The following is a 72,089-nucleotide window of genomic DNA, read 5'->3' on the forward strand; positions in this document are numbered from 1 at the left end:
AGTGTGAAAAACATATTTTTCATTTCACTAACCTTTAAGTTATATGAAGAAAATAAACCAAAATAAACTCTACATTAATAATATATTCATAAATCAAAAAAATCATATTTTTCATAAATTAAAGAATATATAGCAGTAATGTAAAATATATAGCAGTAAACAACACACACACCCACCATTTCAGACCGGCACGTTGGCAGGTGCTTCCGCATGGTGTCCTTCCTCCTGTACTTGACCCCGCAAAAGGGGCAATGGAAATGGGGCCCCTTGGCCATTAAGTCCAAATCGCAATCCAAATGGCAACAGTTGACGTACAAGTCTATAAAGAGACAAAAGCATCATGTCCATTGTATGGTTTCCCTATGAAATTAAACTAAACTAACTAGTGTTACAGACTAGACAGGTCTTGGGATTGAAGTGCTCATTGTGTCAATCAAGTCCTAACTTGGAGTGTGTAGATAGAGGTGGAAACCAAGGAAATTAACAAAAGGAGATGGACTGGCCTTAAAAAACAGATATTGTTTGGAGGTGGGTCAGTCCAAATGTTTAAGGAAAGGAAAACAACTAAAAGAAAGGAAGTATAAACCCTATATACTCCTAATACTGGTATGTGACATTATTATGGGTAAGCTTACTTAGCAGCAGTACAAACAAGTGATAATGGAATAGCACAAAGCTAATGGAGGGTAACTAACCATTCACTTTTAAGGCATTCTTTTTATGGACCTTGAGGTGGTGAGACACGCTTTCCTTTGTTTTGAATATTTTTGTGCAAATTGGGCAATGGAAGTTTTCACAGCAGCTTGTACATTTTATTGTTGTGGGTGTGTGGCTTCGCCTAAACACACTGCTATGGACCTGAAGGACCTGAAGGAACAATATAGGAAAAAAAAATGTTAATAGCTCAGGTGGCACTAATTGCATCTCTTTCACTCCATTTCTTATTTGCAATGTTATAGTCCTCAAAAGATGGGTTATCTCATCCATTCATAGCGTCATATACTAGCTAGTAGCTATGGTTTTCTCTTGCAGTTTTCTAAGCAAAATGTTGTAGTTGTGCAAGGCGTCTGAAGGGGTACCTGTCTCTGATTAAAATTCTTAAATCAGGGACAGGGGCTACTGAAGCCAAATACATTCGAGAACCAGTGCTGTAGGCCTTGCTCTCCACCTCTCCTCACCTGCTCGGTGTCAGTAAAGGCCTCCGCAGCTCTGAGGACCAGGCCCCCCTCTTCTGACAGCACGTCCTGGATGCCCTGCTCCAAATGCTCCCCAGGCTGGAGGAAAAAGGAACACTTGCCCTGAAACACAGGAAGACACCAGAGAGGAGGAGGGGGGGAGAGGAAGAGATTTACTAGGCTTCAAAGTGAATGAGATATGAGACTGGCCGAGTTCAAACACGGGGGAAGCTTCTATTATAATATGGTTCGTCTAAAAAACAGTCATGTGCGGATGTTTCATTTAATTTCATGGATGGTAGTATCACTTTGATGCAGGCATTGTAGAAATATCAAAGTGTACCAGTGTTTATATGTACGATAATAATTCCATCAGTCCTGATTAAGGCAAAAAGAGTGGAAACGGCCACCTTATCCTGATTACCTTATCATGTTCAAGCCCCTTACTGAAACCAAATGGACCCTTAGAGGTCTGTTACTCTGAAAGTGTCTAAATCAAACCAAATGGACCCTTTGAGTGTACAAGTGGAAACTTGACGTTCATTTGGTGGAAACTTAGACGCATGGATGGATTAAAGCTACATAAAATCTCACAACTGAAAAATGTTGTATGGCCAAGTCCTAATGTGCGATTTGTGAAACCGTGTGAAAGGAGCCCCCACCCACACCAGCGCTGTTCCCTAAACAATTACCACAATATGTAAAATTATGATATGTTAGTAATATTGTTCCTGCCGTTCTACATACTGCCAACCAGGTGAAGAAATCACAGATTGAGGCTTTAACCTCATTTGCTATTAATGAACCTTTATCGCAGACTATTAAGATTTTATGGAAGATGCTTCTGAACATATTGCTAGTTTTTACCCCCTTCAAATGCTCTAATCTTAAAATAATAACCGAAAATAGCTTATCTACAAGCTCTCAATGCATGTAGATTAGGCTATTTTCGCTGAGCAACATGCTTCCGTAGACTGCTATGGAATCCAAATTACATCAGCCGTGCCGACTGAGAACTTCAATCCATGTAGACGTCCAATACCTTCACTACTCTCTTCTGGCCCAGCTGGGGCTTCCCGTCTGCGCCCACAGGGTCAATGATCACGCAGTACTGCTTGCTGGTCAGCGTGGTCACGTTGACCACGCCCACCTTCTCCGCCACCGAGGGGATGTGAGCCTCCCTGTCCGTAATGGTGACCAGCCACTCCTCCCCCGTATGGCTGTCGCGCCCGCCCGCATCCCGGAAGGGGCGCAGAGCGCGCATGTGAAGCGCTTTCTAAAGGACGGACGGAGAAAGAGACAGTTTTCATAAAGCATAGATCTCAGAGAGAGAGAGACAGACACACACACAGAGAGACAGACAGACACGCTGTGGTTACCTTGTCAGTGATGATTAAAGGAAGAAAATTGACAATGTCAACAACGTCTTCATGGGCTCCAGGTAAGTATGCTCCTACCTTCCTCACCAGCCATTCCTCACCTAGCGCACACATTTCGGGAAGAGTTTCCAACACAGTTAAACATTTTCAAAAATAGCAGAAATAGCGATCTAGAAGCTCACAATGTGTCACGATGTTACACGTTGTGAGCTTGCACATGTGCTTTTTTTGTAGCAGATAAGTACATGGAGCTTAAGAACGATTACAGTCTTCAAACAATGATAGCAGTATTTCCCGTTACTAGTTGGCAGGTGGTGAAGGAATGTTGTCTTCCGTTTGGAATTCTAGAGTATGTTATTATAAAACTCAGAATGACCGTGGTACTTACAGATTGTTGTTTTAAACCTTTCACAGCCTTCCATTACAACACACATGCTAGCCAGTTTCACTGTGGCAAGTAACCAGGGGCGCCGTTGTTTGTGCGCGACCCTGGGGGCTGAACTTGACCTAGACCAGCCCCGTCCCCAAGTTGTTGCCATGTGAGGTATTAGAGGATGGATTGCACAGTCGTATCTACAGTTGTGTGATGTTAAATCTGGGAGCTCATTCGGTGACTAAAATAAAAAATAAAAAATACAATTTTTCCTCTGGGGGCACAACTTCCTTTTTTTTCAGCAGACTCAGTCTTAAGGGATTAGGTATTAGAGGATGGATCGTGGCAGAGTCGTATCTAGAGCTGGGTGACACAAATGCAAAGTGCTTCTGGTATACTTGCCAGGAACACTGGGGACATCCCCGGAACCTCCTCAAGGACCCTTGGGGGTCCCCGGACACTACTTTGAGAACCACCGTTCTACTTACCAGGACCTTCCAAGAGCCACTCGTCTCCTGCCACCCTCTTCTCTCCTCCCTCCTTAAAGTCCAGCAGAGCCTGCAGCCTCAGTGCAGTGTCAGGATGCACTATCTGCAGAGGGGTTACGTCCTGAAAGAGACAAGCGTTCACGTCACACACCATCACAGAGCCCAATATGTGAAGCCTGGTTTATGCTTTGCTGTACGATGGCATCTTCCACTCACAATGCGCCACGAGCGTGTAGATCTGCCGTTTTTGGTGCGGGACACTGGCGTGCAACGAAGTATAAATCAGGCTAAAACTTTGTATTGTTTGAGTTAGAGTTATCAGCTTGCCCAGTGTTGCCAGGCGTATGTCTCAGCTCATCCACAATGATCTTGCCCCCCAGGTCCTGAACAACAGCAGACAGAAGGCATGATGAGGAATAAAAACAAACAAACACAAAAACATGTCTTCCAAGCAGTCTCACTGCATGGCTGAGAGAAACATAGCACATTTCACACACATTTATGAAAATCTCTCAAATGAGAGCAACCGGTTCAGAGCTCAGAAACAGCATCTTTATCATCACAAGAAATACAGCTGGCATTGGAGTAAACTTACCTTAAACAGATTATGGGGGGGAAAAACATAGGCTCAGTTTGCATCAAAACAAATTGAATCCATTGTATTTGAAGGCCTTAAAAAAGGCACATGAAACCCTAAACCAAAATTCCAGCCTTGGGCATGGAGGACCCTGAGTTCATGAAGAGGTGGGAGCAGATCTTGAACAAATGTTCATTAGATTTGGAAGTATTGATCATTGAAAAACGTAAATCTGAGCGTACGGAGAAACTTGAAACTGTTAAGATGCTTGAAACTAAAGTGCACAATCTTGAAAAGTCAGATGAAGTCACCCAATAGGAGGAGAAAATGATTAAATCATTAGAATCATTCAAGATACAACTGAAACAATTCAAATTGAAAAAATACCAACCTGATGTGGATGATTATAAAGAAGGAAAGGTCTATGTGTGGAACAAGCCAACCTTGTTCCACACATTGAAACAAAGAACCAGGGCCAGAACAGGTGGTCACCATTAGTTTGATTACTCATCTGACACTGGCAAGTCAAGCACACAGAGTGAGGACATTCCAACCAGCCAAGGAGTGACTTTTTTGGACATACCCCGCCCACACCACCATGGAAGAGGTGGAAAGGGAAAACGAGGCGGGGCAAAAGAGGAAAGGGGACAGCCCAGGAGGTCCCCAAGACAATTCAATCACCGGTAGTAAATCTGTCCAAAGTCCCCCTCACCACCTCCCAAACCTCAGTTCTAAGCAAAGGCCTCTCATTTTCAGTGACTAATAAAGTCAATGCTTTCAACTTAAAGGTGGACACATATAAGTTCATGAGGCAACTCCATTTGAAACATTTCTTTTCTCCCCACCATAAGAGTGCACCATATTTCACTGAACAGATATCACCAATTGAGGAGACTGAAAGCGGTGCAAAAAATCCCTCTCCGTTTTATCCAAAGTCATCATTTTGCCCCTCAACTAACTTAAGTCCTGTAATTGTGACATTCAACAAACTTGTCGAACATGACCTTGAAGAAATGTTAAAGAAGGACAAAGGCCCCAAGTATGCAAACTTAACCTATGAGGAGCGCTGTGCACTAAAGGAATTGGAAAATAATACAGAAATCATTATTCGTTCTGCTGACAAAGGAGGTGCAGTTGTTGTCTTAGATACTGAATATTATAATCAGAAAATGCTTGAAAACCTGAACAGCCCCACCTACAGGCAGCTTGTGAAATCCTCTGAATGAGTACAAATCTGAAATTGACAATCTATTGAAAGCTGCATTTGAATCAGACTGGATCACAAAAAAAGAGCATGCCTACCTGACTAATCAGAATCCTGTCACTCCCATCATCTACAGCCTCCCAAAAATCCACAAACATCCCACAGAACCCCCTCTCAGACCAATTGTCTCAGGAAGAGGCTCCCTCACTGAACCATTATCTAAATATGTTGATTTCTTTTTGAAAGACTTTGTGAAGGATCTGCCCGCCTACCTTGGAGACACAAAAGATGTGCTTAACTGTCTGAGTAATTGCACTTTGAATCAGAACACAATATTGGTCTCTCTTGATGTTGAAAATGTATATGGTTGCATTCCTCATGAAGATGCTTTGAATGCGGCTGCCTATTACTTGTCTAAGAGAGAAATGACACAAAACCCCCCAAATAAGTTTCTATTAGAACTATTACACCTTGTTCTCAGTCGCAATTACATGCAATATGGATCCAACTGGTACCTACAACAGGCTGGGACTGCAATGGGGACAGCGACAGCGCCTTCTGTGGCTGGATTGGTTGTGGGACAATGGGAAGAAAAAGTTGTACATGACTCCAATAATAACCCCTATCATTCAAAGATAAGGTTATACAAACGGTACATTGATGATATCCTGTTATTTTGGGAGGGAACACAGACTGAACTAATGGACTTTGTAATATATCTCAACAACTCAAGTTTCCTGAAATTCACTTGTGAACAGAGCATTGACAAGATTAACTATTTGGATCTAACTATATCCAAGGATGAAACTGGAATGATTCATACATCTATTTTCAGAAAAGACATGGAACGCAATACGATTTTGCATTCTACCAGTAACCATCCTGGACACCTAAAGGACAACATCCCAGTAGGTCAATTTTTGAGGCTTAAACGTAACTGTTCAGATCTTGATGACTTTCACTCAAAAGAAACCATTATGAGTACTCGGTTTAAGGACTAAAAACAAAAAATCCAAGTCGGGCTTGTTTTTGTACTGAATATAACCACTGTGCTTCAGAAATCAAAAAGATACTCAACAGACACTGGCATGTGCTCCAAACAGAGCCATCTGTGAAAGATCTCTGCAAGTCCCCACCCCTTGTTGCATTTAGGAGAGCACCCACAATCAAAGGTACAGTCATGTACAAAAATATGGTTCAAAAGAAGACCACATGGCTGACAACAATTGGAATGTATAGATGTGGCAACTGTGCCTGTTGCAACAATACAACAGACAAGAAATCATTCAATCATCCCCACACTGGAAGGAAGATTCCTATTCGTGAATTTATCAACTGCAAATCGACACATGTGATTTACATGCTGTTATGTCCCTGTGGTCTAGCATACGTAGGACAAACTAAAAGACCCCTTAAACAAAGAATATCAGAGCACAAAACTGCAATCCGTACAGGAAATATGGATTATGCAATTGCAAAACATTATGCTGAAGCAAATCATGGTTCACCCTCTTCACTAAAATTCTGTGGGATTGAAAAAATTGTGATGCCCATCAGAGGAGGTGATATTCTAAAGAAACTGGCCCAGAGAGAAATGCAGTGGATATACACACTCAACACTATGACACCCAATGGACTTAATGACGATTATAGCTTAAAATGCTTTTTGGGTTAAGACTATCTTTGATACCCATTCACTGTGTATTGGATGTGTTACTTTATGATATATGCCACAAATTACCTGTAATTGCCTGTGTTCTTGCATACTAGTGATTGGACCTTGGTGATTGACTTGAGATTTCAGCTGTTGGTGAACTCTGACCTTGTGTATAAAGTGAGTTGAATTGATGTGATATGAATGCTCTGAGGAAGGCTCATAGCCGAAACGCGTAAGCGTTCACTTTATTGGTGTGCCAATAAAAAAGTGGAAATGTGAGTAATTTGTCCTCCATTTAATTGACATTTTAGAATGTGCTACCTTTTTGGATTTTTTTTTTAATTCCTTTTTTGATATGTATACTGACTTTGGGTCTAGCACTCCACTGAGGACCCATTGTTGATGCGCAACCTCTTTTTCTTATTTAGAAACCCTAAACCTGTTTAATGTTATCAGATCTCCAGTTGTTGCTTGTGATGGGAACATTGTGCAATACAGGTGGAGACAGGGGAAATGCCTTTAAAAATTAGAAGGAGGCACCTTATGAGTAATTATTGGACGCACATAAAGGGACATGATAATTCACATCCAGTTAAGGAGGTCCTCCGGCCATGCTGGGAATATGGAGGGATCCAGAATTCCAGTTTTGGATGGGTGGGGAATAAGTTAGCGGAATGCATGGGACTTAATACAACAGAATTTAGTAAAACAGTTGTAATTCCTGAGGTGGCACCTTGGTTGCTTAAGACACCAAAGATAGACTTTCATGTGCTAGAGGTTAAAAGACAAGAAAGAGGAGAAGTTGACTTGATCTATGTTTTTAATAATCGAGTAGAGGCAGAGTACAGTGATTATGTACAAATCTACACTGATGGATCCGTAGACCCAGAGATGGAAAGAGCAGGGGCAGCCTTTGTGGTGCCGGGAGTCAAGTATACAGTTTTTAAACGTGCAACAGATAAACTTGGTGTATACACTATGGAGATATATGCAGTGCTAATGGCGTTACGATGGGTAGAGGAGGTAAAACCTGATAAAGTAGTGATATGTGTAGATTCTTCTTCGGTACTCAAAAGCCTGCAGTCATTTAGATCTAAGTGCAGAGAAGATTTGATGTATCAGGTGTTACAGACACACAATAATCTAATTCAAATGGGGATTGAAATACAATTTATGTGGGTCCCAGCACATGTTGGCATAGAAGGTAATGAAGAAGTAGATGTGTTGGCCAAGAAGGCTCTGTTAAATAATGACATCCAGCTGAATATAAGTCTTAGTAAGTCAGAGGCAAAATCAATTATATGGAAGAAAGTTGTGACAGAATGGCAACAATCATGGGAAGAAGAAGAAAAGGGAAGACAATATTTTAGATTCCACAACAGAGTGAATGCAGGAAGAAAGAGGAGAAACGGAAGTAGGAGAGAGGAGGTTATTATAACAAGACTAAAAATTGGACACAGCACATTAAATAGGACCCTGCATTTGATGGGGAAACACCCCACAGGTTTATGTGATAATTGTCAAGAGGAAGAGACTGTCGAACATGCTATGATGCATTGTAGGTTATATCAAGACAAAAGAGAGGCCATGATTGAAGAGCTGAGGGAGGTGGGAATTGAAGAAATAACGTTTGAAAGGATAGTGGGGGCAGCAGAGGACAACTCAGGCAGAGGCACAGTCGTGAAATTTATTAAAGAAACAGGACTGTGGGATAGAATTTAGTTAATCATGGATGAACAGAAGAGGGCGGTAATGCAACTATAAGGATGCCAACCGCCACAAAACACCATAAAGAAGAAGACTGCCTGCCCTGGCTGGTATGATGATCCTATGGTATGATCCAAGGGTCATTCCGAGCTGGAGACAGACGCGAGTATGGCAAGCCGTTTTCTCTCTACCGAGGTTGACCCGGGTGAATCACATATAGCGTACTACAGCATAGTACCACTAAACAACAAAGCGCACCTGCACAATCGGATATTCGTTATGCACTACTAATGTACTGTGGCCCATAGATATATCTATGCTGTGTCCAGCCAGAGCAGAGGAACCAACCAGAGGCTCTGAGAGGAACTACACATACATGTTGCTGTTATCCCAGTCAAGGTGTAGGCTACAGCAGTTAAAACCGTATTTATTGGACGGTTTCCACAAATAACTACATTCTACATGTGTTTAATAGAAGCATAATTGACGGAGGTCTGGTCGCTGTCTGCTGATATGTTGTTGTAGTTGTTGCCATAGTTAAAAACGTGTTGTTGCCATAGAGCATAGCTACCGCATTGCATTGTGGGAGTGTCCCTAGCACATACGAGATGACGGCAAAGGATAATACAATGACGTCACGGTATTCATGTCCGAATACACATCCTAGTGCGTTCGGAAATACAGCACTGAGTGAGTGCACTGGCCAATACAAATGAATAAGCGGGTGCGCTCCGACATTATAACTCTATAGTGCGCTCCGGTGGGAAATTTCCGAACGCACCCCATATCAATATCATCACACACACCATTCTTGTGTTTCGCTCAGTGGGCGTGTAACTGAAATATGAACTCGATTAAACCATGTGTACCCTGTCTGCAGCTAAATCATCATATAAACCTGATCTGACCTGAACTTCTGATATTAACATATACATATCTATCATTATCATGACAAAGAAATACAAGGTTGTTTCCTTTGTCTGTCTGCTATTTATCTATAAAGAACATTCAAGTAAGCCACATTTTAGTCCTTATGGGCATATAAGACTTATATGCCCACAAGGACTAAAATATGGCTTACTTGAATGACTTGCATTTATTTAGCAAGATAAAAATAAAAACGTATAAAACATAACTTTTCTGCTGGTTCCATATTCAACACCACAGTGCGAAATCTAAATATATTTTGTGGAAATGTAACATGTATATCCCTTTTTCTGTGGTGGCAATCTTCATTGATGGTGGCAAGTTCATCTTCTGAGATGGAAGGTCTTGCAGATATCTCACTACTCCCCATGGACTTTTCAACTCTTCCTGGTCACTGTTTTTTATTTATTTAACCTTTATTTCACCAGAGAAATCACATTGAGACTAGTGTCTCTTTTACAAGTGTGCCCTGGCCAAGAGAAGAGGCAAATAAAATGTTACACAGCTCTGCCAGTAACGACAATACAGGACATAACAAAACAAAGACAAACATGACATGTTTTACAGCAGCAATTATTAATAATAAATTATTGGCAAGGTAAATACACAACCCAAACCTCTACCAAAGTGGTCTTGCCCTTTAAATACAATTTAAAATACTTGTTTTCATTGAGGTTCTTAGTATTCAATTCATAGCCGTCAAATGGTTTTCATTTAGTCTGTAAGATATGAATTCATACACAGTAAAAGTCTTAGTGTTAATATAATTCAAATGAGTGTACAATGAGGATTTTACAATGTAGGCTGCAGAAAAGAGAAAAAAAACAACTACTAATGTTGAAAATGCAAAGTCAGACTTTTGGGGAGAAAGGATGCAATTACTGGGGGCGAGAAAAAAAAAAGTAACTAAAGTAATAAGTAACTAAGTACTTTTGGCAGGGAGTAATAAGTAAAGTAACTACATTACTTTTTAAACAAGTAATATGTAATAAGTAATATATTACTATGTTTTAGTAACTATCCCAACACTGATTATCAATAGGCTATGTTTTACAGCAGCAATTATTAATAATAAATTATTGAAATATTACAGAATCCCATCCATTTCAATGTAATCTTTAGAAAAATCATAAGAAATCCAAAAAACATGGTTATCACCCAACAACTATATATTAATGTGTCCCATGGTCTCTTGTAAAGCTGTGATGATTATCAATATGTTTTACAGCAGCAATTATTAATAATAAATTATTGAAATATTACAGAATCCCATCCATTTCAATGTAATCTTTAGAAAAATCATAAGAAATCCAAAAAACATGGTTATCACCCAACAACTATATATTAATGTGTCCCATGGTCTCTTGTAAAGCTGTGATGATTATCAATATGTTTTACAGCAGCAATTATTAATAATAAATTATTGAAATATTACAGAATCCCATCCATTTCAATGTAATTTTTCAAAAAATCATAAAAAATTCAAAAAACATAGTTATTGTAACGGACCCGAAGGGGGGTTACTTGAGCACAAATATGTTGTCCCTGAGACTTTTATTTTGAAGGGCTTCCTGCCAAAACATCAGGTCTGCAAGGCTTTTATTTGTAGTGTTTCCTGCCCACAGGGACATGCCAGCTGCAATTACAATAATCATGTTCACCTGGTGCTGATGGCCAGTATGGGGCTACAGGTGCCTGGCAGCAAACATTAAGATAGGCTCGGTGGTAGAGGAGCAGAAAGGACTGCACAGTGTTGCAAATGTTTGTAAACTAATAGACCCTGGAAGGATGGGTTAAGGACGGACAAATGGACCCTGGAAGGATGGGTGACGGACGGACGGAAGGTTAAAATGACAAACTTGGAACGAATGGAAGCCACACACCATGCCACTGTCTACCACAATTAGCACCTAGCTGGAAGGGGAACAAGGTATATGTCTCTGTTTGATGGTTTTGTTGCACTGTTTATATGATCTTATTGTTATCTGAGTGATCTTATTGTTGGCTTTTATTATCTGAGGGTTATTGCTATAGTTTGTACCTTTTTCATGTATTTACCTTTTTCATGTATTTTTCTATAAGAAGGTTTATGCATTCTGTAAGTTAATTTTGTGATATAGGCCCATAGATTTGATGGGAAAATGTATTGTGCCATTTGAGATTTGATGACATTAATGGATTATTGTATTGATTTATGTTATGTATTTTGTGTTTTCTTCGCCAGTTTCTACGTTGATTTAATAAAGAACCACCAAAAAATCATCAGTGAGACTTCACCCTTTTAATGACCAGCCGGGACCGCTACACCTGTCTCTGATTAAAATTCTTAAATCAGGGACAGGGGCTACTGAAGCCAAATACATTCGAGAACCAGTGCTGTAGGCCTTGCTCTCCACCTCTCCTCACCTGCTCGGTGTCAGTGAAGGCCTCCACAGCTCTGAGGACCAGGCCCCCCTCTTCTGACAGCACGTCCTGGATGCCCTGCTCCAAATGCTCCCCAGGCTGGAGGAAAAAGGAACACTTGCCCTGAAACACAGGAAGACAGCAGAGGAGGAGGGGGGGAGAGGAAGAGATTTAGGCTTCAAAGTGAATGAGATATGAGACTGGCCGAGTTCAAACACGGGGGAAGCTTCTATTATAATAATGATGATAATAATAATAATCATTTTGAACAATTTTTATTCAATTGCCTTCTGTAGCACTTTGAGATTTCTTGTAAATGTAAAGTGCGTTATAAATAAAATCCATTATTATTATTATTATTATTATTATTATTCACTAACCTTTAAGTTATATGAAGAAAATAAACCAAAATAAACTCTACATTAATAATATATTCATAAATCAAAAAAATAATATTTTTCATAAATTAAAGAATATATAGCAGTAATGTAAAATATATAGCAGTAAACAACACACACACCCACCATTTCAGACCGGCACGTTGGCAGGTGCTTCCGCATGGTGTCTTCCTCCGGTACTTGACCCCGCAAAAGGGGCAATGGCCCCTTGGCCATTAAGTCCAAATCGCAATCCAAATGGCAACAGTTGACGTACTGTACAAGTCTATAAAGAGACAAAAGCATCATGTCCATTGTATGGTTTCCCTATGAAATTAAACTAAACTAACTAGTGTTACAGACTAGACAGGTCTTGGGATTGAAGTGCTCATTGTGTCAATCAAGTCCTAACTTGGAGTGTGTAGATAGAGGTGGAAACCAAGGAAATTAACAAAAGGAGATGGACTGGCCTTAAAAAAACAGATATTGTTTGGAGGTGGGTCAGTCCAAATGTTTAAGGAAAGGAAAACAACTAAAAGAAAGGAAGTATACACCCTATATACTCCTAATACTGGTATGTGACATTATTATGGGTAAGCTTACTTAGCAGCAGTACAAACAAGTGATAATGGAATAGCACAAAGCTAATGGAGGGTAACTAACCATTCACTTTTAAGGCATTCTTTTTATGGACCTTGAGGTGGTGAGACATGCCTTCCTTTGCATTGAATATTTTTGTACAAATAAAGCAATGGAATTTTTCACAGCAGCTTGTACATTTTATTGTTCTGGGTGTGTGGCTTCGCCTAAACACACTGCTATGGACCTGAAGGACCTGAAGGAACAATATAGGAAAAAAAAATGTTAATAGCTCAGGTGGCACTAATTGCATCTCTTTCACTCCATTTCTTATTTGCAATGTTATAGTCCTCAAAAGATGGGTTATCATCCATTCATAGCGTCATATACTAGCTAGTAGCTATGGTTTTCTCTTGCAGTTTTCTAAGCAAAATGTTGTAGTTGTGCAAGGGGTCTGAAGGGGTACCTGTCTCTGATTAAAATTCTTAAATCAGGGACAGGGGCTACTGAAGCCAAATACATTCGAGAACCAGTGCTGTAGGCCTTGCTCTCCACCTCTCCTCACCTGCTCGGTGTCAGTAATGGCCTCCGCAGCTCCGAGGACCAGGCCCCCCTCTTCTGACAGCACGTCCTGGATGCCCTGCTCCAAATGCTCCCCAGGCTGGAGGAAAAAGGAACACTTGCCCTGAAACACAGGAAGACAGCAGAGGAGGAGGAGGGGGGGAGAGGAAGAGATTTACTAGGCTTCAAAGTGAATGAGATATGAGACTGGCCGAGTTCAAACGGGGGAAGCTTCTATTATAATATGGTTCGTCTAAAAAACAGTCATGTGCGGATGTTTCATTTAATTTCATGGATGGTAGTATCACTTTGACGCAGGCATTGTAGAAATATCAAAGTGTACCAGTGTTTATATGTACGATAATAATTCCATCAGTCCTGATTAAGGCAAAAAGAGTGGAAACGGCCACCTTATCCTGATTACCTTATCATGTTCAAGCCCCCTACTGAAACCAAATGGACCCTTTGAGTGTACAAGTGGAAACTTGACGTTCGTTTGGTGGAAACTTAGACGCATGGATGGATTAAAGCTAAATAAAATCTCACGACTGAAAAATGTTGTATGGCCAAGTCCTAATGTGCGATTTGTGAAACCGTGTGAAAGGAGCCCCCACCCACACCAGCGCTGTTCCCTAAACAATTACCACAATATGTAAAATTATGATATGTTAGTAATATTGTTCCTGCCGTTCTACATACTGCCAACCAGGTGAAGAAATCACAGATTGAGGCTTTAACCTCATTTGCTATTAATGAACCTTTATCGCAGACTATTAAGATTTTATGGAAGATGCTTCTGAACATATTGCTAGTTTTACCCCTTCAAATGCTCTAATCTTAAAATAATAACCGAAAATAGCTTATCTACAAGCTCTCAATGCGTCTGCGACGCATTGAGAGCATGTAGATTAGGCTATTTTCGCTGAGCAACATGCTTCCGTAGACTGCTATGGAATCCAAATTACATCAGCCGTGCCGACTGAGAACTTTAATCCATGTAGATGTCCAATACCTTCACCACTCTCTTCTGGCCCAGCTGGGGCTTCCCGTCTGCGCCCACCACAGGGTCCATGATGACGCAGTACTGCCTCATGGTGGCTCAGCGTGGTCACGTTGACCACGCCCACCTTCGCCGCCACCGAGTGAATCGTTTTAATTTTATTTTTGTTTAATTTCTTTTTATTTTGTTATTTTTTTCTTATATGGGCATATAAGACTTATATGCCCACAAGGACTAAAATATGGCTTACTTGAATGACTTGCATTTATTTAGTAAGATAAAAATAAAAACGTATAAAACATAACTTTTCTGCTGGTTCCATATTCAACACCACAGTGCGAAATCTAAATATATTTTGTGGAAATGTAACATGTATATCCCTTTTTCTGTGGTGGCAATCTTCATTGATGGTGGCAAGTTCATCTTCTGAGATGGAAGGTCTTGCAGATATCTCACTACTCCCCATGGTCTTTTCAACTCTTCCTGGTCACTGTATGAAATCGATATAACATTTTGTACTTACATGCAAAAGTTTGTGAAGTTAGTATTTGTTAAAATACTAACATTAAAATAATGTTGCCTGATAATATATATCAGGCAACAGACAAATGCATGAATGAAACATGAAAGGCAATGAATAGTACTTGTCATAACAGCATTCAGAAATCTGCATGTAGCAACTATAGGTTTATGAATATGCATTCTTGTCAATAAATATGTCAATCATTTAAAAAGCAGCCATTTGACATTGCCTCATTGAGTTGACGTTTCTGTAGTCTGTAACAAACGATGTCTTGTTTCTGATTTGGCATATAGGCCTACAAATAGTCCCAAGTGGACATTCTAGCTTTCAGTGTAAAAACTAGCACATACGCTTATAAATGCATCATACAGTTCCAATGTTGTCATAATGCCTAGGAGTCTATCCTCCGTGTTGTTGTTGATTTTTTTTGCACCTAACAGTAACATTTAAATTGCAAATACTGAATGGAGATTGTTATTTTTAATGGATGGTCTCGCAAGCGATTGGTTAGTTCATTGTCAAGGAGACCAAGCAGCTATTAATTAATAACTTCAAAAGTTTTGAATGTATTAATCTTATTAACCTCGTTCCCAGCCCCTTTCTCATTGTCAATGGCAAAATATAAATAAAGGCACGTGTACACAGAGCTCAGCTACGTCACATTGCAACAACAACACTGTGTCGCTTGATTGATTAAATACTTTATTAATTGTTTCCATTGGGGTCCTGTGTACTCAAATTCATCGAAGCATTTAATGACAGACATATATATGTATTATTAATATAGGAGCGTTATGTCTATAAAGCATTTGCGTTTGTCTCTGGGTGTATTTTACTAGGTGTAGTATCTTGTAGTTAGACTATAACTAACTTATGTACATAGTTCTTCTATTCTATCTATTTACACAAATGGGCTTTTCAATCCTATTTAGTTGACCTTGTATTTAAACTGTACTTTCATGTGCTTTTTTTCTGCAAACTTCTATATAAAGTATTCAATCAATCAATATATGCACGCTTAATTTCATAGTCTAGACCCCTTAACAGACGACGTCACACTGGCTCCAAATTAAACCATTCTGTCAGGTCCATAGAGTCAGGTCTCGCTAAACACTGGTACACTTTGATATTTCTACAATGCCTGCATCAAAGTGATACTATCATCCATGAAATTAAATGAAACATCCGCACATGACTGTTTTTTAGACGAACCATATTATAATAGAAGCTTCCCCCGTGTTTGAACTCGGCCAGTCTCATATCTCATTCACTTTGAAGCCTAGTAAATCTCTTCCTCTCCCCCCCTCCTCCTCTGCTGTCTTCCTGTGTTTCAGGGCGAGTGTTCGTTTTTCCTCCAGCCTGGGGAGCATTTGGAGCAGGGCATCCAGGACGTGCTGTCAGAAGAGGGGGGCCTGGTCCTCAGAGCTGTGGAGGCCTTCACTGACACCGAGCAGGTGAGGAGAGGTGGAGAGCAAGGCCTACAGCACTGGTTCTCGAATGTATTTGGCTTCAGTAGCCCCTGTCCCTGATTTAAGAATTTTAATCAGAGACAGGTACCCCTTCAGACCCCTTGCACAACTACAACATTTTGCTTAGAAAACTGCAATAGAAACTAGATGGTTCAACTGAATCAACTGGCTTCTCATATAAGCAGATAATATTGACTGATATAAGCGCTCCGTTCACATGATAGTTTAATAGCTGTAGAAACAAGTCAATGATGTTGGTAGTCCCACCATGAACCACAAACTCTTGGGTGAAGTCTGACAAGTGCATAATAGCCTATCATCTTAATAATCTTAGTTATGTTTTCATAACAAACGCTGTTAAACTAGGCTGTGCACTGCAGAGCGTAGAACAGCACCATCTGCTGTAGGTCCTATGTTAAGACAGCAGCACCACCAGTTCAAATGGTAGCCTATTATTATAGTGATATTATTAGTGATATATATTATATCACAATGCATGTATCAAATAAATATCAAGCCCATTAACCTGGACTCTACACACCTCTACAGCGATTTATGGACCTATTTGACATAGACATAGATAATAGCATAATCGCTGTTGTCTCATTTGCACACATAAATTGCTGATGTTCCAAACAAAAGAGCAAGTGATGATCAGATTGTGCGAAAATGTCATTTTATTTTATTTAACCTTTATTTAACCAGTAAAATCACATTGAGACCATAGTCTCTTTTACGAGTGTGCACTGGCCAAGAAAAGAGGCAAATACATGTTACACAGCTCTGCCAGTAACAACAAATACATGACATGACAAAGACAAACAAATAACATTCGTAATACCAAGAAAAAACTACTACCAGGGAGGCTCAGAGAGAATCTAAATAGCTAACCATTAACAGACTAATGAAAAACTAATAAGAACATATATCATAATGATAATTATGACCATAATGGCCACATGGATGGAAATAGGAAGTACAAGGAGGACAAATAAGCTCCGATAGTCATTTGTTTATTAAGGGTTGTTACATCCTCAATATACTATGCTAAATAGCACAATCAAAATCAGCTATTCAACAAGCATGTACAGTGTACACATACAAGGAGACAGTCTTCAAACATTGTTCTCTTGCAGTAGGCTACACAACAATCAAATGGAAGAAACCAAAAAACAAACCTGAGTGCCACACAGGCTGTATATGGGACAAGTGCATGGAAGCATATTGCACATATCTGAATATTGCACATTTCAGTAGACCATGCAGATTTTGCTAGCTAGCACCATTACTACAAGGCCATTTAGCAAACAATTTATCAGCACTCAGCTTGTTTAGTGGCTGAATTAAGTACTAGCCATGGAAACCAACGGAGCAGGAGGCTCCTGTTGTTGTTGCGTGAGGCAGCTTGATGTACAAGTGGGATCAGCACAGCTGAATGGATAGAGAGGCTGCTTGTTTGGGTCGCAGTAGGTACTAGTTTCAATTCTTGGCTTTGGCTGTGTTTTTGTGTTCCATGAGCAAAACCTTAACACATCCAACCCTTGATGTTTGCTGCCAAGCAAGGCACTGGGGGGTACCATTTTTATAGTCTTTGGCATGACTGATGATGGATTGGATCCTGACATGACCTCCCAATCTCAGGGCAGACACTCTAGAAAGTAAAAGAACATAATAAGGGTATTATTATTACAAGGGTAAATGAGTGCAAAGAAAAACAACTGAGTGCTCCAAATGATCCAGGTAAACATCAAACCTGTAGCATCTGTATGCATGATGAGGTGGTGAGGCTAGCTAGAAATCCTCCTCAATGGGCGGATTGCCTACACAGCCCATGTGAAACCAGAGGCTACATGTTGTGCATTCAATCTGAAAGAAATCATGAACTTCATTTAACAAAACATTATCACAACACAGTTAAAATGGAAAGACCTTTTCATAAAAGTATGTTTTTGGAATGTAACGCATGTTTCCATGAAAGATGATGTGCTCCCCATGTAAAACATTCAAAATCCTCATACCCAATGGTCTCCTTCCTCTCCTCCTCCTTCCTTCTCGCCAGCCACGGCACAGCTCTGACATGTCATCTATTGAAGATATGTCTATTTAATACAGTACATTTAATTGTTTGGTTAGGCTGATACAAAGTGGCATTGCAGCCTACCAGAGCTGTTGATAAGAAAATCCCCAATTTCCCATCTCATGATGTTGATCCCTAGGCTGTCTGTTGGGAAGTTGAGGGTTTCTGTGTTCCCCTTCAGTAGTATCAGCTCTGCTGCCTTGAACAAAGAACTTATAGGTGAATCTATCCCAATAAGGTTACTTTTTGGTATTTAGATGTGTTGTTCTTCAGCACAAGTTCTAAGAATGTTTAGATAGTAGGTTGTGTAGACAGATATATAGGCTTGATGTTGATTACCAGCTACAATTTCTTTGAACTACATTGTTCTCTTTAACTACTACAGTATATTATATGTTTGTTGACTATAGGGTTCATGACATGTACACAAGTTGCTCTGGGTGAGAGCATCTGCTAAATGCCTGAATTGGAAATTGTAATCTTACTTTGCATACGAGTACCCCACAGGATGAGGTGTCACGCTGGGCAGGATGTTGGGGCGTTGTGCATATCCAACGTGATATCTTTCCCCTTTTCTGCCTCATGAAGGCTCTAAAGCATAAGGATAAATCAAAATCATCATGTGTTGATCTACTTTTCACCAAGGCCTAGATTTGTTTTGCAACTAAATCCATATCACTGGAAAACATGAGCAAACCATTCCTAGCATTTAAAATCATTGCTTTAAATACACATAAGAAGTGTTGGATTTGCTTACCTGGTGGAATCCTGGCACATTTTAATTTGTGCTGTAGAGGCACCAAAAGGGTCGTAAAAAATGACCTTGTTGGCCTTTGGATACATCACCTTTAAGAACAAATAGGATTAAGGTTGTGTCATGTAGCCTACGCAAAGCTTAAGTGGTGGTAAATATAATGCTGTGTATTTGGACAAAATACATACAACTAGGGTCCAGTGACCATTTAAGCCAACGGCTCCCACAATGCTGTTAAAGTCCATCACCTCCACCTGCATATAATCATTCCATGTGTTAAGTTAAGCCTATAAGCAATGGCATTAAGCATAACTATGGTGATCCTTACCTTTTTGACAATATTTTTTTTTTTGCCTAAATATATATCCGTCATTGCAAAGGTGTCCACCATGAGGCAAGCATGACTTGCAGTGGAGAGCTTATAAATATAGGCATTCAGGACCTGCACATAAAAATTACTTGGGCCAACTCCAATCATTCATTATACTGTATTTCATATGAGGGAACAGCTGAGGTCCTTTAATGAAAATGAAGGGAGTTATACCTCACTCTCCAACCATTGCAGAGGTCGAAGCCTCTTTAGGTCCATAGTGTAGAGTTTGTACCTATGTATTTTGGCCCAAATGATCTCCCCTGTCTTCGACCATACGTCATCAATGACTGGAAATACACAGAATTTCAGTCATTTGTACAGAGCAGAATCTGACAACAGAATATTTTATGTCACATACTGGAAGGTAAATACCGCTGGTCTGGATGGGGCAAGGCAGGACTGGGGCCTCAGAGGAGTGGATGGTCGGAAGGAGGTGGTGTGGTGAGGGGACTGGTGAGGGAGCAGGGGAAGGGGATTTGGCACGAAGGGAAGGTGAAGGTGAACGGGTAGAAGGGGAACACGAAGCCAGAGGAAAAGGGCAACCAAGCTTCTGCAGCTTGGCTGGAATCCTTTCCTCTGGCTCAATGTATTGTGTTATCTGGTCAAAGTTGTCAACTCTGATGCCCAGTTTGTGGACCAGGGTAACACACTTCCCTTCAATTGAGCTTATTTTCATAGGACCCAGCATGTCACTCTCCATCTTCCCTCCCTTGCGCTGCTCCTGCCGTATGTTTTTCACAAGTACCAAATCCCCAACCCTGAAAAGGTCATCCACACCATGCAAAAGTTTCCTCTTACGGATCTTGTCCTGGGACTTTTGCATGTTGTGGATGACCTTTTCATACACCTCCCCCTGCTCCTTCAGTCCCTCACTCACCACCTCCTTCTCAGCCACTCCTTCCACCCTCTCATGAGTTATCTGAAAGTACAGAAATGCAAGTGTTCATTACAATTTATTAAGTTAGGCAAATGATGACCACCACATCTAACCACCTGCAAGAATTAGAGCCTCTAACCTCAAATGTGTCGGCCACCTGGGACGGGTATTTTGCCTCCCTCCGCGATTTTTTCGTGCAAATAATGCGTTTTTTTTTTAAACCTTATAAAGTCAATGGCTCCGTACATGGAGCGACCGGTATGTAAGGACCTTTATTGTTGCATCTAGCTGGCTCTGAAGTACAGGACATTTTCTCCACGTTAGATGATACGGGAGACAGAGATTATGATGTAGCTGTGGACAAGCTGGATGCACATTTTACACCACAGAGGAATATTCCCTATGAAAGACACATGTTCAGGCAAGTGGAACAGTCACAAGGGGAATCTGTGGACAGTTTTGTGTGCAGATTAAAGAAGTTGGCCGCTACATGTGAATTTGGAGATAACCGAGACGATTTCGTACGTGACCAAGTGATTGACAAGTGCCATTCCAATGCGCTGCGGAGACGGCTGCTGCGTGAAAAAAACTTGACTAACTAATCTACAAGAAATCGCTAGAGCAATGGAAGCAGCTGATCTACAAGCGGCCAGGATGGAAAGATTGTCCGTCAACACAGTGGATAGCAGGCCAAAGAGAGGCACACAGAACAGAATGGATAGAGGAGGACAAAAGTTTTCTTCATCCACGGACAGGTCTGGAAACAAGGACCGCACAGCAACATGCTTCAGGTGCTGACGAGAGGGACACACAGGCCGTGAATGCACCATTACACAAGGTAAACAATGCAACAAGTGTGGAAAAGAGGGGCATTTTGCTAAAGTGTGCAAAACGAAAATGTTAAAAGTGAATCAAGTCACAACACAGCGCCCAGAAATGATTGACAGGCAAGATGATCAAAGTGAAGAGGATGATCGCGTTTTCACAGTTACTGCCATAAAGACTGAGATATGTGACAGTAATGGACAGGAGTACAGTAACTAGCCACTCTGATGATGGAGAATGGCCTATGTTAATTAATGGCCAGCCTGTTAGAATGCTAATTGATTCTGGGGCTTCATGCAATGTTGTGAATATGCAAATTTACAGTGGCATACAATCTAGGTCAGACATAAATGTCGATCTGAAACCATGTGTGAAAAAAAAGTGTACCCATATGGTTCTACAACACCACTGGCAGTTGAAGGTGTGTATTTTTTACAGAAGCAAGCTATGCAGAATCAACTTCTACACAAACTACACGATTGGAACCTCGCAGATAAATCTATTCTGTGATGACATCAAGGAAACCACAAGTCACAGAGGGAAGGAGCAGAGCATGCGTTTTCCACAGCAGAGCGTGCAAGGTCACCAGCCATGAGAGCAGCACCAACAATGTCACCATGTAACAGCGGAGGTGACGAAATCGACACCTGGTCAAACACCAAGAGAATCTGCCACAGCAGGAGGACTAAGCCACAGAAAGACATGCTGCATTTGAGAGCCACTGAATAGTGGAACCACTAGCCGAGTGGAGCTCGCTGTCAGAGACATAACCAAATGGACCCGTACGCCAAGTGAAGATTCAGTCTGAAACGCCGGTTCAACCGACTCTCAACCAATCAGAAGGTCCCATCCCTTCAGGCTATGGGACGTTGGATCTCAATCACTTCAGCCGTGCGCAACACGGCTAGTGTTTGTTTACAAGTGAGCGAGAGACAGCCAGTGAAGCACGTTTGCTACTACCTGGCTTATTTCTAACCTATAATGTTTTCAGATACATATTTTAGTGTGCATATGAAGTTTAAAATGAGTAATACACTCATCTTCAATGAGATTCAAAACGGAGTATCTCTGTAATTAAAATCAGCTGTGTTTGAAGAACGTGCAGCTATGGGAATCAAACAGGTGCATGTAATCAAGATTCATTTATATTCATGAAGGCTGCGTTATGTCATCACGCAGCACGTTTTCGTTTACAGGAAGTAATTAAGATTGGCTTTTTAGGGACTTTAGATATAAAAATACACAAAAAATGTTTTTTTTTCATTTTTTTTGGCATCTATTGTTAGGTATGCCCATATGATGACCACGGATATGCTCTAAAAGTGTGAAAAACATATTTTTCATTTCACTAACCTTTAAGTTATATGAAGAAAATAAACCAAAATAAACTCTACATTAATAATATATTCATAAATCAAAAAAATCATATTTTTCATAAATTAAAGAATATATAGCAGTAATGTAAAATATATAGCAGTAAACAACACACACACCCACCATTTCAGACCGGCACGTTGGCAGGTGCTTCCGCATGGTGTCCTTCCTCCTGTACTTGACCCCGCAAAAGGGGCAATGGAAATGGGGCCCCTTGGCCATTAAGTCCAAATCGCAATCCAAATGGCAACAGTTGACGTACAAGTCTATAAAGAGACAAAAGCATCATGTCCATTGTATGGTTTCCCTATGAAATTAAACTAAACTAACTAGTGTTACAGACTAGACAGGTCTTGGGATTGAAGTGCTCATTGTGTCAATCAAGTCCTAACTTGGAGTGTGTAGATAGAGGTGGAAACCAAGGAAATTAACAAAAGGAGATGGACTGGCCTTAAAAAACAGATATTGTTTGGAGGTGGGTCAGTCCAAATGTTTAAGGAAAGGAAAACAACTAAAAGAAAGGAAGTATAAACCCTATATACTCCTAATACTGGTATGTGACATTATTATGGGTAAGCTTACTTAGCAGCAGTACAAACAAGTGATAATGGAATAGCACAAAGCTAATGGAGGGTAACTAACCATTCACTTTTAAGGCATTCTTTTTATGGACCTTGAGGTGGTGAGACACGCTTTCCTTTGTTTTGAATATTTTTGTGCAAATTGGGCAATGGAAGTTTTCACAGCAGCTTGTACATTTTATTGTTCTGGGTGTGTGGCTTCGCCTAAACACACTGCTATGGACCTGAAGGACCTGAAGGAACAATATAGGAAAAAAAAATGTTAATAGCTCAGGTGGCACTAATTGCATCTCTTTCACTCCATTTCTTATTTGCAATGTTATAGTCCTCAAAAGATGGGTTATCTCATCCATTCATAGCGTCATATACTAGCTAGTAGCTATGGTTTTCTCTTGCAGTTTTCTAAGCAAAATGTTGTAGTTGTGCAAGGCGTCTGAAGGGGTACCTGTCTCTGATTAAAATTCTTAAATCAGGGACAGGGGCTACTGAAGCCAAATACATTCGAGAACCAGTGCTGTAGGCCTTGCTCTCCACCTCTCCTCACCTGCTCGGTGTCAGTAAAGGCCTCCGCAGCTCTGAGGACCAGGCCCCCCTCTTCTGACAGCACGTCCTGGATGCCCTGCTCCAAATGCTCCCCAGGCTGGAGGAAAAAGGAACACTTGCCCTGAAACACAGGAAGACAGCAGAGAGGAGGAGGGGGGGAGAGGAAGAGATTTACTAGGCTTCAAAGTGAATGAGATATGAGACTGGCCGAGTTCAAACACGGGGGAAGCTTCTATTATAATATGGTTCGTCTAAAAAACAGTCATGTGCGGATGTTTCATTTAATTTCATGGATGGTAGTATCACTTTGATGCAGGCATTGTAGAAATATCAAAGTGTACCAGTGTTTATATGTACGATAATAATTCCATCAGTCCTGATTAAGGCAAAAAGAGTGGAAACGGCCACCTTATCCTGATTACCTTATCATGTTCAAGCCCCCTACTGAAACCAAATGGACCCTTAGAGGTCTGTTACTCTGAAAGTGTCTAAATCAAACCAAATGGACCCTTTGAGTGTACAAGTGGAAACTTGACGTTCATTTGGTGGAAACTTAGACGCATGGATGGATTAAAGCTACATAAAATCTCACGACTGAAAAATGTTGTATGGCCAAGTCCTAATGTGCGATTTGTGAAACCGTGTGAAAGGAGCCCCCACCCACACCAGCGCTGTTCCCTAAACAATTACCACAATATGTAAAATTATGATATGTTAGTAATATTGTTCCTGCCGTTCTACATACTGCCAACCAGGTGAAGAAATCACAGATTGAGGCTTTAACCTCATTTGCTATTAATGAACCTTTATCGCAGACTATTAAGATTTTATGGAAGATGCTTCTGAACATATTGCTAGTTTTTACCCCCTTCAAATGCTCTAATCTTAAAATAATAACCGAAAATAGCTTATCTACAAGCTCTCAATGCATGTAGATTAGGCTATTTTCGCTGAGCAACATGCTTCCGTAGACTGCTATGGAATCCAAATTACATCAGCCGTGCCGACTGAGAACTTCAATCCATGTAGACGTCCAATACCTTCACTACTCTCTTCTGGCCCAGCTGGGGCTTCCCGTCTGCGCCCACAGGGTCAATGATCACGCAGTACTGCTTGCTGGTCAGCGTGGTCACGTTGACCACGCCCACCTTCTCCGCCACCGAGGGGATGTGAGCCTCCCTGTCCGTAATGGTGACCAGCCACTCCTCCCCCGTATGGCTGTCGCGCCCGCCCGCATCCCGGAAGGGGCGCAGAGCGCGCATGTGAAGCGCTTTCTAAAGGACGGACGGAGAAAGAGACAGTTTTCATAAAGCATAGATCTCAGAGAGAGAGAGACAGACACACACACAGAGAGACAGACAGACACGCTGTGGTTACCTTGTCAGTGATGATTAAAGGAAGAAAATTGACAATGTCAACAACGTCTTCATGGGCTCCAGGTAAGTATGCTCCTACCTTCCTCACCAGCCATTCCTCACCTAGCGCACACATTTCGGGAAGAGTTTCCAACACAGTTAAACATTTTCAAAAATAGCAGAAATAGCGATCTAGAAGCTCACAATGTGTCACGATGTTACACGTTGTGAGCTTGCACATGTGCTTTTTTTGTAGCAGATAAGTACATGGAGCTTAAGAACGATTACAGTCTTCAAACAATGATAGCAGTATTTCCCGTTACTAGTTGGCAGGTGGTGAAGGAATGTTGTCTTCCGTTTGGAATTCTAGAGTATGTTATTATAAAACTCAGAATGACCGTGGTACTTACAGATTGTTGTTTTAAACCTTTCACAGCCTTCCATTACAACACACATGCTAGCCAGTTTCACTGTGGCAAGTAACCAGGGGCGCCGTTGTTTGTGCGCGACCCTGGGGGCTGAACTTGACCTAGACCAGCCCCGTCCCCAAGTTGTTGCCATGTGAGGTATTAGAGGATGGATTGCACAGTCGTATCTACAGTTGTGTGATGTTAAATCTGGGAGCTCATTCGGTGACTAAAATAAAAAATAAAAAATACAATTTTTCCTCTGGGGGCACAACTTCCTTTTTTTTCAGCAGACTCAGTCTTAAGGGATTAGGTATTAGAGGATGGATCGTGGCAGAGTCGTATCTAGAGCTGGGTGACACAAATGCAAAGTGCTTCTGGTATACTTGCCAGGAACACTGGGGACATCCCCGGAACCTCCTCAAGGACCCTTGGGGGTCCCCGGACACTACTTTGAGAACCACCGTTCTACTTACCAGGACCTTCCAAGAGCCACTCGTCTCCTGCCACCCTCTTCTCTCCTCCCTCCTTAAAGTCCAGCAGAGCCTGCAGCCTCAGTGCAGTGTCAGGATGCACTATCTGCAGAGGGGTTACGTCCTGAAAGAGACAAGCGTTCACGTCACACACCATCACAGAGCCCAATATGTGAAGCCTGGTTTATGCTTTGCTGTACGATGGCATCTTCCACTCACAATGCGCCACGAGCGTGTAGATCTGCCGTTTTTGGTGCGGGACACTGGCGTGCAACGAAGTATAAATCAGGCTAAAACTTTGTATTGTTTGAGTTAGAGTTATCAGCTTGCCCAGTGTTGCCAGGCGTATGTCTCAGCTCATCCACAATGATCTTGCCCCCCAGGTCCTGAACAACAGCAGACAGAAGGCATGATGAGGAATAAAAACAAACAAACACAAAAACATGTCTTCCAAGCAGTCTCACTGCATGGCTGAGAGAAACATAGCACATTTCACACACATTTATGAAAATCTCTCAAATGAGAGCAACCGGTTCAGAGCTCAGAAACAGCATCTTTATCATCACAAGAAATACAGCTGGCATTGGAGTAAACTTACCTTAAACAGATTATGGGGGGGAAAAACATAGGCTCAGTTTGCATCAAAACAAATTGAATCCATTGTATTTGAAGGCCTTAAAAAAGGCACATGAAACCCTAAACCAAAATTCCAGCCTTGGGCATGGAGGACCCTGAGTTCATGAAGAGGTGGGAGCAGATCTTGAACAAATGTTCATTAGATTTGGAAGTATTGATCATTGAAAAACGTAAATCTGAGCGTACGGAGAAACTTGAAACTGTTAAGATGCTTGAAACTAAAGTGCACAATCTTGAAAAGTCAGATGAAGTCACCCAATAGGAGGAGAAAATGATTAAATCATTAGAATCATTCAAGATACAACTGAAACAATTCAAATTGAAAAAATACCAACCTGATGTGGATGATTATAAAGAAGGAAAGGTCTATGTGTGGAACAAGCCAACCTTGTTCCACACATTGAAACAAAGAACCAGGGCCAGAACAGGTGGTCACCATTAGTTTGATTACTCATCTGACACTGGCAAGTCAAGCACACAGAGTGAGGACATTCCAACCAGCCAAGGAGTGACTTTTTTGGACATACCCCGCCCACACCACCATGGAAGAGGTGGAAAGGGAAAACGAGGCGGGGCAAAAGAGGAAAGGGGACAGCCCAGGAGGTCCCCAAGACAATTCAATCACCGGTAGTAAATCTGTCCAAAGTCCCCCTCACCACCTCCCAAACCTCAGTTCTAAGCAAAGGCCTCTCATTTTCAGTGACTAATAAAGTCAATGCTTTCAACTTAAAGGTGGACACATATAAGTTCATGAGGCAACTCCATTTGAAACATTTCTTTTCTCCCCACCATAAGAGTGCACCATATTTCACTGAACAGATATCACCAATTGAGGAGACTGAAAGCGGTGCAAAAAATCCCTCTCCGTTTTATCCAAAGTCATCATTTTGCCCCTCAACTAACTTAAGTCCTGTAATTGTGACATTCAACAAACTTGTCGAACATGACCTTGAAGAAATGTTAAAGAAGGACAAAGGCCCCAAGTATGCAAACTTAACCTATGAGGAGCGCTGTGCACTAAAGGAATTGGAAAATAATACAGAAATCATTATTCGTTCTGCTGACAAAGGAGGTGCAGTTGTTGTCTTAGATACTGAATATTATAATCAGAAAATGCTTGAAAACCTGAACAGCCCCACCTACAGGCAGCTTGTGAAATCCTCTGAATGAGTACAAATCTGAAATTGACAATCTATTGAAAGCTGCATTTGAATCAGACTGGATCACAAAAAAAGAGCATGCCTACCTGACTAATCAGAATCCTGTCACTCCCATCATCTACAGCCTCCCAAAAATCCACAAACATCCCACAGAACCCCCTCTCAGACCAATTGTCTCAGGAAGAGGCTCCCTCACTGAACCATTATCTAAATATGTTGATTTCTTTTTGAAAGACTTTGTGAAGGATCTGCCCGCCTACCTTGGAGACACAAAAGATGTGCTTAACTGTCTGAGTAATTGCACTTTGAATCAGAACACAATATTGGTCTCTCTTGATGTTGAAAATGTATATGGTTGCATTCCTCATGAAGATGCTTTGAATGCGGCTGCCTATTACTTGTCTAAGAGAGAAATGACACAAAACCCCCCAAATAAGTTTCTATTAGAACTATTACACCTTGTTCTCAGTCGCAATTACATGCAATATGGATCCAACTGGTACCTACAACAGGCTGGGACTGCAATGGGGACAGCGACAGCGCCTTCTGTGGCTGGATTGGTTGTGGGACAATGGGAAGAAAAAGTTGTACATGACTCCAATAATAACCCCTATCATTCAAAGATAAGGTTATACAAACGGTACATTGATGATATCCTGTTATTTTGGGAGGGAACACAGACTGAACTAATGGACTTTGTAATATATCTCAACAACTCAAGTTTCCTGAAATTCACTTGTGAACAGAGCATTGACAAGATTAACTATTTGGATCTAACTATATCCAAGGATGAAACTGGAATGATTCATACATCTATTTTCAGAAAAGACATGGAACGCAATACGATTTTGCATTCTACCAGTAACCATCCTGGACACCTAAAGGACAACATCCCAGTAGGTCAATTTTTGAGGCTTAAACGTAACTGTTCAGATCTTGATGACTTTCACTCAAAAGAAACCATTATGAGTACTCGGTTTAAGGACTAAAAACAAAAAATCCAAGTCGGGCTTGTTTTTGTACTGAATATAACCACTGTGCTTCAGAAATCAAAAAGATACTCAACAGACACTGGCATGTGCTCCAAACAGAGCCATCTGTGAAAGATCTCTGCAAGTCCCCACCCCTTGTTGCATTTAGGAGAGCACCCACAATCAAAGGTACAGTCATGTACAAAAATATGGTTCAAAAGAAGACCACATGGCTGACAACAATTGGAATGTATAGATGTGGCAACTGTGCCTGTTGCAACAATACAACAGAAAAGAAATCATTCAATCATCCCCACACTGGAAGGAAGATTCCTATTCGTGAATTTATCAACTGCAAATCGACACATGTGATTTACATGCTGTTATGTCCCTGTGGTCTAGCATACGTAGGACAAACTAAAAGACCCCTTAAACAAAGAATATCAGAGCACAAAACTGCAATCCGTACAGGAAATATGGATTATGCAATTGCAAAACATTATGCTGAAGCAAATCATGGTTCACCCTCTTCACTAAAATTCTGTGGGATTGAAAAAATTGTGATGCCCATCAGAGGAGGTGATATTCTAAAGAAACTGGCCCAGAGAGAAATGCAGTGGATATACACACTCAACACTATGACACCCAATGGACTTAATGACGATTATAGCTTAAAATGCTTTTTGGGTTAAGACTATCTTTGATACCCATTCACTGTGTATTGGATGTGTTACTTTATGATATATGCCACAAATTACCTGTAATTGCCTGTGTTCTTGCATACTAGTGATTGGACCTTGGTGATTGACTTGAGATTTCAGCTGTTGGTGAACTCTGACCTTGTGTATAAAGTGAGTTGAATTGATGTGATATGAATGCTCTGAGGAAGGCTCATAGCCGAAACGCGTAAGCGTTCACTTTATTGGTGTGCCAATAAAAAAGTGGAAATGTGAGTAATTTGTCCTCCATTTAATTGACATTTTTGGATGTGCTACCTTTTTGGATTTTTTTTTTAAATTCCTTTTTTGATATGTATACTGACTTTGGGTCTAGCACTCCACTGAGAACCCATTGTTGATGCGCAACCTCTTTTTCTTATGTAGAAACCCTAAACCTGTTTAATGTTATCAGATCTCCAGTTGTTGCTTGTGATGGGAACATTGTGCAATACAGGTGGAGACAGGGGAAATGCCTTTAAAAATTAGAAGGAGGCACCTTATGAGTAATTATTGGACGCACATAAAGGGACATGATAATTCACATCCAGTTAAGGAGGTCCTCCGGCCATGCTGGGAATATGGAGGGATCCAGAATTCCAGTTTTGGATGGGTGGGGAATAAGTTAGCGGAATGCATGGGACTTAATACAACAGAATTTAGTAATTCCTGAGGTGGCACCTTGGTTGCTTAAGACACCAAAGATAGACTTTCATGTGCTAGAGGTTAAAAGACAAGAAAGAGGAGAAGTTGACTTGATCTATGTTTTTAATAATCGAGTAGAGGCAGAGTACAGTGATTATGTACAAATCTACACTGATGGATCCGTAGACCCAGAGATGGAAAGAGCAGGGGCAGCCTTTGTGGTGCCGGGAGTCAAGTATACAGTTTTTAAACGTGCAACAGATAAACTTGGTGTATACACTATGGAGATATATGCAGTGCTAATGGCGTTACGATGGGTAGAGGAGGTAAAACCTGATAAAGTAGTGATATGTGTAGATTCTTCTTCGGTACTCAAAAGCCTGCAGTCATTTAGATCTAAGTGCAGAGAAGATTTGATGTATCAGGTGTTACAGACACACAATAATCTAATTCAAATGGGGATTGAAATACAATTTATGTGGGTCCCAGCACATGTTGGCATAGAAGGTAATGAAGAAGTAGATGTGTTGGCCAAGAAGGCTCTGTTAAATAATGACATCCAGCTGAATATAAGTCTTAGTAAGTCAGACGCAAAATCAATTATATGGAAGAAAGTTGTGACAGAATGGCAACAATCATGGGAAGAAGAAGAAAAGGGAAGACAATATTTTAGATTCCACAACAGAGTGAATGCAGGAAGAAAGAGGAGAAACGGAAGTAGGAGAGAGGAGGTTATTATAACAAGACTAAAAATTGGACACAGCACATTAAATAGGACCTTGCATTTGATGGGGAAACACCCCACAGGTTTATGTGATAATTGTCAAGAGGAAGAGACTGTCGAACATGCTATGATGCATTGTAGGTTATATCAAGACAAAAGAGAGGCCATGATTGAAGAGCTGAGGGAGGTGGGAATTGAAGAAATAACGTTTGAAAGGATAGTGGGGGCAGCAGAGGACAACTCAGGCAGAGGCACAGTCGTGAAATTTATTAAAGAAACAGGACTGTGGGATAGAATTTAGTTAATCATGGATGAACAGAAGAGGGCGGTAATGCAACTATAAGGATGCCAACCGCCACAAAACACCATAAAGAAGAAGAAGAAGAAGACTGCCTGCCCTGGCTGGTATGATGATCCTATGGTATGATCCAAGCGTCATTCCGAGCTGGAGACAGACGCGAGTATGGCAAGCCGTTTTCTCTCTACCGAGGTTGACCCGGGTGAATCACATATAGCGTACTACAGCATAGTACCACTAAACAACAAAGCGCACCTGCACAATCGGATATTCGTTATGCACTACTAATTATGTACTGTGGCCCATAGATATATCTATGCTGTGTCCAGCCAGAGCAGAGGAACCAACCAGAGGCTCTGAGAGGAACTACACATACATGTTGCTGTTATCCCAGTCAAGGTGTAGGCTACAGCAGTTAAAACCGTATTTATTGGACGGTTTCCACAAATAACTACATTCTACATGTGTTTAATAGAAGCATAATTGACGGAGGTCTGGTCGCTGTCTGCTGATATGTTGTTGTAGTTGTTGCCATAGTTAAAAGCGTGTTGTTGCCATAGAGCATAGCTACCGCATTGCATTGTGGGAGTGTCCCTAGCACATACGAGATGACGGCAAAGACGTCACGGTAATCATGTCCGAATACACATCCTAGTGCGTTCGGAAATACAGCACTGAGTGAGTGCACTGGCCAATACAAATGAATAAGCGGGTGCGCTCCGACATTATAACTCTATGGTGCGCTCCGGTGGGAAATTTCCGAACGCACCCCATATCAATATCATCACACACACCATTCTTGTGTTTCGCTCAGTGGGCGTGTAACTGAAATATGAACTCGATTAAACCATGTGTACCCTGTCTGCAGCTAAATCATCATATAAACCTGATCTGACCTGAACTTCTGATATTAACATATACATATCTATCATTATCGAGCTCCGACGGAACCTCTCCCTCCGCCGTATAGCTCGGCGTACAGCGGAGGGAGAGGTTCCGTAGGGGCTAATCATTATCATGACAAAGAAATACAAGGTTGTTTCCTTTGTCTGTCTGCTATTTATCTATAAAGAACATTCAAGTAAGCCACATTTTAGTCCTTATGGGCATATAAGACTTATATGCCCACAAGGACTAAAATATGGCTTACTTGAATGACTTGCATTTATTTAGCAAGATAAAAATAAAAACGTATAAAACATAACTTTTCTGCTGGTTCCATATTCAACACCACAGTGCGAAATCTAAATATATTTTGTGGAAATGTAACATGTACTGTATATCCCTTTTTCTGTGGTGGCAATCTTCATTGATGGTGGCAAGTTCATCTTCTGAGATGGAAGGTCTTGCAGATATCTCACTACTCCCCATGGTCTTTTCAACTCTTCCTGGTCACTGTATGAAATCGATATAACATTTTGTACTTACATGCAAAAAAAATTGAAGTTAGTATTTGTTAAAATACTAACATTAAAATAATGTTGCCTGATAATATATATCAGGCAACAGACAAATGCATGAATGAAACATGAAAGGCAATGAATAGTACTTGTCATAACAGCATTCAGAAATCTGCATGTAGCAACTATAGGTTTATGAATATGCATTCTTGTCAATAAATATGTCAATCATTTAAAAAGCAGCCATTTGACATTGCCTCATTGAGTTGACGTTTCTGTAGTCTGTAACAAACGATGTCTTGTTTCTGATTTGGCATATAGGCCTACAAATAGTCCCAAGTGGACATTCTAGCTTTCAGTGTAAAAACTAGCACATACGCTTATAAATGCATCATACAGTTCCAATGTAATGGAATGCCTAGGAGTCTATCCTCCGTGTTGTTGTTGATGTTTTTTGCACCTAACAGTAACATTTAAATTGCAAATACTGAATGGAGATTGTTATTTTTAATGGATGGTCTCGCAAGCGATTGGTTAGTTCATTGTCAAGGAGACCAAGCACCTATTAATTAATAACTTCAAAAGTTTTGAATGTATTAATCTTATTAACCTCGTTCCCAGCCCCTTTCTCATTGTCAATCGCAACATATAAATAAAGGCACGTGTAAACAGAGCTCAGCTACGTCACATTGCAACAACAACACTGTGTCGCTTGATTGATTAAATACTTTATTAATTGTTTCCATTGGGGTCCTGTGTACTCAAATTCATCGAAGCATTTAATGACAGACATATATATGCATTATTAATATAGGAGCGTTATGTCTATAAAGCATTTGCGTTTGTCTCTGGGTGTATTTTACTAGGTGTAGTATCTTGTAGTTAGACTATAACTAACTTATGTACATAGTTCTTCTATTCTATCTATTTACACAAATTGAGTACATGTGGACCCCATTTGAAACAAGCCAGGCCAGGGCCCCAGCAGAGACCGAGATGGGACCATTAGCAGAGGCCGTGCTGGGACCTCCGCGCCCCATCCCCCCCCAACCCCCCATCCCCCCCCAACCCCCACTGCTGGCTGCCCACGACGGAACAATGGCTTTGATGGACACTACACCCCCCTCCCCCCCCGAGACTGCTCCTAAACACCTCTCAGTGGATAAACACCTATCCATTGAAAAAATGATCAAATCGTTTGGCGTTGGCTTGCACATGATACATCTTAATGTGAATTCTCTTGCAGGAGACAAGCTAACACAAATCAAGCAGATGTTTTATGATGGTAAGGTTGACATTTTAACTTTCTCTGAAACAAAACTTGATCAAGCGATAACTGATTCTGTGATTGAGATTGAAAACTACAAACTCTTCAGAAAAGATAGGAACAGAAACGGGGGTGGTGTTTGCATGTATGTTCATACTGACAATGTCTGCATCCTTCGGGAAGACCTGATGGATGAAAACATTGAAGCTGTGTGGGTCGAGATCATTTTTAAACATTCCAAACCTGTGCTAGTCGGTACCATATACAGACCTCCTAACCAGACTGATTTCTATGATAGACTTGATGAATGCTTAGCTAAAGTGGACCATGCGGAGACGATTCTTCTTGGTGATTTTAACACTGACACGCTCCGCAAGGAAGCGTCAATGTATAAGTCATTCAAGGCGTTTTGTGATCGGCATTCACTCCACCAGCTGATCACTCAGCCCACAAGGCTGTGTGTTTCCTCTCAAACTACCATAGATCTCATTCTAACAACGGACAAGGAAAAAATCCTAAATAGTGGTGTTTCTACCTGTGGCATATCTGATCATAACATGATCTTCTGCACCAGAAAGAAACGTAAACCTAAGACCGGTTACCACAAAACAGTCACAATCAGAGACCTCAAAAATTATAAGAGTGAGGACAGAGTGAGGACAGACTGGAGGAACAGGATTGGTCCGACGTTCTAAACAGCACACAGGCAGACGAATCCTGGCTTAGTTTCAAAACCAAATTCATTCAAATTTTGGACAGTGTGGCTCCCTTGAAATCCATCAGGGTCAAAACCCGCTCGGTACCATGGATGAATTCGGACATCCTTACTGCCATGAAAGCCAGAGACAAAAAGTGTTCTGAGCTTCATAAAAGTAGGATCAAACTAGCCAAATGTTTTAACAAAGGTCTCGAATCCCACGTAGCCAAACTTGAAAAGGAAAAAAACAAGCTAAGAAACTGGGTAAATAAAATGCTCCAGTTAGCAGAAAAAAGCTACCTCGATGACAAGATTGAGGAAAATCAAAAAAAAACACGAGAGCTTTGGAAGCTACTCAAGAACCTCCTAGGCTGCAGCAAAAAATTGAAAACCAGGCTTTCAAACTTAAGCCTCAAGGTGAATGACACTCTCATTTCATCCAAACATGAAGTGAGTAAAATCCTCAACATATTCTTCACGACCGTAGCCTCAGATTTGGTTGAAAAACTTCCTCCACACTCTGGGAGATATGGTGAGGAGTATGTTGTCTCATTTTACGAAAAACAGGGTGTTTGCAAAGATGACTTTAAACTCTCCCCTGTGAAAACAGAAGAGGTGTTTAAAAAATTGAGTGCTCTTCATCAACACAGAGCCACAGGCCTCGACAATATCCCCCCCAAATTTCTAAAAGACTCAGCCGCCTCCATTGCTCCAATCATTACCCACATAGTAAACCTCTCCACCTCACAGGGACAGGTCCCTAACGACTTCAAAAAAGCAAGGGTGACCCCTCTGTTCAAAAAAGGAAACCAATTAGACCCTGGCAACTACCGCCCTATTTCTATTCTAAGCTCCATCTCGAAAGTCATGGAAAAAATAGTCTATGAACAGGTCGACAAGTATCTTGCCGAGAAAAATCTAATCTACAAATTCCAATCTGGCTTCAGAACAAACCACTCCACTGACACATGCCTTCTCTATTTGAACGACTCTATCAAACAAGAGATCGAAAAGGGCAAATATTGCGGCATGGTCATGCTGGACCTCCAGAAGGCTTTTGACACCGTTAATCACCCAATTATGATCAATAAGCTCAAAGCAATAGGTTTTGATGACACGTCAGTGAACTGGATGAGATCCTACCTGGAAGGGAGGGAGCAAGTGGTGGAAGTAAACGGCACCCAGTCCCCCCCCCTCCCAGTGACTTGTGGTGTTCCCCAAGGAAGTATACTAGGGCCCTTACTGTTCCTGATATATGTGAATGACATGTCGTCAGCCTGCGACTGCAACCTGTTCCTGTTCGCAGATGACTCGGCCCTGCTAGTCTCGGACAGGGACAGGCTGCAGGTTGAGAAGACTCTCAGCTCTGAACTCAACAAGATCTGTATCTGGCTCTCCGACAACAAGCTCTCATTACACCTGGGCAAAACGGAATGCATCCTCTTTGGGTCCACTCCTAACCTCAGAAAGGCAGAGAGCTTCACGATCAAAGCGGGTGATGATATCATCAAAAGAAAAAACGAAATTACCTACCTGGGCTCTATCTTGGAGGCTGACCTCTCTGGTGACAAAAATGCTGAAAAAACGATCAAAACGGTCCACAAAAAAACACGCTATTTGCGGAGTATTGATCGTAAAGTCAGTAAGAAGACTCTGAAGACTCTTGCAGTGGCCCTCATACAAGGTCATTACGATTATGCATGTACTTCGTGGTATCACAACACCTCCAAGGCCTTAAAAAGAAGGCTCCAAACATCCCAAAACAAACTTGTAAGGCTACTTCTTGGCCTCAATTACAAAACCCATCTAACCCCTGATCATTTTGATAGGATTGGATGGCTTAGGGTTGCGGACAGAGTACAGCAACTTGCTATGGGCCTGGTCTTCAAGATATACTATAACATTGGAATCCCCCTGTATTTGTCAAAATACTTCCAAAATGTTAATGATGTCCATGATCACAATACCAGAGGAAGCTCCACAAACCTTGTCCAACCCTTTTTTGGCTCAACAAAGGGAAGTAACTTGTTCTCATGCTATTCATCAAAAATGTGGAACGCCCTACCAAAAGGAGTAAAGGAGTGTAAAACCCTACTCTCTTTCAAAACAGCCCTAAAGATACACCTTCAGGAGGCTGCAATTGGAAAATGGCCCCTGTCTAAGTCCTAACCTAACCTACCCCCCTACCCCCCCCCTCTCTCCTTCTCCTTTTGTACATATTTCTCACTCTTCATACCAGTAACCTGTAAACTGATTGTATGACATTCTATAGTAGTTGTGTATATCTGTCTGTCTCTTATATGTATCATGATTTGTGTGCATGGGGAACTCATTTGAAACAAGCTCAGTGCTTTTATGAGTCTTCCAGTTTAGTAGACCTTGTATTGTGAATTTGTACTTCCATGTACTGTTGTTCTCATGTCTTACTAAATAAAGTACATCAATCAATCAATCATGGGCTTTTCAATCTTATTTAGTTGACCTTGTATTTAAACTGTACTTTCATGTGCAAACTTCTAAATAAAGTATTCAATCAATCAATATATGCACGCTTAATTTCATAGTCTAGACCCCTTAAGAGACGACGTCACACTGGCTCCAAATTAAACCATTCTGTCAGGTCCATAGAGTCAGGTCTCGCTAAGACACTGCGGTCACGCTGGCCGCTCTTCAGAGAGAGTCAGTCGCACTAGCCGTGCTTCAAAAATGATTGCGCAGCTACGTGGCTTTTTACGGTTAGGCGAACTGATGGTGCGTTCAATGAAATCGTAAATCCCAGTTACTTCAATATATACATGTAAAAATGTAATAAAACAAACTAAAAACATTGTTTGTGTCTAATGTTCTCGTCTGTGATTATTACCGAAATGTTTTACTGCACAAATTATTAATAATAAAATATTGTAATATTACAGAATCCCATACAGTTTAATGTAATTTTTTGGAAAATCGAAAAAAATCTAAAAACATAGTTATCACCCAACAACTATATATTAATGTGCCCCATGGTCTCTTGTACACCTGTGATGATTACCAATATGTTTTACAGTAGCAATTATTAATAATAAAATATTGAAATATTACAGAATCCCCATCCATTTCAATGTAATTTTTCAAAAGATCATAAAAAATTCAAAAAACATAGTTATCACCCAACAACTATATATTAATGTGCCCCATGGTCTCTTGTAAAGCTGTGAGGATTATCAATATGTTTTACAGCAGCAATTATTAATAATAAATTATTGGCAAGGTAAATACACAACCCAAACCTCTACCAAAGTGGTCTTGCCCTTTAAATACAATTTAAAATACTTGTTTTCATTGAGGTTCTTAGTATTCAATTCATAGTCGTCAAATGGTTTTCATTTAGTCTGTAAGTTATGAATTCATACACAGTAAAAGTCTTAGTGTTAATATAATTCAAATGAGTGTACAATGAGGATTTTACAATGTAGGCTGCAGAAAAGAGAAAAAAAACAACTACTAATGTTGAAAATGCAAAGTCAGACTTTTGGGGAGAAAGGATGCAATTACTGGGGGCGAGAAAAAAAAAAGTAACTAAAGTAATAAGTAACTAAGTACTTTTGGCAGGGAGTAATAAGTAAAGTAACTACATTACTTTTTAAACAAGTAATATGTAATAAGTAATTTATTACTATGTTTTAGTAACTATCCCAACACTGATTATCAATAGGCTATGTTTTACAGCAGCAATTATTAATAATAAATTATTGAAATATTACAGAATCCCATCCATTTCAATGTAATCTTTAGAAAAATCATAAGAAATCCAAAAAACATGGTTATCACCCAACAACTATATATTAATGTGTCCCATGGTCTCTTGTAAAGCTGTGATGATTATCAATATGTTTTACAGCAGCAATTATTAATAATAAATTATTGAAATATTACAGAATCCCATCCATTTCAATGTAATCTTTAGAAAAATCATTAAAAAATCCAAAAAACATAGTTATCACCCAACAACTATATATTAATGTGCCCATTGGTCTCTTGTACACCTGTGATGATTACCAATATGTTTTACATTAGCAATTATTAATAATAAAATATTGAAATATTACAGAATCCCCATCCATTTCAATGTAATTTTTCAAAAAATCATAAAAAAAATCAAAAAACATAGTTATTGTAACGGACCCGAAGGGGGGTTACTTGAGCACAAATATGTTGTCCCTGAGACTTTTATTTTGAAGGGCTTCCTGCCAAAACATCAGGTCTGCAAGGCTTTTATTTGTAGTGTTTCCTGCCCACAGGGACATGCCAGCTGCAATTACAATAATCATGTTCACCTGGTGCTGATGGCCAGTATGGGGCTACAGGTGCCTGGCAGCAAACATTAAGATAGGCTCGGTGGTAGAGGAGCAGAAAGGACTGCACAGTGTTGCAAATGTTTGTAAACTAATAGACCCTGGAAGGATGGGTTAAGGACGGACAAATGGACCCTGGAAGGATGGGTGACGGACGGAAGGTTAAAATGACAAACTTGGAACGATGGAAGCCACACACCATGCCACTGTCTACCACAATTAGCACCTAGCTGGAAGGGGAACAAGGTATATGTCTCTGTTTGATGGTTTTGTTGCACTGTTTATATGATCTTATTGTTATCTGAGTGATCTTATTGTTGGCTTTTATTATCTGAGGGTTATTGCTATAGTTTGTACCTTTTTCATGTATTTACCTTTTTCATGTATTTTTCTATAAGAAGGTTTATGCATTCTGTAAGTTAATTTTGTGATATAGGCCCATAGATTTGATGGGAAAATGTATTGTGCCATTTGAGATTTGATGACATTAATGGATTATTGTATTGATTTATGTTATGTATTTTGTGTTTTCTTCGCCAGTTTCTACGTTGATTTAATAAAGAACCACCAAAAAATCATCAGTCAGACTTCACCCTTTTAATGGCCAGCCGGGACCGCTACACCTGTCTCTGATTAAAATTCTTAAATCAGGGACAGGGGCTACTGAAGCCAAATACATTCGAGAACCAGTGCTGTAGGCCTTGCTCTCCACCTCTCCTCACCTGCTCGGTGTCAGTGAAGGCCTCCACAGCTCTGAGGACCAGGCCCCCCTCTTCTGACAGCACGTCCTGGATGCCCTGCTCCAAATGCTCCCCAGGCTGGAGGAAAAAGGAACACTCGCCCTGAAACACAGGAAGACAGCAGAGGAGGAGGGGGGGAGAGGAAGAGATTTACTAGGCTTCAAAGTGAATGAGATATGAGACTGGCCGAGTTCAAACACGGGGGAAGCTTCTATTATAATAATGATAATAATAATAATAATAATAATAATAATAATAATAATCATTCAATTGAGGTGGTGAGACACGCCTTCCTTTGTATTGAATATTTTTGTACAAATAAAGCAATGGAATTTTTCACAGCAGCTTGTACACTTTATTGTTCTGGGTGTGTGGCTTCGCCTAAACACGCTGCTATGGACCTGAAGGACCTGAAGGAACAATATAGGAAAGAAAATTGTTAATAGCTCAGGTGGCACTAATTGCATCTCTTTCACTCCATTTCTTATTTGCAATGTTATAGTCCTCAAAAGATGGGTTATCATCCATTCATAGCGTCATATACTAGCTAGTAGCTATGGTTTTCTCTTGCAGTTTTCTAAGCAAAATGTTGTAGTTGTGCAAGGGGTCTGAAGGGGTACCTGTCTCTGATTAAAATTCTTAAATCAGGGACAGGGGCTACTGAAGCCAAATACATTCGAGAACCAGTGCTGTAGGCCTTGCTCTCCACCTCTCCTCACCTGCTCGGTGTCAGTGAAGGCCTCCACAGCTCTGAGGACCAGGCCCCCCTCTTCTGACAGCACGTCCTGGATGCCCTGCTCCAAATGCTCCCCAGGCTGGAGGAAAAACGAACACTCGCCCTGAAACACAGGAAGACAGCAGAGGAGGAGGGGGGGAGAGGAAGAGATTTACTAGGCTTCAAAGTGAATGAGATATGAGACTGGCCGAGTTCAAACACGGGGGAAGCTTCTATTATAATAATGATAATAATAATAATAATAATAATCATTTTGAATATTTTGTATTCAATTGCCTTCTGTAGCACTTTGAGATTTCTTGTAAATGTAAAGTGCGTTATAAATAAAATCCATTATTATTATTATTATTATTCACTAACCTTTAAGTTATATGAAGAAAATAAACCAAAATAAACTCTACATTAATAATATATTCATAAATCAAAAAAATAATATTTTTCATAAATTAAAGAATATATAGCAGTAATGTAAAATATATAGCAGTAAACAACACACACACCCACCATTTCAGACCGGCACGTTGGCAGGTGCTTCCGCATGGTGTCCTTCCTCCTGTACTTGACCCCGCAAAAGGGGCAATGGCCCCTTGGCCATTAAGTCCAAATCGCAATCCAAATGGCAACAGTTGACGTACAAGTCTATAAAGAGACAAAAGCATCATGTCCATTGTATGGTTTCCCTATGAAATTAAACTAAACTAACTAGTGTTACAGACTAGACGGGTCTTGGGATTGAAGTGCTCATTGTGTCAATCAAGTCCTAACTTGGAGTGTGTAGATAGAGGTGGAAACCAAGGAAATTAACAAAAGGAGATGGACTGGCCTTAAAAAAACAGATATTGTTTGGAGGTGGGTCAGTCCAAATGTTTAAGGAAAGGAAAACAACTAAAAGAAAGGAAGTATACACCCTATATACTCCTAATACTGGTATGTGACATTATTATGGGTAAGCTTACTTAGCAGCAGTACAAACAAGTGATAATGGAATAGCACAAAGCTAATGGAGGGTAACTAACCATTCACTTTTAAGGCATTCTTTTTATGGACCTTGAGGTGGTGAGACACGCCTTCCTTTGTATTGAATATTTTTGTACAAATAAAGCAATGGAATTTTTCACAGCAGCTTGTACATTTTATTGTTCTGGGTGTGTGGCTTCGCCTAAACACACTGCTATGGACCTGAAGGACCTGAAGGAACAATATAGGGAAAAAAAATGTTAATAGCTCAGGTGGCACTAATTGCATCTCTTTCACTCCATTTCTTATTTGCAATGTTATAGTCCTCAAAAGATGGGTTATCATCCATTCATAGCGTCATATACTAGCTAGTAGCTATGGTTTTCTCTTGCAGTTTTCTAAGCAAAATGTTGTAGTTGTGCAAGGGGTCTGAAGGGGTACCTGTCTCTGATTAAAATTCTTAAATCAGGGACAGGGGCTACTGAAGCCAAATACATTCGAGAACCAGTGCTGTAGGCCTTGCTCTCCACCTCTCCTCACCTGCTCGTTGTCAGTGAAGGCCTCCGCAGCTCCGAGGACCAGGCCCCCCTCTTCTGACAGCACGTCCTGGATGCCCTGCTCCAAATGCTCCCCAGGCTGGAGGAAAAAGGAACACTTGCCCTGAAACACAGGAAGACAGCAGAGAGGAGGAGGGGGGGAGAGGAAGAGATTTACTAGGCTTCAAAGTGAATGAGATATGAGACTGGCCGAGTTCAAACACGGGGGAAGCTTCTATTATAATATGGTTCGTCTAAAAAACAGTCATGTGCGGATGTTTCATTTAATTTCATGGATGGTAGTATCACTTTGATGCAGGCATTGTAGAAATATCAAAGTGTACCAGTGTTTATATGTACGATAATAATTCCATCAGTCCTGATTAAGGCAAAAAGAGTGGAAACGGCCAACTTAGACGCATGGATGGATTAAAGCTAAATAAAATCTCACGACTGAAAAATGTTGTATGGCCAAGTCCTAATGTGCGATTTGTGAAACCGTGTGAAAGGAGCCCCCACCCACACCAGCGCTGTTCCCTAAACAATTACCACAATATGTAAAATTATGATATGTTAGTAATATTGTTCCTGCCGTTCTACATACTGCCAACCAGGTGAAGAAATCACAGATTGAGGCTTTAACCTCATTTGCTATTAATGAACCTTTATCGCAGACTATTAAGATTTTATGGAAGATGCTTCTGAACATATTGCTAGTTTTACCCCTTCAAATGCTCTAATCTTAAAATAATAACCAAAAATAGCTTATCTACAAGCTCTCAATGCGTCTGCGACGCATTGAGAGCATGTAGATTAGGCTATTTTCGCTGAGCAACATGCTTCCGTAGACTGCTATGGAATCCAAATTACATCAGCCGTGCCGACTGAGAACTTTAATCCATGTAGACGTCCAATACCTTCACCACTCTCTTCTGGCCCAGCTGGGGCTTCCCATCTGCGCCCACCACAGGGTCCATGATGACGCAGTACTGCCTCATGGTGGCTCAGCGTGGTCACGTTGACCACGCCCACCTTCGCCGCCACCGAGTGAATCGTTTTAATTTTATTTTTGTTTAATTTCTTTTTATTTTGTTATTTTTTTCTTATATGGGCATATAAGACTTATATGCCCACAAGGACTAAAATATGGCTTACTTGAATGACTTGCATTTATTTAGTAAGATAAAAATAAAAACGTATAAAACATAACTTTTCTGCTGGTTCCATATTCAACACCACAGTGCGAAATCTAAATATATTTTGTGGAAATGTAACATGTATATCCCTTTTTCTGTGGTGGCAATCTTCATTGATGGTGGCAAGTTCATCTTCTGAGATGGAAGGTCTTGCAGATATCTCACTACTCCCCATGGTCTTTTCAACTCTTCCTGGTCACTGTATGAAATCGATATAACATTTTGTACTTACATGCAAAAGTTTGTGAAGTTAGTATTTGTTAAAATACTAACATTAAAATAATGTTGCCTGATAATATATATCAGGCAACAGACAAATGCATGAATGAAACATGAAAGGCAATGAATAGTACTTGTCATAACAGCATTCAGAAATCTGCATGTAGCAACTATAGGTTTATGAATATGCATTCTTGTCAATAAATATGTCAATCATTTAAAAAGCAGCCATTTGACATTGCCTCATTGAGTTGACGTTTCTGTAGTCTGTAACAAACGATGTCTTGTTTCTGATTTGGCATATAGGCCTACAAATAGTCCCAAGTGGACATTCTAGCTTTCAGTGTAAAAACTAGCACATACGCTTATAAATGCATCATACAGTTCCAATGTTGTCATAATGCCTAGGAGTCTATCCTCCGTGTTGTTGTTGATTTTTTTTGCACCTAACATTAACATTTAAATTGCAAATACTGAATGGAGATTGTTATTTTTAATGGATGGTCTCGCAAGCGATTGGTTAGTTCATTGTCAAGGAGACCAAGCAGCTATTAATTAATAACTTCAAAAGTTTTGAATGTATTAATCTTATTAACCTCGTTCCCAGCCCCTTTCTCATTGTCAATGGCAAAATATAAATAAAGGCACGTGTAAACAGAGCTCAGCTACGTCACATTGCAACAACAACACTGTGTCGCTTGATTGATTAAATACTTTATTAATTGTTTCCATTGGGGTCCTGTGTACTCAAATTCATCGAAGCATTTAATGACAGACATATATATGTATTATTAATATAGGAGCGTCATGTCTATAAAGCATTTGCGTTTGTCTCTGGGTGTATTTTACTAGGTGTAGTATCTTGTAGTTAGACTATAACTAACTTATGTACATAGTTCTTCTATTCTATCTATTTACACAAATTGAGTACATGTGGACCCCATTTGAAACAAGCCAGGCTTTCATGGGCTTTTCAATCCTATTTAGTTGACCTTGTATTTAAACTGTACTTTCATGTGCTTTTTTTCTGCAAACTTCTAAATAAAGTATTCAATCAATCAATATATGCACGCTTAATTTCATAGTCTAGACCCCTTAACAGACGACGTCACACTGGCTCCAAATTAAACCATTCTGTCAGGTCCATAGAGTCAGGTCTCGCTAAACACTGGTACACTTTGATATTTCTACAATGCCTGCATCAAAGTGATACTATCATCCATGAAATTAAATGAAACATCCGCACATGACTTTTTTAGACGAACCATATTATAATAGAAGCTTCCCCCGTGTTTGAACTCGGCCAGTCTCATATCTCATTCACTTTGAAGCCTAGTAAATCTCTTCCTCTACCCCCCTCCTCCTCTGCTGTCTTCCTGTGTTTCAGGGCGAGTGTTCGTTTTTCCTCCAGCCTAGGGAGCATTTGGAGCAGGGCATCCAGGACGTGCTGTCAGAAGAGGGGGGCCTGGTCCTCAGAGCTGTGGAGGCCTTCACTGACACCGAGCAGGTGAGGAGAGGTGGAGAGCAAGGCCTACAGCACTGGTTCTCGAATGTATTTGGCTTCAGTAGCCCCTGTCTCTCCCTGATTTAAGAATTTTAATCAGAGACAGGTACCCCTTCAGACCCCTTGCACAACTACAACATTTTGCTTAGAAAACTGCAATAGAAACTAGATGGTTCAACTGAATCAACTGGCTTCTCATATAAGCAGATAATATTGACTGATATAAGCGCTCCGTTCACATGATAGTTTAATAGCTGTAGAAACAAGTCAATGATGTTGGTAGTCCCACCATGAACCACAAACTCTTCTGTGAAGTCTGACAAGTGCATAATAGCCTATCATCTTAATAATCTTAGTTATGTTTTCATTACAAACGCTGTTAAACTAGGCTGTGCACTGCAGAGCGTAGAACAGCACCATCTGCTGTAGGTCCTATGTTAAGACAGCAGCACCACCAGTTCAAATGGTAGCCTATTATTATAGTGATATTATTAGTGATATATATTATATCACAATGCATGTATCAAATAAATATCAAGCCCATTAACCTGGACTCTACACACCTCTACAGCGATTTATGGACCTATTTGACATAGACATAGATAATAGCATAATCGCTGTTGTCTCATTTGCACACATAAATTGCTGATGTTCCAAACAAAAGAGCAAGTGATGATCAGATTGTGCGAAAATGCCATTTTATTTTATTTATTTAACCTTTATTTAACCAGTAAAATCACATTGAGACCATAGTCTCTTTTACGAGTGTGCACTGGCCAAGAAAAGAGGCAAATACATGTTACACAGCTCTGCCAGTAACAACAAATACATGACATGACAAAGACAAACAAATAACATTCGTAATACCAAGAAAAAACTACTACCAGGGAGGCTTAGAGAATCTAAATAGCTAACCATTAACAGACTAATGAAAAACTAATAAGAACATATATCATAATGATAATTATGACCATAATGGCCACATGGAGGACCAGGCCCCCCTCTTCTGACAGCACGTCCTGGATGCCCTGCTCCAAATGCTCCCCAGGCTGGAGGAAAAACGAACACTCGCCCTGAAACACAGGAAGACAGCAGAGGAGGAGGGGGGGAGAGGAAGAGATTTACTAGGCTTCAAAGTGAATGAGATATGAGACTGGCCGAGTTCAAACACGGGGGAAGCTTCTATTATAATAATGATAATAATAATAATAATAATCATTTTGAATATTTTTTATTCAATTGCCTTCTGTAGCACTTTGAGATTTCTTGTAAATGTAAAGTGCGTTATAAATAAAATCCATTATTATTATTATTATTATTATTATTCACTAACCTTTAAGTTATATGAAGAAAATAAACCAAAATAAACTCTACATTAATAATATATTCATAAATCAAAAAAATAATATTTTTCATAAATTAAAGAATATATAGCAGTAATGTAAAATATATAGCAGTAAACAACACACACACCCACCATTTCAGACCGGCACGTTGGCAGGTGCTTCCGCATGGTGTCCTTCCTCCTGTACTTGACCCCGCAAAAGGGGCAATGGCCCCTTGGCCATTAAGTCCAAATCGCAATCCAAATGGCAACAGTTGACGTACAAGTCTATAAAGAGACAAAAGCATCATGTCCATTGTATGGTTTCCCTATGAAATTAAACTAAACTAACTAGTGTTACAGACTAGACAGGTCTTGGGATTGAAGTGCTCATTGTGTCAATCAAGTCCTAACTTGGAGTGTGTAGATAGAGGTGGAAACCAAGGAAATTAACAAAAGGAGATGGACTGGCCTTAAAAAAACAGATATTGTTTGGAGGTGGGTCAGTCCAAATGTTTAAGGAAAGGAAAACAACTAAAAGAAAGGAAGTATACACCCTATATACTCCTAATACTGGTATGTGACATTATTATGGGTAAGCTTACTTAGCAGCAGTACAAACAAGTGATAATGGAATAGCACAAAGCTAATGGAGGGTAACTAACCATTCACTTTTAAGGCATTCTTGTTTATGGACCTTGAGGTGGTGAGACACGCCTTCCTTTGTATTGAATATTTTTGTACAAATAAAGCAATGGAATTTTTCACAGCAGCTTGTACATTTTATTGTTCTGGGTGTGTGGCTTCGCCTAAACACACTGCTATGGACCTGAAGGACCTGAAGGAACAATATAGGGAAAAAAAATGTTAATAGCTCAGGTGGCACTAATTGCATCTCTTTCACTCCATTTCTTATTTGCAATGTTATAGTCCTCAAAAGATGGGTTATCATCCATTCATAGCGTCATATACTAGCTAGTAGCTATGGTTTTCTCTTGCAGTTTTCTAAGCAAAATGTTGTAGTTGTGCAAGGGGTCTGAAGGGGTACCTGTCTCTGATTAAAATTCTTAAATCAGGGACAGGGGCTACTGAAGCCAAATACATTCGAGAACCAGTGCTGTAGGCCTTGCTCTCCACCTCTCCTCACCTGCTCGGTGTCAGTAATGGCCTCCGCAGCTCCGAGGACCAGGCCCCCCTCTTCTGACAGCACGTCCTGGATGCCCTGCTCCAAATGCTCCCCAGGCTGGAGGAAAAAGGAACACTTGCCCTGAAACACAGGAAGACAGCAGAGAGGAGGAGGGGGGGAGAGGAAGAGATTTACTAGGCTTCAAAGTGAATGAGATATGAGACTGGCCGAGTTCAAACACGGGGGAAGCTTCTATTATAATATGGTTCGTCTAAAAAACAGTCATGTGCGGATGTTTCATTTAATTTCATGGATGGTAGTATCACTTTGATGCAGGCATTGTAGAAATATCAAAGTGTACCAGTGTTTATATGTACGATAATAATTCCATCAGTCCTGATTAAGGCAAAAAGAGTGGAAACGGCCACCTTATCCTGATTACCTTATCATGTTCAAGCCCCCTACTGAACCAAATGGACCCTTAGAGGTCTGTTACTCTGAAAGTGTCTAAATCGAACCAAATGGACCCTTTGAGTGTACAAGTGGAAACTTGACGTTCATTTGGTGGAAACTTAGACGCATGGATGGATTAAAGCTAAATAAAATCTCACGACTGAAAAATGTTGTATGGGCAAGTCCTAATGTGCGATTTGTGAAACCGTGTGAAAGGAGCCCCCACCCACACCAGCGCTGTTCCCTAAACAATTACCACAATATGTAAAATTATGATATGTTAGTAATATTGTTCCTGCCGTTCTACATACTACCAACCAGGTGAAGAAATCACAGATTGAGGCTTTAACCTCATTTGCCATTAATGAACCTTTATCGCAGACTATTACGATTTTATGGAAGATGCTTCTGAACATATTGCTAGTTTTACCCCCTTCAAATGCTCTAATCTTAAAATAATAACCGAAAATAGCTTATCTACAAGCTCTCAATGCGTCGTTCTTTTTATGGACATCAATGTGGTGCGAGACCCTTGCTTTGGTTGGGCATATGGGGCAATGGAAGAGTTTACAGCATGTAGTGCATTTTATCATTGTTGGTGTGTGGCACCTCTTAAACACACTGCTATGGACCTGAAGGAACAATATAGGAAAAATAAACATTTTTTAAAATTGTTAATAGCTCAGGTGGCACTAATTGCATCTCTTTCACTCCATTTCTTATTTGCAATGTTATAGTCCTCAAAAGATGGGTTATCATCCATTCATAGCGTCATATACTAGCTAGTAGCTATGGTTTTCTCTTGCAGTTTTCTAAGCAAAATGTTGTAGTTGTGCAAGGGGTACCTGTCTCTGATTAAAATTCTTAAATCAGGGACAGGGGCTACTGAAGCCAAATACATTCGAGAACCAGTGCTGTAGGCCTTGCTCTCCACCTCTCCTCACCTGCTCGGTGTCAGTAATGGCCTCCGCAGCTCCGAGGACCAGGCCCCCCTCTTCTGACAGCACGTCCTGGATGCCCTGCTCCAAATGCTCCCCAGGCTGGAGGAAAAAGGAACACTTGCCCTGAAACACAGGAAGACAGCAGAGAGGAGGAGGGGGGGGAGAGGAAGAGATTTACTAGGCTTCAAAGTGAATGAGATATGAGACTGGCCGAGTTCAAACACGGGGGAAGCTTCTATTATAATATGGTTCGTCTAAAAAACAGTCATGTGCGGATGTTTCATTTAATTTCATGGATGGTAGTATCACTTTGATGCAGGCATTGTAGAAATATCAAAGTGTACCAGTGTTTATATGTACGATAATAATTCCATCAGTCCTGATTAAGGCAAAAAGAGTGGAAACGGCCACCTTATCCTGATTACCTTATCATGTTCAAGCCCCCTACTGAAACCAAATGGACCCTTAGAGGTCTGTTACTCTGAAAGTGTCTAAATCGAACCAAATGGACCCTTTGAGTGTACAAGTGGAAACTTGACGTTCATTTGGTGGAAACTTAGACGCATGGATGGATTAAAGCTAAATAAAATCTCACGACTGAAAAATGTTGTATGGCCAAGTCCTAATGTGCGATTTGTGAAACCGTGTGAAAGGAGCCCCCACCCACACCAGCGCTGTTCCCTAAACAATTACCACAATATGTAAAATTATGATATGTTAGTAATATTGTTCCTGCCGTTCTACATACTGCCAACCAGGTGAAGAAATCACAGATTGAGGCTTTAACCTCATTTGCTATTAATGAACCTTTATCGCAGACTATTAAGATTTTATGGAAGATGCTTCTGAACATATTGCTAGTTTTACCCCCTTCAAATGCTCTAATCTTAAAATAATAATCGAAAATAGCTTATCTGCGACGCATTGAGAGCATGTAGATTAGGCTATTTTCGCTGAGCAACATGCTTCCGTAGACTGCTATGGAATCCAAATTACATCAGCCGTGCCGACTGAGAACTTTAATCCATGTAGACGTCCAATACCTTCACCACTCTCTTCTGGCCCAGCTGGGGCTTCCCGTCTGCGCCCACAGGGTCAATGATCACGCAGTACTGCCTGCTGGTCAGCGTGGTCACGTTGACCACGCCCACCTTCTCCGCCACCGAGGGGATGTGAGCCTCCCTGTCCGTAATGGTGACCAGCCACTCCTCCCCCGTATGGCGGTCGCGCCCGCCCGCATCCCGGAAGGGGCGCAGAGCGCGCATGTGAAGCGCTTTCTAAAGGACGGACGGAGAAAGATACAGTTTTCATAAAGCATAGATCTCAGAGAGAGAGAGACAGACACACAGAGAGACAGACAGACACGCTGTGGTTACCTTATCCGTGATGATTAAAGGAAGAAAATGGACAATGTTAACAACGTCTTCATGGGCTCCAGGTAAGTATGCTCCTACCTTCCTCACCAGCCATTCCTCACCTAGCGCACACATTTCGGGAAGAGTTTCCAACACAGTTAAACATTTTCAAAAATAGCAGAAATAGCGATCTAGAAGCTCACAATGTGTCACGATGTTACACGTTGTGAGCTTGCACATGTGCTTTTTTTGTAGCAGATAAGTACATGGAGCTTAAGAACGATTACAGTCTTCAAACAATGATAGCAGTATTTCCCGTTACTAGTTGGCAGGTGGTGAAGGAATGTTGTCTTCCGTTTGGAATTCTAGAGTATGTTATTATAAAACTCAGAATGACCGTGGTACTTACAGATTGTTGTTTTAAACCTTTCACGGCCTTCCATTACAACACACATGCTAGCCAGTTTCACTGTGGCAAGTAACTATGCTCTTTAAAAAGAGAACGCTGTGTTTAACAAGTGAAAATTTGAGTAGCCTCATCCTGCATTGAGTCACCTACCTTATGCACAAGTAAGACGCGCGAACGCTGGAAGCGAACACAGCTCGAAAATATTTTGTATTTGTATTTGTGTGTGTGTGTGTGTGTGTGTGTGTGTGTGTGTGTGTGTGTGTGTGTGTGTGTGTGTGTGTGTGTGTGTGTGTGTGTGTGTGTGTGTGTGTGTGTGTGTGTGTGTGTGTGTGTGTGTGTGTGTGTGTGTGTGTGTGTGTGTGTGTGTGTGTGTTGACTGTAGCTGCACTCTGGCGCACTCTGTCGGTTGTACACAGGCAGTGCAGGCAGTCGCACACAGGCAGTGCACACACACAGAGCCACAAGCCGAGCAGAGTTTCACAGTAGGCTCCACTTGGGCGGAGGCTTCGCCGCGCCTCCTTATCATATGAGTGCGTTATATCATACTAGTCTTAATTTAACTCTGGGAGGGGTTTTCACATTGGATCAGGTGACGTGCTATTCAGTTCTATCCCATATAGTGTTGGTGTTGTGTAGCACACAGTACCGGTGACCCTGCGGACTCCGCCTCGGTCCACGCCCTCCTTGCGAGCCCTCAGCAAGATGGCCTGGTGCTCTCTGATGACCGTGGCCTTGATGGTCTCCAGCACCGCAACCTCCTTCCTGGGGATGTAGGTCCCTGTGGCAGAGGGAGGGCTCACATCAACTGCGTTCACTTACACCAATTGGACATTAAGCGACAATACTGTGGCAAGTTGTTGCCATGTGAGTTATTAGAGGATGGATTGCACAGTCGTATCTACAGTTGTGTGATGTTAAATCTGGGAGCTCATTCGGTGACTAAAATAAAAAATAAAAAATAAAATTTTTCCTCTGGGGGCACAACTTCCTTTTTTTTCAGCAGACTCAGTCTTAAGGGATTAGGTATTAGAGGATGGATCGTGGCAGAGTCGTATCTAGAGCTGGGTGACACAAATGCAAAGTGCTTCTGGTATACTTGCCAGGAACACTGGGGACATCCCCGGAACCTCCTCAAGGACCCTTGGGGGTCCCCGGACACTACTTTGAGAACCACCGTTCTACTTACCAGGACCTTCCAAGAGCCACTCGTCTCCTGCCACCCTCTTCTCTCCTCCCTCCTTAAAGTCCAGCAGAGCCTGCAGCCTCAGTGCAGTGTCAGGATGCACTATCTGCAGAGGGGTTACGTCCTGAAAGAGACAAGCGTTCACGTCACACACCATCACAGAGCCCAATATGTGAAGCCTGGTTTATGCTTTGCTGTACGATGGCGTCTTCCACTCACAATGCGCCACGAGCGTGTAGATCTGCCGTTTTTGGTGCGGGACACTGGCGTGCAACGAAGTATAAATCAGGCTAAAACTTTGTATTGTTTGAGTTAGAGTTATCAGCTTGCCCAGTGTTGCCAGGCGTATTGCCCTGACAACACTTTGCAAAGTAAGGTATTGTCAGGGCAATAACCCCGGTAACGTGTTCCAATATTTAGTACCCAGCTGTGGCCGGGTTATTGTGTGGGTGAAATAGGCTCTCTGTCCTGCTCTTTATATAGTAGATCATTCAATGGCTTTGTTGCTCAATACCGATTGCTCATTTAGGGTATTCTGTTGGAGCAAGTTCACAAAAGCAATTAGTTGAGCCATGAAACGGTGCTAAAATATTGTATGCGCTTGTGGATATGGGATTATGTCAATTATGCACATCTCTAAACTAAACCAATATTTCATCTCAACCATTCATAGTAATGATTTTAAAGGATCATGCAAGACGGAGCTCGTCTTTGACTTACCTTTCCCTGCTTATCAGTAGGTCAGGTATGGCTTTGTGCCCATACTGGCTACCTCATAAAATGTGTTGTAAATGTCTCTAATCTGTGTGTGTGCTCATGGAAGTTTGCTGGAGACCCCCTGGAAACCCTCAAAGAACACTGGTGGTCCCCGGACCACTGGTTGAGAACCACTGCTCTAGTCTACGGCACTGTTTCTCAGATAGGTTCAGGACTATTTTGCCTACAGGTATTATATACACATTTATATTTATTTATTTGTTACGCTCAAGGAAACCTGTCTACATTCAAATAACAAATCATCAGTTTATATCAGTGTGTAAAGTGAATAAGTATAATCACCAGGGGTGAAAGTAAAGCTTAATTTATTCATCACACGAAGGTATCGCTTGCCAAAAGGTTTTTGGCAATGTTGTTTTGGCAAGAGACACTTTCGTAATAGACTATAAATTAAGACATGCTCAGGTTCATGTATTGTACCTCAGCAGACCAGGCCAGGGAAGTACACTGTGGGGGCTCAGCCTTGCTGTTGGTGCTGATCACTTCCTGTCTCAGCTCACACGAAGGTATCACTTCCTGTCTCAGCTCACACGAAAGTATCACTTCCTGTCTCAGCTCACACGAAGGTATCACTTCCTGTCTCAGCTCACACGAAGGTATCACTTCCTGTCTCAGCTCACACGAAGGTATCACTTCCTGTCTCAGCTCATCCACAATGATCTTGCCCCCCAGGTCCTGAACAACAGCAGACAGAAGGCATGATGAGGAATAAAAAACAAACAAACACAAAAACATGTCTTCCAAGCAGTCTCACTGCATGGCTGAGAGAAACATAGCACATTTCACACACATTTATGAAAATCTCTCAAATGAGAGCAACCGGTTCAGAGCTCAGAAACAGCATCTTTATCATCACAAGAAATACAGCTGGCATTGGAGTAAACTTACCTTAAACAGATTATGGGGGGGAAAAACATAGGCTCAGTTTGCATCAAAACAAATTGAATCCATTGTATTTGAAGGCCTTAAAAAAGGCACATGAAACCCTAAACCAAAATTCCAGCCTTGGGCATGGAGGACCCTGAGTTCATGAAGAGGTGGGAGCAGATCTAGAACAAATGTTAATTAGATTTGGAAGTATTGATCATTGAAAAACGTAAATCTGAGCGTACGGAGAAACTTGAAACTGTTAAGATGCTTGAAACTAAAGTGCACAATCTTGAAAAGTCAGATGAAGTCACCCAATTGGAGGAGAAAATGATGAAATCATTAGAATCATTCAAGATACAACTGAAACAATTCAAATTGAAAAAATACCAACCTGATGTGGATGATTATAAAGAAGGAAAGGTCTATGTGTGGAACAAGCCAACCTTCAAATGGAAACAAAGAACCAGGGCCAGAACAGGTGGTCACCATCAGTTTGATTACTCATCTGACACTGGCAAGTCAAGCACACAGAGTGAGAGTGAGGACATTCCAACCAGCCAAGGAGTGACTTTTTTGGACATACCCCGCCCACACCACCATGGAAGAGGTGGAAAAGGAAAACGAGGCGGGGCAAAAGAGGAAAGGGGACAGCCCAGGAGGTCCCCAAGACAATTCAATCACCGGTAGTAAATCTGTCCAAAGTCCCCCTCACCACCTCCCAAACCTCAGTTCTAAGCAAAGGCCTCTCATTTTCAGTGACTAATAAAGTCAATGCTTTCAACTTAAGGTGGACACATATAGACCCCTTAACAGACGACGTCATACTGGCTGCGTGCAGCCAGTATGCGCGCAACGAAACCCATTATATCAGGTCTCGTTAGGACGCGTCTCACTAGCCAACACACACAAGAGGGGGTTGGGGTGTGCTGAAACCAGTGCACCCCGAAACAGGTTGGGAATTGATTGCGTGAAACAATCACCTGTGCGTCCAGGCTCAATGTTAGTAAACAAATAATTGGTCTATAAGTTCATGAGGCAACTCCATTTGAAACATTTCTTTTCTCCCCACCATAAGAGTGCACCATATTTCACTGAACAGATTATCACCAATTGAGGAGACTGAAAGCGGTGCAAAAAATCCCTCTCCGTTTTATCCAAAGTCATCATTTTGCCCCTCAACTAACTTAAAGGTAGGGTAAGTGATTTGCAATCATTCAAATAATTGCAAAATGGGTCTATGTTCTGATAGTGCTCGTTACTATAGAGTGTCCTGTCCATATAAGGAGTCTCCATGTCTCTCCAGCTCTTTATAAAACAGAAAATGCATTTTCGTTTCAGTTTCAGTTTCATTTCCAATTTTATCCAATCAGGATAGAGAACTCAATCAGGATATAGATTAAACAAGTGAAATTGGAAGTGATGACATTACGAAATGAGCAGGCAAAATTTGAACTGGAACACTATAAAAGTGAAGCTTAAAAATGGGTACTTTCTCCTGATTGGCTGAGATTTTGACACCTACCAGAAAATGTATTTTCTGTTTATCAAAGAGCTGGAGAGACGGGGAGACTCCTGTTACTGAACAAACACTCTATAGCAATGATTACTATCAGAATATAGTGCTTTAACCTTTTAACAAAATCATTTTTGTTTTAACCCAAAAATATCACTTACCCTACCTTTAAGTCCTGTAATTGTGACATTCAACAAACTTGTCGAACATGACCTTGAAGAAATGTTAAAGAAGGACAAAGGCCCCAAGTATGCAAACTTAACCTATGAGGAGCGCTGTGCACTAAATTGGTATTGGAATTGGAAAATAATACAGAAATCATGATTCGTTCTGCTGACAAAGGAGGTGCAGTTGTTGTCTTAGATACTGAATATTATAATCAGAAAATGCTTGAAAACCTGAACAGCCCCACCTACAGGCAGCTTGTGAGAAATCCTCTGAATGAGTACAAATCTGAAATTAACATCTATTGAAAGCTGCATTTGAATCAGACTGGATCACAAAAAAAGAGCATGCCTACCTGACTGTGAGTGGTTGAACTTCAGAGGCACGTTTCTATACTCGTGTATATTCCTTGAGAGAAAAACTTCACACGACTCCGTAGTAAAAATAATCACCAAAAGATTTATTCCAAAACCAAAAAGTGTTCCCTGGTTACAAAGTCATCTAAAAGCAAGTTCTCAAACAAAAAGATATACTACGGTCAAAAAACTGTGTCGCTCTGACCTCCTTTAAGCATCAACTGAAACTGCCCAGCACTACAAACACACACAGGTGATATACATCCAAATCAGCACTGCCCTGGGCACACTCTGGTGTTAGCAAATGTCAATCAGCGCTGCCCTGGGCACACTCAGGTGTTAGCAATTGTCAATTAACTTCTCAGTTACACAATGTGAGCTCTCTTCTTAAAGCTACAGTAACAGCATTGTTTTTAGCTTATTTAACAATCATACACTTTGATAAACATGAATTGTTTAGGCAAAAATACAAATCACAAAATAAGCAGTTATTAATATAATAAACACAATAAACGAACTTGGCTCCCACACTGACTAATCAGAATCCTGTCACTCCCATCATCTACAGCCTCCCAAAAATCCACAAACATCCCACAGAACCCCCTCTCAGACCAATTGTCTCAGGAAGAGGCTCCCTCACTGAACCATTATCTAAATATGTTGATTTCTTTTTGAAAGACTTTGTGAAGGATCTGCCCGCCTACCTTGGAGACACAAAAGATGTGCTTAACTGTCTGAGTAATTGCACTTTGAATCAGAACACAATATTGGTCTCTCTTGATGTTGAAAATGTATATGGTTGCATTCCTCATGAAGATGCTTTGAATGCGGCTGCCTATTACTTGTCTAAGAGAGAAATGACACAAAACCCCCCAAATAAGTTTCTATTAGAACTATTACACCTTGTTCTCAGTCGCAATTACATGCAATATGGATCCAACTGGTACCTCCAACAGGCTGGGACTGCAATGGGGACAGCGACAGCGCCTTCTGTGGCTGGATTGGTTGTGGGACAATGGGAAGAAAAAGTTGTACATGACTCCAATAATAACCCCTATCATTCAAAGATAAGGTTATACAAACGGTACATTGATGATATCCTGTTATTTTGAGAGGGAACACAGACTGAACTAATGGACTTTGTAATATATCTCAACAACTCAAGTTTCCTGAAATTCACTTGTGAACAGAGCATTGACAAGATTAACTATTTGGATCTAACTATATCCAAGGATGAAACTGGAATGATTCATACATCTATTTTCAGAAAAGACATGGAACGCAATACGATTTTGCATTCTACCAGTAACCATCCTGGACACCTAAAGGACAACATCCCAGTAGGTCAATTTTTGAGGCTTAAACGTAACTGTTCAGATCTTGATGACTTTCACTCCAAAGAAACCATTATGAGTACTCGGTTTAAGGACAGGGGCTATTCTTCCAATTCTATTCAGAAAGCCATACAATATGCCAATAACACCTCCCGCTCTGATCTCTTATATGCACTAAAAACAAAAAATCCAAGTCGGGCTTGTTTTTGTACTGAATATAACCACTGTGCTTCAGAAATCAAAAAGATACTCAACAGACACTGGCATGTGCTCCAAACAGAGCCATCTGTGAAAGATCTCTGCAAGTCCCCACCCCTTGTTGCATTTAGGAGAGCACCCACAATCAAAGGTACAGTCATGTACAAAAATATGGTTCAAAAGAAGACCACATGGCTGACAACAATTGGAATGTATAGATGTGGCAACTGTGCCTGTTGCAACAATACAACAGACAAGAAATCATTCAATCATCCCCACACTGGAAGGAAGATTCCTATTCGTGAATTTATCAACTGCAAATCGACACATGTGATTTACATGCTGTTATGTCCCTGTGGTCTAGCATACGTAGGACAAACTAAAAGACCCCTTAAACAAAGAATATCAGAGCACAAAACTGCAATCCGTACAGGAAATATGGATTATGCAATTGCAAAACATTATGCTGAAGCAAATCATGGTTCACCCTCTTCACTAAAATTCTGTGGGATTGAAAAAATTGTGATGCCCATCAGAGGAGGTGATATTCTAAAGAAACTGGCCCAGAGAGAAATGCAGTGGATATACACACTCAACACTATGACACCCAATGGACTTAATGACGATTATAGCTTAAAATGCTTTTTGGGTTAAGACTATCTTTGATACCCATTCACTGTGTATTGGATGTGTTACTTTATGATATATGCCACAAATTACCTGTAATTGCCTGTGTTCTTGCATACTAGTGATTGGACCTTGGTGATTGACTTGAGATTTCAGCTGTTGGTGAACTCTGACCTTGTGTATAAAGTGAGTTGAATTGATGTGATATGAATGCTCTGAGGAAGGCTCATAGCCGAAACGCGTAAGCGTTCACTTTATTGGTGTGCCAATAAAAAAGTGGAAATGTGAGTAATTTGTCCTCCATTTAATTGACATTTTTGGATGTGCTACCTTTTTGGATTTTTTTTTTAAATTCCTTTTTTGATATGTATACTGACTTTGGGTCTAGCACTCCACTGAGAACCCATTGTTGATGCGCAAACTCTTCTTCTTATTTAGAAACCCTAAACCTGTTTAATGTTATCAGATCTCCAGTTGTTGCTTGTGATGGGAACATTGTGCAATACAGGTGGAGACAGGGGAAATGCCTTTAAAAATTAGAAGGAGGCACCTTATGAGTAATTATTGGACGCACATAAAGGGACATGATAATTCACATCCAGTTAAGGAGGTCCTCCGGCCATGCTGGGAATATGGAGGGATCCAGAATTCCAGTTTTGGATGGGTGGGGAATAAGTTAGCGGAATGCATGGGACTTAATACAACAGAATTTAGTAAAACAGTTGTAATTCCTGAGGTGGCAGCTTGGTTGCTTAAGACACCAAAGATAGACTTTCATGTGCTAGAGGTTAAAAGACAAGAAAGAGGAGAAGTTGACTTGATCTATGTTTTTAATAATCGAGTAGAGGCAGAGTACAGTGATTATGTACAAATCTACACTGATGGATCCGTAGACCCAGAGATGGAAAGAGCAGGGGCAGCCTTTGTGGTGCCGGGAGTCAAGTATACAGTTTTTAAACGTGCAACAGATAAACTTGGTGTATACACTATGGAGATATATGCAGTGCTAATGGCGTTACGATGGGTAGAGGAGGTAAAACCTGATAAAGTAGTGATATGTGTAGATTCTTCTTCGGTACTCAAAAGCCTGCAGTCATTTAGATCTAAGTGCAGAGAAGATTTGATGTATCAGGTGTTACAGACACACAATAATCTAATTCAAATGGGGATTGAAATACAATTTATGTGGGTCCCAGCACATGTTGGCATAGAAGGTAATGAAGAAGTAGATGTGTTGGCCAAGAAGGCTCTGTTAAATAATGACATCCAGCTGAATATAAGTCTTAGTAAGTCAGAGGCAAAATCAATTATATGGAAGAAAGTTGTGACAGAATGGCAACAATCATGGGAAGAAGAAGAAAAGGGAAGACAATATTTTAGATTCCACAACAGAGTGAATGCAGGAAGAAAGAGGAGAAACGGAAGTAGGAGAGAGGAGGTTATTATAACAAGACTAAAAATTGGACACAGCACATTAAATAGGACCCTGCATTTGATGGGGAAACACCCCACAGGTTTATGTGATAATTATCAAGAGGAAGAGACTGTCGAACATGCTATGATGCATTGTAGGTTATATCAAGACGAAAGAGAGGCCATGATTGAAGAGCTGAGGGAGGTGGGAATTGAAGAAATAACGTTTGAAAGGATAGTGGGGGCAGCAGAGGACAACTCAGGCAGAGGCACAGTGGTGAAATTTATTAAAGAAACAGGACTGTGGGATAGAATTTAGTTAATCATGGATGAACAGAAGAGGGCGGTAATGCAACTATAAGGATGCCAACCGCCACAAAACACCATAAAGAAGAAGAAGAAGACTGCCTGCCCTGGCTGGTATGATGATCCTATGGTATGATCCAAGCGTCATTCCGAGCTGGAGACAGACGCGAGTATGGCAAGCCGTTTTCTCTCTACCGAGGTTGACCCGGGTGAATCACATATAGCGTACTATAGGGCTTTCACCAACTAGTCGACTAGTCGACTAGTCGACTAGTATAACCACTAGTCGACCTTGTTAGTTGATAGTTGATAGTTGAAGAAAAAAAAAAAAAAAAAAACTTTTTTTTTTTTTTTTTTTTTTTTTATTTAATTTTTAATGCTATAGTAATGACCCATCTTACTATTATTATTATCCTCCTGACTTTATTTTTTATCAAAAGGGGGTCAAAAGCATGCCCAATAAAAGCCTTTTATTGGGCAATGGGGATCCTTGGAGACGCTGCTGTGGTGCTGTGCTGCTGTGCCAGAAGCGCTTCCCTTAAAACGCCATAAAGATAAGGGCAGGAAGATAATAATAATAGTAATATAGTAGTAGGATGGTATTAAAACAGTGCCACCCAAAAAAAAAAAAAAAAAAAAAAAGTTTTTTTTTTTTTTTTTTTTTTTTTTTTTTTAATTTTTTTTTAAATTTAAATTTCGACTAGTCGACTAGTCGACTACCACTGGGTCAAATTAGTCGACCTGTAAAAATCTCTAGTCGTGAAAGCCCTAGCGTACTACAGCATAGTACCACTAAACAACAAAGCGCACCTGCACAATCGGATATTCGTTATGCACTACTAATTATGTACTGTGGCCCATATAGATATATCTATGCTGTGTCCAGCCAGAGCAGAGGAACCAACCAGAGGCTCTGAGAGGAACTACACATACATGTTGCTGTTATCCCAGTCAAGGTGTAGGCTACAGCAGTTAAAACCGTATTTATTGGACGGTTTCCACAAATAACTACATTCTACATGTGTTTAATAGAAGCATAATTGACGGAGGTCTGGTCGCTGTCTGCTGATATGTTGTTGTAGTTGTTGCCATAGTTAAAAGCGTGTTGTTGCCATAGAGCATAGCTACCGCATTGCATTGTGGGAGTGTCCCTAGCACATACGAGATGACGGCAAAGGATAATACAATGACGTCACGGTATTCATGTCCGAATACACATCCTAGTGCGTTCGGAAATACAGCACTGAGTGAGTGCACTGGCCAATACAAATGAATAAGCGGGTGCGCTCCGACATTATAACTCTATGGTGCGCTCCGGTGGGAAATTTCCGAACGCACCCCATATCAATATCATCACACACACCATTCTTGTGTTTCGCTCAGTGGGCGTGTAACTGAAATATGAACTCGATTAAACCATGTGTACCCTGTCTGCAGATAAATCATCATATAAACCTGATCTGACCTGAACTTCTGATATTAACATATACATATCTATCATTATCATGACAAAGAAATACAAGGTTGTTTCCTTTGTCTGTCTGCTATTTATCTATAAAGAACATTCGAGTAAGCCACATTTTAGTCCTTATGGGCATATAAGACTTATATGCCCACAAGGACTAAAATATGGCTTACTTGAATGACTTGCATTTATTTAGCAAGATAAAAATAAAAACGTATAAAACATAACTTTTCTGCTGGTTCCATATTCAACACCACAGTGCGAAATCTAAATATATTTTGTGGAAATGTAACATGTATATCCCTTTTTCTGTGGTGGCAATCTTCATTGATGGTGGCAAGTTCATCTTCTGAGATGGAAGGTCTTGCAGATATCTCACTACTCCCCATGGTCTTTTCAACTCTTCCTGGTCACTGTATGAAATCGATATAACAGTTTGTACTTACATGCAAAAAAAATTGAAGTTAGTATTTGTTAAAATACTAACATTAAAATAATGTTGCCTGATAATATATATCAGGCAACAGACAAATGCATGAATGAAACATGAAAGGCAATGAATAGTACTTGTCATAACAGCATTCAGAAATCTGCATGTAGCAACTATAGGTTTATGAATATGCATTCTTGTCAATAAATATGTCAATCATTTAAAAAGCAGCCATTTGACATTGCCTCATTGAGTTGACGTTTCTGTAGTCTGTAACAAACGATGTCTTGTTTCTGATTTGGCATATAGGCCTACAATTAGTCCCAAGTGGACATTCTAGCTTTCAGTGTTAAAACTAGCACATACGCTTATAAATGCATCATACAGTTCCAATGTTGTCATAATGCCTAGGAGTCTATCCTCCGTGTTGTTGTTGATGTTTTTTGCACCTAACAGTAACATTTAAATTGCAAATACTGAATGGAGATTGTTATTTTTAATGGATGGTCTCGCAAGCGATTGGTTAGTTCATTGTCAAGGAGACCAAGCACCTATTAATTAATAACTTCAAAAGTTTTGAATGTATTAATCTTATTAACCTCGTTCCCAGCCCCTTTCTCATTGTCAATCGCAAAATATAAATAAAGGCACGTGTAAACAGAGCTCAGCTACGTCACATTGCAACAACAACACTGTGTCGCTTGATTGATTAAATACTTTATTAATTGTTTCCATTGGGGTCCTGTGTACTCAAATTCATCGAAGCATTTAATGACAGACATATATATGCATTATTAATATAGGAGCGTTATGTCTATAAAGCATTTGCGTTTGTCTCTGGGTGTATTTTACTAGGTGTAGTATCTTGTAGTTAGACTATAACTAACTTATGTACATAGTTCTTCTATTCTATCTATTTACACAAATTGAGTACATGTGGACCCCATTTGAAACAAGCCAGGCTTTCATGGGCTTTTCAATCTTATTTAGTTGACCTTGTATTTAAACTGTACTTTCATGTGCTTTTTTTCTGCAAACTTCTAAATAAAGTATTCAATCAATATATGCACGCTTAATTTCATAGTCTAGACCCCTTAAGAGACGACGTCACACTGGCTCCAAATTAAACCATTCTGTCAGGTCCATAGAGTCAGGTCTCGTTAAGACACTGCGGTCACGCTGGCCGCTCTTCAGAGAGAGTCAGTCGCACTAGCCGTGCTTCAAAAATGATTGCGCAGCTACGTGGCTTTTTACGGTTAGGCGAACTGATGGTGCGTTCAATGAAATCGTAAATCCCAGTTACTTCAATATATACTTGTAAAAATGTAATAAAACAAACTAAAAACATTGTTTGTGTCTAATGTTCTCGTCTGTGATTATTACCGAAATGTTTTACTGCACAAATTATTAATAATAAAATATTGTAATATTACAGAATCCCATACAGTTTAATGTAATTTTTTGGAAAATCAAAAAAAATCTAAAAACATAGTTATCACCCAACAACTATATATTAATGTGCCCCATGGTCTCTTGTACACCTGTGATGATTACCAATATGTTTTACAGTAGCAATTATTAATAATAAAATATTGAAATATTACAGAATCCCCATCCATTTCAATGTCATTTTTCAAAAGATCATAAAAAATTCAAAAAACATAGTTATCACCCAACAACTATATATTAATGTGCCCCATGGTCTCTTGTAAAGCTGTGAGGATTATCAATATGTTTTACAGCAGCAATTATTAATAATAAATTATTGGCAAGGTAAATATACAACCCAAACCTCTACCAAAGTGGTCTTGCCCTTTAAATACAATTTAAAATACTTGTTTTCATTGAGGTCCTTAGTATTCAATTCATAGTCGTCAAATGGTTTTCATTTAGTCTGTAAGTTATGAATTCATACACAGTAAAAGTCTTAGTGTTAATATAATTCAAATGAGTGTACAATGAGGATTTTACAATGTAGGCTGCAGAAAAGAGAAAAAAAACAACTACTAATGTTGAAAATGCAAAGTCAGACTTTTGGGGAGAAAGGATGCAATTACTGGGGGCGAGAAAAAAAAAAGTAACTAAAGTAATAAGTAACTAAGTACTTTTGGCAGGGAGTAATAAGTAAAGTAACTACATTACTTTTTAAACAAGTAATATGTAATAAGTAATATATTACTATGTTTTAGTAACTATCCCAACACTGATTATCAATAGGCTATGTTTTACAGCAGCAATTATTAATAATAAATTATTGAAATATTACAGAATCCCATCCATTTCAAAGTAATCTTTAGAAAAATCATAAGAAATCCAAAAAACATGGTTATCACCCAACAACTATATATTAATGTGTCCCATGGTCTCTTGTAAAGCTGTGATGATTATCAATATGTTTTACAGCAGCAATTATTAATAATAAATTATTGAAATATTACAGAATCCCATCCATTTCAATGTAATCTTTAGAAAAATCATTAAAAAATCCAAAAAACATAGTTATCACCCAACAACTATATATGAATGTGCCCCATGGTCTCTTGTACACCTGTGATGATTACCAATATGTTTTACATTAGCAATTATTAATAATAAAATATTGAAATATTACAGAATCCCCATCCATTTCAATGTAATTTTTCAAAAAAATCATAAAACAAAATCAAAAAACATAGTTATTGTAACGGACCCAAAGGGGGGTTACTTGAGCACAAATATGTTGTCCCTGAGACTTTTATTTTGAAGGGCTTCCTGCCCAAACATCAGGTCTGCTAGACTTTTATTTGTAGTGTTTCCTGCCCACAGGGACATGCCAGCTGCAATTACAATAATCATGTTCACCTGGTGCTGATGGCCAGTATGGGGCTACAGGTGCCTGGCAGCAAACATTAAGATAGGCTCGGTGGTAGAGGAGCAGAAAGGACTGCACAGTGTTGCAAATGTTTGTAAACTAATAGACCCTGGAAGGATGGGTTAAGGACGGACGCCAATGGACCCTGGAAGGCTGGGTGACGGACGGACGGAAGGTTAAAATGACAAACTTGGAACGAATGGAAGCCACACACCATGCCACTGTCTACCACAAGTAGCACCTAGCTGGAAGGGGAACAAGGTATATGTCTCTGTTTGATGGTTTTGTTGCACTGTTTATATGATCTTATTGTTATCTGAGTGATCTTATTGTTGGCTTTTATTATCTGAGGGTTATTGCTATAGTTTGTACCTTTTTCATGTATTTACCTTTTTCATGTATTTTTCTATAAGAAGGTTTATGCATTCTGTAAGTTAATTTTGTGATATAGGCCCATAGATTTGATGGGAAAATGTATTGTGCCATTTGAGATTTGATGACATTAATGGATTATTGTATTGATTTATGTTATGTATTTTGTGTTTTCTTCGCCAGTTTCTACGTTGATTTAATAAAGAACCACCAAAAAATCATCAGTGAGACTTCACCCTTTTAATGGCCAGCCGGGACCGCTACACCTGTCTCTGATTAAAATTCTTAAATCAGGGACAGGGGCTACTGAAGCCAAATACATTCGAGAACCAGTGCTGTAGGCCTTGCTCTCCACCTCTCCTCACCTGCTCGGTGTCAGTGAAGGCCTCCACAGCTCTGAGGACCAGGCCCCCCTCTTCTGACAGCACGTCCTGGATGCCCTGCTCCAAATGCTCCCCAGGCTGGAGGAAAAAGGAACACTCGCCCTGAAACACAGGAAGACAGCAGAGGAGGAGGGGGGGAGAGGAAGAGATTTACTAGGCTTCAAAGTGAATGAGATATGAGACTGGCCGAGTTCAAACACGGGAGAAGCTTCTATTATAATAATGATGATAATAATAATAATAATAATGATAATAATAATAATAATAATAATAATAATAATAATCATCATCATCATCATCATTTTGAATAAGTTGCACAGCTCTGAGGACCAGGCCCCCCTCTTCTGACAGCACGTCCTGGATGCCCTGCTCCAAATGCTCCCCAGGCTGGAGGAAAAACGAACACTCGCCCTGAAACACAGTAGTCCAGGGGCCAGCACTGATATTCAACACAAATTGGTACCATCTAAGGTGACCGTAAAGTTTTTGTATTTTTGTCTTCCTACATGTCTCTAGTTTATATTTTGGTATGATAACCCTTCCAATCTTGTAGCTTAATGGCAGTTATCACTACCTACCGGCTAATGTATCCGGTAGGAGACACAAAGTAGAATCTTTGTGTCTCCTACCCCGGGCATCAAATTATTGCGACAAAAAACAAATATATCCATGTATTCAAGGCTTCATGGGGTGTGCAATTGATAGAAAATAAATATTTTTTTGGGTGAACTCCTCCTTTAAGTTTTTTCAGGGGGACTCTCTACCCATTCAGCTATGACCACCCCAGACCGAAGGAGGGTCAACTTTTACAAGCTTATGGAAAGCAGTCTTTTTGCAAACACCAAAAATCTGAGAAGTTATCAATTGCACACCCCATGAAGCCTTGAATACATGGATATATTTTGTTTTTTGTCGCAATAATTTGATGCCGGGGGTAGGAGACACAAAGATTCTACTTTGTGTCTCCTACCGGATACATTAGCCGGTAGGTAGTGATAACTGCCATTAAGCTACAAGATTGGAAGGGTTATCATACCAAAATATAAACTAGAGACATGTAGGAAGACAAAAATACAAAAACTTTACGGTCACCTTAGGTGGTACCAAAATATGTCTTGGCCCCTGGACTACAGGAAGACAGCAGAGGAGGAGGAGGGGGGGAGAGGAAGAGATTTACTAGGCTTCAAAGTGAATGAGATATGAGACTGGCCGAGTTCAAACACGGGGGAAGCTTCTATTATAATAATGATAATAATAATAAGGGTAATAATAATAATAATAATAATAATAATAATAATAATAATAATAATAATAATAATAATCATCATTCAATTGAGATGGTGAGACACGCCTTCCTTTGTATTGAATATTTTTGTACATATAAAGCAATGGAATTTTTCACAGCAGCTTCTACACTTTATTGTTCTGGGTGTGTGGCTTCGCCTAAACACACTGCTATGGACCTGAAGGACCTGAAGGAACAATATAGGAAAAAAAATTGTTAATAGCTCAGGTGGCACTAATATGTTGCTATAGTAAATATAGTGATGTGGAATTGAGGATTAAGCAATTATTTGAAGGATAGAAGTATTATCAATGATTGAAATGTAATTAATTTTCTGTTTTATATCGTTTGAATGTATTATGTACGTATATGTGTATATATGTGTATATAGATAGATATGTATATATATATTTAGACTTAGATATGTATATATATATTTAGACTTATACAGCAAAGGAATATTTTCTTTTTCAATAATTGAGTATAAAATAGATTTTCTGTTTTTTTTTTAATATTATTCAATGCAAGAAGGGTAGGCACTATAAGCTCTTAGCTTCAGCCTACGCCTTTTCGGTCAAGCAGTTTTGTTCTGCTTTGTTTTTGGTTTAATTGTTTTGTCATTTATTGTATGAAATGCCATATGTATGTATGGTTGTATTGACCGAAATAAACTTTAACTAACTAAAAAAAAATAAGATGGTGAATTTTTTATGTTTTTTGAAAATACACAAATCTATTTTAAAAATACATTTATGATGTATGCCTTTTAAATGGCTCATACTAAAACACTTCTAAGTGGCAAGTTTAAAAAAAAAAAGACACAATTGTATTTAAAAAATACATTTATGATGTACAGTATGTCTTTTTAAATGGCTTATGCTAGATCACTTCTAAGTGCCAGGTTGTTCCAGTTTGAAATTGGATATTGACCCCCATTAAATGTGCACTTAGCACTGTTTTGCACTTTAACTGGATATTGATTTGTGTGTGTTACATATATGTATTGTTTTTGTATTGTTTGTCCATTGTTGTAATAATGCTGACTCTAGGCCAGGTCACTCTTGGAAAATGATGATGATATAATATTGTTTATTGCAGAAGCAAATAAACAATGATAAAAGAGACCACAAAATATGCTACAAATCATAATAGTAGATAGTGCAGGTGAGATTTTAAAAACAATAAGGATTTGGGGTTTATAAAGTTGATCTCACCTATTTAAAAACTAAAATACAATACAAATACAAATGTAATCAGAAAAAAATCATTAAAAATGTATATTATTTAACAACATATATACAACATGGAAACACAGCATAAAAAAAGATGGACAGAAATATTAGTAGATTTTGTGTGTGTGTGTGTGTGTGTGTGTGTGTGTGTGTGTGTGTGTGTGTGTGTGTGTGTGTGTGTGTGTGTGTGTGTGTGTGTGTGTGTGTGTGTGTGTGTGAACTTCTCCATAACTGAGCGCCCCTAAACTTGATAGAAAATGGATACAGACCAGTACAGACTGTTGGTGAACATTTGAGAGATAATTTGTAAAAAAAGGAAAGTGGCAGGCCGCCCAGTGCGGCCTGAGCTAAGAAAAGTGCCATTTTCAGACAATACTGGACACTGGACAGGAGACGGCTGTTGGTGCCAGCACTTTTGACATACGCACACGTTCAGGGAGACCCCCTCTACAACGCCACACTCTCCGCTAAGCCAGACAGGTGTATTTGGAAAAGTGGCGGGCCGTCCAGTGAGGTCAGGGGTCAGAAAAGGGCCTTTTTCAGTGCATGGACTTCACAAATTGGGCACTGGACACGAGACAGCTATTTGCCGGGGCACATGTGACATACGCACGCGTTCAGGGAGACCCCCTCTACAACACCACACTCTCCGCTAAGCGGGAGAGGTGTATTTTGAAAAGTGTCGGGCTGTCCAGTGAGGTCAGGGGTCAGAAAACAACCATTTTCAGACCCCCTCTAAAACATTTTTGAAATAGTGAAAATAGACGATTTGCATGCAGATATACGTCAGAATCACTTGTCAGTGCACATTGTGCAAATAAGTGTCAATTGGTCACCTGGTAGTACCAGGTGACACTTTGCCGACTGGGACTGTACGTGGGGGACTGGGACTATTTTAAAATAGGCGATATACAAGCTCACAATGCGATTTACAATTTAGGCATTTAGGCATTTAGCAGACGCTACTTAATCCAGAGCGATTTACAGTAAGCAAGGTAATACATCAAACGAACTGAGAGACAATACTTTCATTGAGGATTTCAGATTTCAACTCCGACAAGCCTTCAGGACAAAAATAAATGTGGTTTGTGAAGCTAACTGTTTAAAATGTTCCTTTGGACTGGATGGGTCCTTCATGTTAGAATCATTTAGAAATGAAAGCAGTGATCCACTGCTTCTTTCTCTTTTTCATCTGTGATTGATTGATAGGCCTGTCACAATAATGATATAATCGGCGTCATCGTTTCCATGTTGCAAAATGTTCCTATATTTTCAAACGTTTTCAAAAGTAGTGGAACTAGCTGATCTATAAGCTCACAACGCATCGCAATGCGACACGTTGTGAGCTTGTAGATCGGCTATAATCACTACTTTTTAAAAAACATAATTTTTAAGATAAAATTATTAAATATGGCCTATTTTGGCCATAGTATATTATTTATTTTAATTATTGTTATCATTCATTTTGTCGTATATTTAAAGGTAGGGTAAGTGATATTTTTGGGTTAAAACAAAAAGTATTTTGTTAAAAGGTTAAAATACTATATTCTGATAGTAATCATTGCTATAGAGTGTTTTTTCAGTAACAGGAGTCTCCCTGTCTCTCCAGCTCTTTAATAAACAGAAAATACATTTTTCGGTAGGTGTCAAAATCTCAGCCAATCAGGAGAAAGTACCAATTTTTAAGCTTAATTTGTATAGTGTTCCAGTTCCAATTTTGTCTGCTAATTTCTTAGTGTCATCACTTCCAATTTCACTTGTTTAATCTGTATCCTGATTGAGTTCTCTGTCCTGGTTGGATAAAATTGGAAATGAAACTGAAACTGAAACAAAAATGCATTTTCTGTTTAATAAAGAGGTGGAGAGACAAGCAGACTCCTTTTACTGAAGAAACACTCATAGCAATGAGTACTATCAGAATATAGAGCTATTTAACACTTATTTTAACCAAAGCAAATCACTTACCCTACCTTTAACTATATTGAAGAAAGTTATAACTTAGCATTTCAACTTTTAATAACTCCCCCATTCTCTCTCTCTCTCACAGCGTAGTGCCGGACCACTCATCGCTTCAACCCCAAATTTCACTGTTCTGGGGGGAACGTTCACCAGAAATAGCTGATGTCCAGGCTCATGACGTGTCAAAATGTGACGCGTTGTGAGCTTGGAGATCAGCTATTTCTGACAAAGAGATTTGGTGTAGTACAGTACAGTTGCTGTACAGTTGCAACTCAGATCCGTTTCACTGTGTATATCGAGGGTTTAAGTGGTTAACCTGGTATTCTCCTGGTGTAATCACTGACAGGTTGGATCTGTCAGTGCCAGCAGTACCAGAGGTCCTGGTAGGATATAACGCCAGCAGTAGCCTACATGAGGTCCTGGTAGGACATAGAACCAGCAGTAGGCTACTAGAGGTACTGTGTCAAAGAAACATTGCCAGGATGGATAAACTAGCTGTCTTGGGAATTGAAAAAGATAGTAGACCCGTAGGAGCCAGATTGCTCAGATAGAGCAATCTGGAGCAATTACTCCCGCGGAGACATCACATTTCTCTTTTGGGCCTAGAGTCCCAAAATTTGATGTCTCCGCGGGAGCCTCTGTCTCGACTCAAGACCCTAAAGAGAAATGTGATGTCTCCCCGGAATCATACGAGGAAGTAAAATGTATAATAAGCAAGAAAGGAAACATGGCAGCAATAAATGGATCCAGGGAGAAAGCGTGGCAAAGTATTGCCGACAAATTAAATGCACAAGTCGTCCAAAAATATATACAATGTATATGCAAGTTCATAAATATATAATTCAGTTAGGCTTAAACATGAGGAATGTATGGTGAATATTGGAATTATCGCCTACTAATCTACAATGCGATAGCCTATTATATGCGCCATGCATCCAACCAATATGTCTGAGTCTGTGCTCAGGAATGCTTCATGGAGTGTGTAATTGATAGAAAATAAGTATTTCTTGGGTGAACTATTCTTTAAAGTGTCTTGTTCAAGTGCAACCTTTATGATAAAGGCGAAAAACAATAGTAAACCCGTAGGAGCCAGATTGCTCAGATGCCAAGGATCTTGTATTGGGATTCAATCCCATGACCTTGTGGTCTGAAGTCAAGAGCTCTTCCAACAGAGCTAACCAAGCACACTGACCTTCGTACATTGGCATTACATGAACGTGATGGGTCATTCCACCAAATTAATTAAAGCCATTTGGCTCATGCACTTTACAAGTGGGCTTATTGTCAGCAACAGCCAAGAACACAGGAGTCTATCCCTATTACAGCACTAGACCCCAGGGAGACAGACACATGCTGATTTGCCATTTCCAGGATTTGATTTCCAGGATTTGAGTCTTGAGTCCCAAGACTCAAGACCCAAAAGAGTCTTGAGTCGAACGCATTAGATCCAAGTAGACATCAAATTTCTCTTTTGGGCCTTAAGTCCCAAGACTCAAAGGCCCAAAAGAGAAATTTGATGTCTACTAGGATCTAATGCGTTCGCAGGAGTAATTGGTTCGACTCAAGACTCTGTTGGGTCTTGAGTCGAACCAATTACTTAATATTTTGGACACAGCTGGTTTCTGCCCGACAGCACAGATATACAGTACTACTGTCAGGACTTGACTGTGACAAACATATTTCCCTGTGTGAAGAAAACTGATTATTTGTATTGATAATTTATCATTTGTATATAAACGCAATGAGATTATTCTAATGATGCTTAATCTCTAAATATATTATTTTGTGACAGTGTGAATACCAGACTGGTACATTTTTGTATTTAACTGAATAAATTGTTCAGTTTGATTACAAATCATATTTATAGCCTTATACAGTTTCCATACTGTTAGCTGATACATAAAGATGTTCCCTTAATTGTGTCTTGTGTCTCTTTGTGATTACAGTTGGTTGATGACCAATTATTGTATTTAGTCATGTTTAATTCTTGGTTATTACTCCATCAATTGTTCTGTTTTTGTTGCTTAATCATTTTAAATAACGGTCACCTTATTTTAACTGAAGCGTTTGTTGTTCCCTTCAGATTGTTGTGTTGACATCCGTCACATCTTAAATAAACAGCTTTTAAAAAGAAGTTTCGTGTATGTGTGTTTGGGGTATGTTTGATTGAGTGTTTAACCCTCTTTTTGGACAGACTGACTAAAAAGACTAAAAACTGCTGTTTGGACGCCATCTAGTGTCCATCAGCAGACACTACATCTGTCTGAGGATATGGGTGTAAAATGTATTTCAGATCTCCCGGTGGAAAAGTGACGCATGTGCTTACTCTCTATTGATTTTATCCCACTGTTAGGGTTGTTTTATATATATTTGTTTAAGACTTACAGTAGGCTGCCATGTCCCACTGGAATACAGTGACTGATATGAATTAATAATATACTGGGACCATACGTAAAATGAAGAATACCTTGTGATGTCAGTGACATTTTATTACAAATGAAAATAAAAATAAGAAACAGTGCAGTAACAATACGTTTTCGTATAGCAGCAATTTTGCATGTACAATATAAATATAAATATATTGTCTGTCGGGCGGAAACCTCATTATGGCCAAAACTGTAGGGGTGTTTTTTTGGGACGAGCGTTCCGCATTTGTATATAAGCAAACTCAGAAACAGGCTAATGACTAGCCTCAGTTAACATGCTGAACCCGCTGAGGCTGCGTAATGCTATCAGTCAAAGATGGTTAATTTAGCAAGATACGCATTCTCCAGTTTACCTCCCGTTTCTGCGTGACGTAGGTGGACTCCAACTTGCTTCCGGTCTCCTAAAAAGGCGTGTCCACCAACGTCACGCAGAAACGGGAGGTAAACCGGAGAATGCGTATCTTGCTAAATTAACCATCTTTGACTGTAGCATAACGCACCTTCAGCGGGTTCAGCCTGTTAACTGAGGCTAGTCGTTAGCCTGTTTCTGAGTTTGCTT

Source organism: Gymnoscopelus microlampas, assembly GCF_963454915.1.
Source record: "Gymnoscopelus microlampas genome assembly, chromosome: 21".
Classification (NCBI taxonomy): domain Eukaryota; kingdom Metazoa; phylum Chordata; class Actinopteri; order Myctophiformes; family Myctophidae; genus Gymnoscopelus; species Gymnoscopelus microlampas.